Raw genomic sequence first — 72089 nt, 5'->3', positions numbered from 1 at the left:
AGTGCGTGAATATGTAGTGTGTGATCATCTAATTAACATATTTCACACCTTGACGTGCAGTCATTTCGTCTGTACATCCATATCGGTAACTAAATCATAAGAACTAATTTGCGTAGGTAACTTTGATCTTTTTATTTTATGACTCAGTTTGCGTGATCAAGGAAAGTACATGTATACCGTATTTGAAAAAAATACCACCACCTTCTTTTGCATTTCTTTTAGATCATATAGTTCTGGTAGGCCAACTTCATTGTATTATGTTTGTTTTGATTATGTAATATGTATTCATTTCGGTCTGTTTTACCAATAATGTGTATTACAGGAAAGTTTGGTTTTAGGTCTCCCAGTAATTTTTATCATTTTGATTTTATCGTCATTTTTAGGCGGTTAGCTAGCTAACCGCTTTATGGCATGGGCTCCAAAAAACCGGAAACTTCCATAAGGCGCTACCTATCGACATCGCTTTATCGCACGTAACCTTATCCTTCTGCAACCAAAACCGGAAACTTCCACAAGGCGCTACCTATCGACAACGGTAAAGAACTGAGAATTTCGTCCTTATTACATGTACATCGTGCGATCGCGATTTATAGCAACTGTTACTTTATTTTTGAAAGTTGAACGATACGGTTAATTATACAGCAGGTTGAAGGTTATTACAGACTGAAAAACATCAGCAAATCTCTCGATCGAGTTTGATTTTCCTTGCCAAAGTATTAAGAAACACCATTTATTAAGTCAAGTCATACCTGAAAAACGTTTTTATAAAAACACCGAATACATCTGCAAGTTTTGCACTTTTTGTTACGTTTTTATGGAAACAATAGGATTGCCTCCACAATGAAACGTTTGTTTTCTTCTCTGTCTAATAAACAGTTTTTAAAGCTCAGCTCCCAGGGGTAAATTCTCTGCTCCGTCTTTGATAATTTATCACATGTACAAACGATCATAAGGGATAACTTACTTTTAGTTTTGAAAAAAATAATGGGGCACTTAAAGTAGTAAAATTAATTTTGAAAAAAAAAATGGATAAATATATATTAATTTTAATCGGCATTGTGACCCTCTTCTAAAAATCAACCGATATTATTATTCACAGAAGAATGAGGTATGAAAAATCTTGGCAATTAGAAAAAATTTAAAATTTATACTTAATGTTTATTTATAAGTTTTGAAAATTTGATCAATTCCTAGGGAACGTATTATTAGCTGTGAAAATACTTTTTAAATTTAAATTTGTCCAATTTGTCGATCATTATTTTGAGCGTTTGAGAAGAATTAAATTAAGATACAGGTGTTTAGAGGCACATTGATAGAAAAGAAATCAGTGTATATTGTTTAACCGACATATTGAAGAAGGTGACACTGATAACTTCTTAAGTTACACTGACTTTAAGTGTAGATTCGAATTTTTAAATACTAGTATTTTTTTGATTAGACAACTTTCCTTTTCACATGTTTTATTGGAGAGCAATATTGCATGAAGAGTATATGGCAAATACACATTATATGTCCTTATCTAGACATATTGTGCAAGACTTCTTTTAAATGATTCTCATATACCATTTACTTTATTCGAACATTTACTTGTTTGAAAAGTCAATAAAGTACATTTCAGAAAGCTTGATAATCTTGTTTACTCGCCAGTCGTCCCGTACGAGTAGTAGTTCATAATATTACTAAACGGAAGTATTCAGTATCTGTATAAAAATACAGAATGATCAATGATCGATTTAAGAAGAAAAGCTGACTCCTGAAAGTTGAAGAGGTGGGATCCGTTGCCTAGAAGAAGTAAGCATCCCTCGTTGACAGGTTATACCCGCGATGAGCCTACACAACTGGAGCTCTTTGATATCAATTCATTTACAAAGTCTCTGCTCAGTCATCCTTTTTTCTCTGACTAGCCAGCTGTAGATCTACACTACTCCAAATCCATTATTCTAAAGAATTTAATTTGTCATTTTTTTAGTTGTTTGCTATATTAGGCTTTACAATTACCTAACTTCAGATTCAACAGAGCATGAAAGACAATTAAATTTTCAACATCAACATCATTGTTTTCATCCAGAGAACGATAGGATGCCACCAAGAGAGAACTTTTAAAAATGCACTTCCTGTCTTTCAAACTGAAGAAATCTCATGTTTAAATTTTGAAACATGCATTTCAATCTAATTAAAATTTATTTAAATGTTCCAAATCCGCTACTGCTTCTCAAACATCTAACACCCCATTCGGGGTCACATCAGAGCGACCTTTTGATTATTAATACATGTACTAGTAAACACAAAAACTTTGGCCATGTAGATTCAAGCCTCGGTAAACAATTCTCAAATTAATTCCACGGCTACATATCATCATTATTGATACTGTCTTACGTTGAATTAAAGTAATTTTGGAACCAATTTCATGTATAGTCTGTAGTCTGGCACCTGCACGTGAATAATGCAAACGAAAGAGCACAAACTATACAAGATACCCACACGTCATACATAACACAGCTTTTGCAATGCATATTTTGTTTACTACAAAACTCCTCGGGTGTTTTGGTTCGGTGGTGAAAACAAGAAACCCATCTGAACTATAAGCCAAGATTTCGGAGGAACCGTTTTCTTTGGCTAATCGAAGATTCACTCTTACATGACCCCAAATATGATGTTGTTAGATGTTTGAGAAGCAGTAGCGGATTCGGAACATTTAATATTAATTAGATTGCATCCATCCGTGACATCAGTTTGGAATGTTTTTGGTTTTACTATTAAGTAAAGTATTACAAAAACAGAATGCCTGTTATTTTTTCTCTGATAACATTGGACAAAGATATGCATACTTAAATATCATCATTTCATGCACTTTTTTTCGGTACATAGTAGATGAAAGCATGCTAACCGCTTTTCAGTACTTTCAGTACTTTGATTTTGGAATCACAAAGTTGGTCTGTTGTTGTTTTGACAAAAACCAGCTTTACTGAAGGCAATTCTGGGATTTCCCTGCCATATTTATTGTAACAATAAATATTTTTTTGAATTTGTACATTAAATGTCATCAATTGATACTACATGCGCAAAATCACATAATTTGAAAGAAATAGAGATTATTGACTAATATTAAAAAATCAAAGTACTGTGAGTACTGAAAGACGGTGGCATGAATGAATTTGTTTGTTTAACGTCCCTTTCAAGAATAAAATTTTGAGCAGCAAGGGATATTTTTTCTGGCTAGCATGTACACGGGATCTCAATCTGAATTGAGGGCTGATCTCCATGTCCCGCAGTGGGAGGCGAATCCGCGACGTAAGGATGGACTCCTTCAGGTCCCTGAGTCTAGAGCAAACCCGCTACGTCAAATGGTGACTATCATTAAATAAAATAAAATGTTGTAAGAATTTGTAAAATGATATTAAAATTATAAAGGTTTATTTCGTTTTTTAAAAATACATGTATGTGTATTTTTACTGTATAAATTCATAATTTTGTACTAAAAAGTAAAGTGTTAGAAATTCTCACTGTGATCTTAAATTTTCACTACTCTTAAGTACATATTTCATTAAAAAAACATGCAAACTTCAAATTTATATATGCATAAATTAACAAATTATAAGATTTTTTTATAATGTGTTGTGTCGCATTACTACACACGGATGATAATTCAAAGTGTCTAAAGCAGCGCCACCTTTCCCCTTTGCTGAAAAACAGGTTGGATAACTCACATCTAAATTAAAGAATTCCATTGATGCAAATAAGTGAGTTTCCCTTAATTCTTCAAATAACAGCCAGGAACCAATCTCGCGCACAAATGGGACCTTGTGAAGATTTATCATCGGCAACAGCAGCGGCCGATCTATTTGTGGATGTATTAGAAAGTGCACACGGGGAAATGAGACGTTATTTTTTTTTATTAGTTCAGCAAAATGATTCTTAAATGATAAGAAATAAAAGTCACGAGTAAAATATTTTTTAAACTTGCTTTAAACTGAGTATTCATTGTTGTTATTATGTTTCAAATTCATTATCATATCTTATCAGATAATTGATGATTTATGGTTATATAAAAATAGTTTACAATAAATACTCCCGAGCCTGGGAGAGTGTAAGATATGAAATTAAATCGCCATGATTTTCCGGATAAAAATGACGTGGTAAAAGTGCATGGTGAAAAAAAAATTGAAACGTTTTTCATCTAGTTAAATTGTTTTGTATATGCTCTACAGCTGCAAATGACGAAACGATTTTTTTCCCCTATATTTTGCTCTACGGCTTGCAGCATAGCATACTCTGCAGAAACCATGGCCATTATCGCTTGACAAAGATCCAGGGTATCAGCACGAGGTTTTATCTTCAGAGACCTACATCTTCATCATGATGACAATAAATTCTGATCATTTAGGCCTATCATTGATTTTTTCTTTGATGAATCTATTTATGAGCAAATGCGGTAAATGTCTATAGTATTTATTTATTTATTTTTAATTATTTATTTTGCTTTGAAGACAGTCTAAAACAAAAATGATTCAACTATTTCACCTTTGAATATTCTAACGTTCTTTCCTTGTATGGACGCTTTTAAAATTGTGAAAAAAATTTTTTTTTAGTTAATGCTAAATTTTGTTTGCGGCCGATTTGATGCTTTGCATCAATTTTACTTGTTAGTATTAAAGTTATGGACGATATTTTCACTATCAAGCACCTAAATAGGCTCTCTTATATATTGGCTGTCAACATTGACAGCGTCTTTCGCTATTCCTATACATGTAGCTGTTTGTTCCACACGTGGATTTGATTAAAAACGATTTCGCTAAGAAAACTCCAATTTCCATTTTACACTAAATATGAAAAAACTGAACTTTTTTCCAGTTTATGACGTTATAATAGGCCGACGTCATGATGTTGTCCTGCATTCAAAATCCATTGATTCAGTATTCGTCTCGTGTGTACAATTTTACTGATTTTGCTTATTGTTTTCATCCACTAGAGACATTGATTAGGGTTAGTCCTCGTACACCACTCGACTGATAAGGGTTTGTCCTTGAACACTATTGGATTGATAATGTGCTTCTTTGAACCCACCCGAGAGATTTTAGGGTTAGCCTAGACCTCGACTGATTTGGATTAGCCAAGCACCCACCAAGATATTTAGGCTATAGTTAATGAGTATTACGCATTTTTCGACTGATTAGGGTTAGTCTCGCACCTACATCCAAAAGATGCATTTTTGTGCAGTAGTACTATGACGTCATAAACGTGAATTGTTTTCTGCACCATCGGACTTTGGCATGTCAAACCATGGAGTTTGGCGCAGACCATCGGCCTTTGGCGTGACCATCGGGCTTTGGAGTCCCATCGCACTATGGAGCCACCGTCTAAAAAAGAAATGTATACATGTAAAAATCAGACAATTTACAATAAGTATATATGCTTATTTTTTGTAGTTTGACAGCAGAAATTTCTTATCAAGCACCGATGATACAAACAAAGTCTTGTCAATAATCTTGAAAATAACAAATAAAATAATAAAGTTAAATGAATAATTTTACCGCATACATTTTCATTTTTTATTCAAAGTTTCACAATAGTAGATTGTAAAGTGAAAGAAAGTTGTATGAATTATTAATTATTAGGGTAGCTTAGTCAGTATTTTAGAAATTTGTTATTTGCATCATTTTAAACAATCGATTGGAAATCCCATTGGTACCAATTTCGCTCCGTTATTAGCAGACCTATTTTTATATTCATATGAAACAGAATTTGTGCAAAACCTTATGGCTGAAAAGAAGAAAACGCTTGCTGTGGCCTTCAACTTGACATTTAGATATATCGACGACCTTTTGTCAATTAAATATGGTAATTTCCATTCCTACATGAATACGATATATCCTGGTGAGCTTGAGATAAAAGATATCACAGAGTCTGACACATCTGTTTCATGCTTGGATATTTTACTTGAAAATATAAAATACAAGGTTACTGCCTTGAAATATAAGCGATATTTGGGCGAGGGTAAGAAAACGTGATAGAGGGCGAGGCTTGCCGAGCCCTCTTACGTTTTCGACCCGAGCCCAAATATCGCTTATATTTCAAGACAGTTATCATGTATTTTGTTTATCCTGAAACATATTTTTTACATTTGAACGTCCAAAACTAACTATTTTTGACAGATTTAGGCACATCTCTGCAGTTGAAACTATGACGCCATGGCGTAAACATTGCTATATACGTGACGTCACAATGCTTTTAAAACGTTGGAATACATGCACGAGGCTTTATTAGGGCAGTGACCGGATAAAGTTTTGGTTTATTAGGTTACCTTTATTAGGTCAATGCAAGGGGAAGTTGCTGGATAAAAGACGTTAATGGTAATCTAACAACCAAGCTATATGATAAACGTGATAACTTTACCTTTTCTATCTTCAACTTCCCTTACTTATGCAGCAATATACCTTCATCAGCTGCATACGGAGTGTATATATCTCAATTGATTCGATACGCAAGAGCATGCTCTACGTTTGAACAATTTCTAAAACGAGGTAAATTATTGACAAGCAAATGGATGAAACAAGTTCTATGGTCGATACAATGACCTTGTCAGCAAATACAATTTATCATTGAGTCAAATGCTGACTGACGTTTTTCATACCAATTGTTAGTCCATTATTTAAACACTGAATTGACGACGGATTTTTCCGTTATTTTCCGATCTTTAAAAGGAGCACACGACGGGGGTGACCGGTCAGCAGCGGATGCTCACTCCTCCATGGCACCTGATCCCACTTCTGATGTTTCGGAGGTCCGTGTTTGCTCTGCTCCTATTTTGTATTGTTTTATGGACTTTGATATTGAATACTGTTCGTTATCTCCATATCCTTGCTTATTTCGTTTTATTTATGTAAGACTCTAACGTGTGATGGTGACCCCAAAGTCCGATGGTCTCGCCAAACCCCGATGGTCTGCGCCAAACTCCGATGGCCAGCTGTCTTTACGGACGCCAAAGTCCGATGGTCACGCCAAAGTCCTATGGCGCATTTCCTATGAGAAACGTTGCGCTACAATGCGATAGTATACACTTATCCACTGGGTGTGAGTGGGATAGCTCTTTTATCAAACCCGCGACAGAGAACTATTCCCCGAGGGCTTGCCCGAGGGGAATAGTTCCTGTCAAGGGTTTGATAAAAGAGCTATCCCACTCACACCCAGTGGATAAGCGTTTTATTATACTGATGTATAATATAATTTCTGAGGTTTGAATTTTTTTGGAGTGAGATAATTCTGCAAGAATAATCTGAAATTCTGATGACGTCACAATGCTACTGAAGTCATTATGACGTCACCAGTTTAAAGATTTATCGCTGGAAATCAAAATTGGCGGCAACAATTGCATGAAAATTTTCCGAGGGTGGATAGCAAAAACTATACCCCGGGGTATAGCTTTGCTATGCGTGGACTATCAAAGATAGCTATTTTACCTTCTTAACTTTATATAGGAAACATTTTAACAGAAGTATAATAATCTAAAATGCCAAAGTCCGATGGTCGGGGTAAACAATCAACGTTTATGTCGTCACAGTGATACGACGTCAGTTCTTGACACCGTTGTCCTGCATTCGCCCGTCGTGTAAGATATAGTTGCCACCCGGCACCGTCGAGAAATATTAGAATAAGTCCTCACACACCACTCGATTGATTAGGGTTAGTCCTTGCTTTGCGCCAATCCGGGAGATTTAGGATTTTTTTTTGCACACGGATGAAGTAATTAGGGTTAGTCTGGCACCCACCCAAGATATCTAGGTTATAGTTGATACACTCTTTTCGAGCGTTTAGTGTTAGTCTCGGACCTATCCGGGTTATAAGGGTTAGTTTTCGCAAAATGATATTTATTTATACTTATTGTTAAGTCTTGGCCAGGCGCGGCATTGAGGTTTGGAGCAGTAGTAGTCCTATGACGTCATAAACGTTTATTGTTTTCCGCACCATCGGACTTTGGCGTGTCATACCATCTGGGTTTAGCGCAGACCATCGGACTTTGGCGTGACTATCGCTTTTTGGAGTCCCATCGCACTTTGGAGTCCTACATATTTATGTACCGGTAGATGTTATTGCTCCGTGTGATCATGTAACGTATTGACCCATGACCTATGAATAACTTCATACAAATATGAAGATATTTGCATGTTTATATAAAAGAAAGATACAACAAATGTATATATAAACAAATAAAACCCCAAATTTGTATTGAAACCCTACCTTGTTCTTTAATTATTTTCCTCACATTTAATTTCTTTAAAAATATAAAATCGTATACAAATGTATTTAAAAATGACAAGAAATTTTAAACAAAATAAACACACTGAACCTCCTTTGAAATATTTGTTTCAAATCGAAAATTACGAGGGTTGATTCCAAAGTTCGTGGAATTCATATTTTAATTATTTATTAGTGAGAGTGGTTGAAAATTACAAATGAGAATTCGAATAAAGACACTGAATTTTACTGATACAGGCTGGAGAAAAATGCATTAAGCAACTGGTTTTCCAATGGAGTGAGAAATTTAAGAAAAATACAACTTTCGTGGAGGCTGATTAAAGGCGTGGTCACCATTTGGATGGTATGTTTTATCCTCGGAGACAAACTATGCGTTAATAGATGTTTACCGCTGACGTACTGTGCTTGACTTTGCTACTGAAAATGGAACACCATATAGACAGATCGGAAGTATTTTTGAAATATGAGTGTAATATGAAGATAAGTTGGTGTGGAGAATACCCAGACTTTTCTTGAGAAAAAAATGGAGAAAAGTCAGCATTCTGTAGTATTATTTAATGGAATTTGATGTTCGCAATATGTAATAACAATTCTGTGGATGTCTCATAAAATTTCATTCAGTGGTATATGGGAGTATTTGCGGATAAGAGATGGGTACCCCAAAGCGTAACAGACGGACGGACGGACATCTCGATTACTATATGCCCTAGCGCTTTTCAAGCAGGTGGTATAAAAAAGAAAATCAACATGAATAATTATATACATTAACATATGTACAGTTGGAAAGGCACACATACAAATACATGTAATGATATTTCATAAATTTCACAGGTATCAGCCTTAAAATTTTACATAGAAAGACAATTCAAACTTACTGTCACAAATGGCTTTTTCTTGGTTGGAGCAATTAGTGAAGTTAGAGCAATCATTGCAGGCAGATTTCCCCATTTTATCTTGATATGTTCCATCTGGACAAACAAGACACATCGACTTCCCAGTCTGATTCTGATAATGCCCGGCCGGGCATTCTTTGCAGTGGGTCTTACCTACGACAATATGTTTTGCTGAGTCAAATTTCTGTAATTTTATAATGAATTTCACGGTATTACATACCATAAGATTGCTCCCAAGAGAGAGTACTTTATCTATTACAGGCAACTGGAAAGCAATCATTCCTTCTAGATCAGCCTTCCATAGTTAATTTTTTTTTAAGATAACCTAACGATCAATTGTACTATTCTCAGCTGACAAATTAAAGCACAGGCGTTGTTTGCTGCCATTCACGGGCAATCACTGATCTCTTCGTGTAATGAAACATTTGGAGATTACGAACAGTATTCAAACTTAAAAGTGCATCAAACAATACACAATGGGAGCAGAGCAATAACGGACCTCCAAATTATTAGAGGTGGGATCAGGTGCTATGGACGAGTAAGCATTCCCTGCCAACCTGTGCTCCTTCTCAAGATCGAAAAATAAACGGAAAATCCATCGTCAAATAAGTGTGTAAATAATGGTTTAAAGATTAGTATGAGAAATGTCGGTCATCATTTGACTCAATGGAAAATTGTGCTTGCCGACAAGGTCATTGTATAGACCACAGAACTTACGAAATGATGACTTTAAACGAGACTGCTGAAATCCTGGTTTCATCAATGTTTCTGTCAATAATAATTTAGAAATTGTACATACAGTAGAATATGCCCTTTCGTATCGAATCAACTGAGAGATATACACCTAGGTGTTGAAGGTATATTGCAGTATAAGTGAAAAAGTCACAAAAGTAACATTTAAGAAATAAATAATAAATACATGTAAATACTGAAAAAGTTACAATTTTTCGTGGTGTCAAATTTTCGTGGTTTGAGTAAAAACTCTTGGTTCCTTGGGATTTGTTGGATGAAGAATTTTTGAGTAGTTATGTAACATTTTACATTTCGCGGTGGACATGAATTCGTGGGTTCCTTCATACCTTGAAAACAACGAAAATTAAACCCCCATGAAAATTTTTGATTTTACAGTAGTATGTTAACGTGAACTTTATTCAATTTAAATAAAAAATCTTAGTAAACAAAGATACATAAAGGGTTACAGTAAATACTCAAGCCTTTTTCTCTACCTCTCACTAAATTTTTGACAGCAGTGTAGCGAAAACTCCAGGAGTACTGTACATCAACTTATATTTTGAGAAGTGATGTTAAGGGTCCTCCACATACCCACAGCTTATGCTCTTATATTATTGAGCATTGCTTTTAACAAGCATATCAACTTTTAAAACTTATCCAGGAATTAAAATATAATTTATACTGATTTTCTAAAATAATAATTTCACAAGTTTCAAGGTATTTTTAATAATGCTTTGTCATACGTAGAACAAAAAAAAAGTCTTACCCTATTGTATATTTTTAAGCTCACAGAATAACCATAAAAACTTAATTTTATCAAACGAAATATTTTTTAGAGAAATTTATTTAATTTATAAAAAATAAATAAAACTCACTTTCTCTAAAATATATCTAGAGAAAAATCAAGGAAGACTTATTTTGTACAGCATCAATGAATTAGATTACGCCAAAAATTGAATTTAAATTAGATGCACTGATGCATAAAAAAATATTTTCAAAATCTTTGGTATCAAAGTTCCTTTTCGAGGTTATCTTTGCTGTTGCCCGGGACTCAAAAGCTTCGGCAAGTCTCCACATACGTAACCATACTATAGTTACTCATTATTGGCTACTGAACTGGACAGATATAAGAGAAGAAAACTAGAAACACACTAATGTATCAATATTTATAAACATACAATAAGATTGAATTGAAACGCACAAATTAGTGTGCAAAAATATCAACTTTCAACAAATACTCTGTTTCAAGACGATCATATGGCAATAAGTTGAATATCCTGAAAGTATAAATAACCTAAAAGTTCTCGTTATACTGACACCCTTTGTTTACGAATTATTATGTAGCACAAATCCAGACGCCTGTTGTTCTTTTATAGAAAAAAAACGGACATCTTTTTTTATTGGTCATTCCGTGACGATGCCATGTGTTCATTGTTTATGATTACGGCGTCGCTCTCGGTGTACTGCATACTTTTTCCTTAACAAAACCTACATCTCTAAAGCGTTTGAAAGACTCTCTTACAAGCGGTACCCCGGTAAATCGTTAGCGAACAAACTACATAAAACCGGAACTATAAGTATTTTTCTCTACTACGTCACAAGTCACATGGTATGGAGGACCCTTAACAAGATGTGTCTAGTTAAAAATTCAGTTTTTTTGTTGTTGAAAGTTTAAAAATTGCATTTTACAGAAATCAATAATATGAAACGTACGACTTTTCAAAAATTTATACAACCATTCTCAGTTATTTTTTCTTCACTTTTGGATATAATAGACAGCTCCTTTTTGGATAAAAATGGAACTTAAATGACTTTTTTCGTCATTTGATTTTGAGCTGATTTTTCGTATGTGAGTGTAGATAAGTTATTAGATCAAGTTTGATTTTTGTCTTGCTTCATAAATCCGTGACTGATTTACGGTCTTTACAAATTTGTAAGGATTTATTTCGCATGTTTTCCTCCTTTGTTGAATTACCATGGTGAGTTATAGATAAAGTTCACATTTTATTCTGCTTAATTTTTTTCAAAGTGAGTTATGGCATTTCACATTTTTAAGGGAAACCGGACATTACTTGCACCAGTATTGCTAATGCTTGATTTTGGATGTTTCCCCAGAAAAGATGTCATTGGCACCCTTGCAACAAAACGTTAATTAAGACAAAAGAATGAACAACAAACCTGATGATAAAAAAGAAATACTTTAACTTTCCAATTGTCTCAACTTCCCATATTTATGTAGCGATGACATACCATTATCACCTACACAAATTCCTCCAATTTACTTATTTATGGAATTATTTCCTGATGAAAATAGAGCCCAAAACTGTCGTCCATCACAATTTTCAGATATGTTCAGTAAAATCCTTTTCAAAAATCCACATGTTACAAAATCTTTGTGGACGATGCAAGTGTTCTGTTTTATCTAAAGAAAAATCCAATAAAAAATGGATAATTATCTTCTGCATCATTTCACAAAGATACGGGTAAATGTAAAAGTTTATAAAGACGCAATTTACATTTAGGAGGTCAACTGAGGAAAATGATTTGTATGTATTCATGGCATAGAACAGTGGTGAATTTTAATGATTTAGAAAGAATGAATTTTAATTTTATTATCGCATTTAATGAAACATACATGTATGGAGATAACGAACAGCAGTCAAGATCGAAAGTCTTTAAAACAATAAAAAAAAATAGGAGCAGATCAAACACGGACTTCCAAAACATCAGAAGTGGGATCTGGTGCCATGGAGAAGTGGGCATCCCCTGCCGACCAGTCACACCCACCGTGTGCACCTTGTCGTGATCGGGAAATAGCAAAAAAAACCCGTCGTCAATTCAGTGTATAAATCAAGGACTAACAATTAGTATGAAGAACGCCAGTCAGCATTTGACTCAATGATTTATTGTATTTGCTGACAAGGTTAATGTATCGACCATAGAACTTACGAAATGATGACTTTAAACGAGACTGCTTATGATCTTGTTTCATCAACTTGTTTATTTATATTTTACCTCAGTTTAGAATTAGTTCATATGTAGAACATGCTCTTGCGTATCAAATCAACTGAAATCATCACGTTTATCATAATGCGCTGTTTTTAGATTACCATTAACATTTTTTCAAGTAAAGTATCCATATATGAAACAGTTGTGTCAGACTCTTTGGATTCTTTTATCACAAGCTCACAAGGATATATCGAATTGATTGATATAGGAATGGACATTACCATTGTTAAATGACAATACGTCGTCGTTATACCTAAATGTCGAGTCGAGTCGAAGGCCAAAGAAAGTGTTTTTATCTCGGGGAATGGTTGTTTATAAGTTTTAAGTGGTTAATCTTGGTTAAATCTTGTGATTTCAAATTGTTAAAAAGTTCCTTGGAATTTTTAAGTATCCACATTTGATTTAGACCACTTCCTTGATATATTGATGCACAGTAAATATTAAAAGTACAAAGCCAGTATATCACAATACAAAATTTCATACAAATAAATTTTGAGCTTGATTACATTTTTCATATCATACATTTATGTAGAAATGTGGAGATTTTGAATAGCTACGTATTGCAGTTAAGGCAATTTTGGAAGAGCATAATGAATAAACTCATTATCAGTATAAACCTGATAAATTTTAAAACATCGAAATAAACGATTTGACTTGTTTAAACCTATAAGTTTCCATATTGTGATAAAGGTTGCACCTGTAGATGCCTGATAAGTTCCGATATATAGATAATTCTCTACCTTTATATGGCTGGTGAAATCCAACTCGACAAGGTTGACAGGAATCTAAAATGAAAATTCCATTTAGAAAATATGAAATTTTCATTAGTGTATATTTGTATTTTTCATAATTGATACCGACATGTAGATTACAAAAAAATATTCTGAACTAATATTTAAATACCGGGTACAATCTATCACAAAATAATTGATATAAACGCGATAATTTGCAATTTTTAAGCTCTTAAGACAAATGCAGTTTAGAAAGCGTAAAATATTAAATTAACATATCTATTTGTATAATGCATCTTTAAGAATTTGACCTTTAGAAGGCTTCTCTGGCTTATTTTGGAAGGTTCCGCTTGGGCAGGGTTTGCAGAAAGTTGATCCTCTCTGGGTTTGATAGGTTCCGTTCGGGCACTTAACTCACCAGGACGCGATATTTCTATCGTTATATTGACCAGCAGGGCAAGGCAAACATCGCCCGTCTTTTCCCTCTGCGCAATCTATTTATTAATCATCATAATTGGTAAACATTGAATTATTATGAAGAAAAATAGTTTTAGAAAAATAAAAAGTAAAAAAAAAAATCTGAAACAAGAGGTTCCATCACTCATCTATGGACTTGGCCGGGTTATAGAAAAAAAAACCAGAAACCAGTTCAGTATGGAGAAGTTTAATTTTATAACAAAAAAGTTTTTCAAAAAGCTTTTCTGACTAAAGATATAATCTCTAGCATTGAACCTTGGAATAATCGATCCTTATTCATTATTGCCATTAATGGTTTAAAAGACTCCCTCTCACCCGGAAGGGTTGGTTATAATTTGAACAAGCTTCTGTATAAAACCAAGGATGCCTCTACATATTTTTTTCTGAATGTCGAAGTTTTCGAAGATTTTCTCACTATTAGATCTAAGTATTCCATGATGGTCTATCACCAGAATATGAATCGAACACACTTAATTCCAAATTACTTGAGAAGGCTTTTGAATCGATATGACCAGTGAGGCTTTGTGTTCTAGAAAAGAAGATTAAATTTTAACTATATATTTTTTTGCACTTTAAATCTATTATTCTTTATAATGCTTCATCTTTGCTCCTTACTGGTCAAAATCTGAATTTCAATTCAATTCCTCAGTACCTGAGAATGCTTTCATACAAATATAATTAACTGTGACTTTGTTGTTCTTGAGAAAAATTAAAAAAAAAAAAAACAACCTATGTACCCATTTGTAAAATTTTCATCCAGTCTTTTCTCAGGGTCATTATTAAACGACCTGATAGTGATTCGACATAAATTTTATACTCTCTGACCAAGTGGTTCTTGAAAAGAAGCTGTTTAAAATGATTCCATAATTTTTTTTCTCATTATCCCAACAGGAAAGCAAGTTATTCCTAAGCTTAAACAAAGCTGAATGCCTTAACCCGAGAATGATTCATTGTTAGTTTAGTTGGAATTTGTCGGGTGGTTTTTGAGAAGTTGAATGTTCGACAAATTTGTAAACAGAGAGACAGATAGATTGATAATAGACAAATTATAATTGGAAAAGTTAACTGAGCTTGGGCTCAAATGAGCAATGATAAAAATCATTTTACGAAAACTTTAAAATAAAAACTTTTAGTAGTACCTGTTGAAATACATGCCGCATTGAAAGTTCTTTTGATACACTTGAAAGACAACGGGCAAGTAAAATCTTTGCATACACCCAGTGATTTCTAAGAAAGAAAAATATTTTTTGACATTATAGACAAAACATTTGTTTATTTTAAACATGATATTTTTGCGAAATTTTATGATTACTTTTTAGCATATCACGTAAAATTGTTATAGAAGTATGGCTTTAAAGAAATATACAAATTTAGATAAAAACACATTCCATATATAAGGCTGCACTTTGTCAATACATCAATTTAACCAAAATGTAAATTTTACCCAAAACCATTTTTCTCTCTATAAACATTATTAGCTTAAAGTTGATAAATAATTCTGAGTAATTTTTTTACCTGAGAGGAATTCGCTACATTGGCAAAAATGAATTCAGGATTTGAAATGCCTTTCAATTTAATGTCAGCCAATCTGTTATTTAAGCCACATAAAAAATAACGTGTATTATAATTCATAGATTGACAGTGTTTGCGCAAGAGACACTCTTTGACGCAGGCATGCGTCATGCATGGTTCCAAAAGTAAATCCATCAAAATAGAAGCCATGCCGGAAAACTTCAGGGCAGCAGAATATAGGTTTTCTAGGGCAGCAGTATATAGTAATGCCAGCTGACAAAAACAAGAAAAATTTTACAGTAGTCTTCGTCATTCTCTATATTACATGTTTACTTGTAGGTGATTTTTGAAAGTTTTCCTTTAAAATATCAAACATTGCGTTTTATTTGTATGGGCATGATCAATGTATGTATATTATCTGAAAATGGAACGTTTATTTTATCTCCAAGTACTAGATTCATAAACGTTTTGTATAAATGTAATTTCAAAATAGACTGTATTTTCCCTGTTTACTTTTTCAAGATGAGAAAATTTAGTAACAAAGGATCAGATATACTTATCATTCTCCGAAAGTTAAATATTTAATTGACCTTAGTTTAATGAATGTCGCAAACTGTTTAATACATATTGAATTCATATAAATGGATGGATTTGATGAAAATGTATTTGTTTGAATCTTCAGAAAAAATACCGGGCATTAACACGGAGTGTTTAATCGTTGTTGGGTTTATTTTTATCCTATGCGTATCGGATGTAAATGTTTAATCATATAATAAATAAGACATGGTTACATGTACATACCGGCTTCATTTCAATAAATTTCATCACATTAAATTTTTTTCATGCAATAATGTTACAATTTAGAATAAAATAACTCCTTTATAATCTTTGGTCAAGGACAAAGAACAAGAGAACTGCCTAATGTTTTATGAAATTATGGCACTTGAACTGATAATTAACTCTTAAAACGGGTTGAATAGGTGTAGGTCCTTCCAAAAAGATGCCGAGTTAAATCCCCTCTCTCTGCAATATCACTGCCGTAAGGCTCCAACCATTAATTTGTCTCTATGAAGTATACATTATAAATACGACTATGTCTTTACAATTACGTCTGATGTGACGTTTTTTGTATTTGTCAAGAATTGTTATAAGCATGCCCTACCACTACCCTCTTGGGATTGAAATTTCTTCATAGATAACATTTTTTAAATGTTAAGAATATCTACAAATATACATCTGGTACTCTTCCAGAATAAAAAAAATCCCATATTTTTAGCATATAGTCACAGTCAAGGTCACAAGGCCAATGATCTTGATGTCATTTGAAAGAACTTGACTAGTGAAGTATGCATACCAAATATGAAGTCTCTATCTCTCATGGTTCAAAAGTTATGGTGAAGGTTCAAAAAGCTATTTTTAGCATACAGGACAACGTCAAGGTCACAAGGTCATTGACCTTGTTGTCATGTGAAAGGGCTAAATTAATGGAGTATACATAATCATACATGCCAAATATCAAGTCTCTATCTCTTTTCCTTCAAAAGTTATAGCGAAGGTTAAAGTTTGCCGACAAAAAAGCTATATCTAGAGTATAGGTCACAGTCAAGGTCACAAGGTCATTGACCATGGTGTCATTTAAAAGAACTTAATCAGTGGTGTAAGCATACCAAAGATGAAGTCTCTATTTTTTATGGTTCAAAAGTTATGGCGAAGGTTAAAGTTGGCAGACAAACAGACAAACAGACAGACAGACAGACAGACAGACAAAAACAATATACGCCTCGGTTCTTTCGATCCCGGCGCATAAAAATTTGAGAAGTAGTAAACATTTCGTTTATTTTAAAATTACAGAACATATATATATATATATATAATACATTAATTGCAATATATATAATCGTGCATTAAATTGCTTTTAAAGAGCTGTGGTTTCAGATCTAACTGAATGGAGAATGGAATTGGAATTGGAAGATGTCGAAGACAATGTTCGAAAAATGCTTATCCACATTTTGCACACTCTTATGTTGCAAACATAACTTATGAAAATAAATAATCCCTGTAGACCATTTAAGATTGCAACAATGTAAGAGAGAAAAGAGACCGTGAGAAACATGTCAACTATCTGAAGAACCCACGTTAACCCCGTTATTGAGAACAGCTTTATATACACTGAGAAGTGAATCCTGTTTCCAGTAGAATTTTCAATATGTGGACTTGATAAAATTTTATAGACTGCCGATATGTAAAATATTATATTCGTGAGACACACATATGTAAGAGGGCATATGAGAGTAACAATGAATGCAGTTCTATGTGTCATCAAGGTGGATGTCTTGTCATAGCCCGTAGTTTCACCTGAAGAAATTATAACTGATATGACAATATTGAGTAGCACTATAGATGCAGACGTTCCAAATCCATATAATATGTATTTCAGTATTGTATTTTTATGACAATCCGTTCTTTTGTCAATGCCGAATCTAGAGGTGAAAACTCGAAACATATGAAAGGAACAAATTTGTAGCCAAAAGAATGTCGCTAGCCAGAAAAAGTGAGTTAATGACGAAAGAAAAACTGTCGATGTGTTGAAATCCTTGATACTTAAAAATGGTCTTACTATTAAAAGTAACTGAGCAAAAAATAAGGAAGATATAAGAAACATGTTATTAAGCCCTGGTATGGTTCTAAGACTTTTAAAAGAGGCATATGTTACGAATGTTAATAACAGACATACAAGAGAAATTCCAATACAAACAATGTTCAACATCATTAATGATGTATTTTTTTCATTTTTAAAACGAAATCTAAAAGTATCCACGTAGTAAGCAAGATCATCTACGCAGACCCGAATCCCAGAATTGTCAAAGCTCTGAAACTGGTGAAACGTCAGTGTTATTCCCTTCTGAGAATACTCGAAACGAATATTTTTCCATGGTACACCAAACGCATCATTATCCATAACTAATTGGTTACAAGTTAACAAAGGAGCAACTAACACATTTCGAAAAACAGATTTACCATATTGAAGTTTTTCTGGAAAAAGCCAGCAGTTTTCTTCGCGGTCTAGTTTCCAAAGCAATGAAGGTAAGAATATTGAAGTCTGATCTGGTATAACTTTTACTTTCCAAACGTCAGGAAAATAATTGTTCCATAATACTGAATTGTTTGTCAAAGAAATAAGCTGATTTTCTACCTTGTCGCGTTCAATACTAAACGGGAAAAAGATTTTTAGATACATATACATATCATCCAACCTGTTTGCTCTATAGTTGCAGTTTCCTTTCGACATGAGTAGAATATCTTCCACTAAAATTGTTCCCGTGAAGGAATAAGAAAGATCTCTTTTAATTAACTTGCGGATGTTCACCATGTAATTGTATAAGGAGATGTTGCTGGTAATCTCAATGAATTTGAATCTCACGGCCATCGTATATCGTAGGTTTTCTGTGTTCCTCAGGAGGGACAGACAGCTACCATTCATCAAAGTTTTACCAGGAAAACAGGTGATATTCATACATTCATTCTACAAAATAGTTCATATGACAGTCTACTCCACAGTCAATAAACATTAATTGTCATTAAAATCAGCTGAAAGGGGGCTTTGACACAGAATTGAGTTAATATTTTATCAAATTTTCAGAATGATATTATGATTTGTTTGTTGCTAAAGCATTTCACATTATGTAATATAATAAAACTTGTATCTAGAAATTATTAAAACTACGAGTTTCGTGACACGTTTGATTGATCAAAGGAAAGTAAACTTTATCCTTAATATTACTGTGTATGCATGAAAAATATTAAAATTATAATACAGAAAATTCGAGATAGAAATGCGAGAAAGCGAAACCATTTCATCGGTATTGTCAATCTGTGACCCATTCTGCGTGCAGACTGAGTAAACAACTTGAACACACTCGGCAAAACGTAAACATTAAACAATATGTTTGACGTGATGTAAAGAAGGATGTCGTTGGTATTGAGTTCTAGGAATATTCAAGTACTTAGTTTAATTCATTTTATTGAAGTGTTTTTAAATGACATAGAAAAACATTGAAAATGAAGAAAAAAAATGCCCAGACCTCTGTAATGCTTCTTGTTATTTAATGAAATATATGGAGATAACGGACAGTATTCAATCTCAAAATTCCCTAAAACAATACAAAACAGGAGCGGAGGAAACCCGGACCTCCAAAACATCAGAGGTGGGATCAGAAGCCAGGGAAAAGTGAGCATCCCCTGCGGATCGGTCACACCCACCGTGTGTACCTTGTCATGATCGGGAAATAACGAAAAAAAAACTGTCGACAGTGTGTGTATAATGACCTAGCTATAAGTATGAAAAACTTCAGTCATCATTCGACTCAATGAAAAATAGTATTTGCTGACAAGGTCATCGTATCGACCACAGAACTTACAAAATGATAACTTTTAACGAGACTGCATATATATTCTTGTTTCAGCAACTTGTCTGTCAAACTATATTTACTATACTATACTACAGACTAAGACATCAAATTTATATATAAAAAAGCATTGATTTACAAATGAAATCTGTACTGTGCCTAAGTTTAATACGTTTGTTTTGAAACCACACTCTATGGCAATACAAGTATATACGAGGGTTGTCCCAGAAAAACGAGAACTTTTTTAATAGCGAGCGCAGCGAGGCGGCGCGAAGCGCCGCTCGCGCAGCGAGCTCAATAGACTAACGTGTACGAACGGAGGAAATTCGGGTTGAAATCTGCACATTGTTCCAAGAAATTTTTATCTCACCGCGTGAAAAGATTCCAAACTCCCAATAATCCTTTGCGGTGCATAGCAACATGGTAGCTTAAACATAGCAACAACTTACTTGAAAAAATTACAAACAATGATTAAATGCAATCTCCATGCCAAAAAACAATCGTTTTGCGTCCAAACGCAACATAACTTTTAATTTGACGTCATTCTTTCGTCACTTACACCCCGATGTCTGGGAAGTGAATTCTCTTTCTAATTATTCTGTTTTCTCCTCTTATTTTAATGAACTGAGGATAGACAGTGCAAGTAAAATCTGTGTATAGGTTTTTAAGTGTAAATTACTGCGCTCGCCCCAACGGTCACACCGTAAAACATATTATTTCATAAACTACCGGACCAAAATTATTCATTTTTGGTACAATGCTGGGATATAATATTTTCATCATTGTGGCTAAATAATATGATTGTGACGTGAAATGCATTTAGAAACAGCATTTAAAGAGTTCAAATATCTGTGGTCGGCGCACGGAAATTTACTAATTTTCAAAATGTGAATTGATAGCGATGATTTCGTCATTATCCGACTATACGGATATCACCCCTACTAATGTGTTCGGAACCTTTTATTCTTCAGTATTCTGCACATTATAAAATCCGATGAGTTCAGAGTAACTCTGGCGGTGGCTCTGGCGAGAGTCAGCGAGACTTCAGCGAGATAGGGTAAATTATTCACGGAAATGTGGTTAGGAAGTGACTTGCACGTGGAGACATGTAAACAGAAGAGTTTCTGTTTTCACCACCCTATAATATCTGTAGAAATGTACTTCAATCAATCTCTCTTTAATTCATTCAAACTTAAATAAGTATTCTCTATGATACAATTTCTGCAGTCATGAATTAAAATTTCTTTTCGGACAAATATTCTAGCATGGGAACCGGGACTATATTTTTTGGCGTCAGGTTAGGAAATGAGGCACCAACATGACTTTAACTGACCAATCAGCTGAATGAGAATTGCATTATGGGTTACTGCGAATACTACAGGAATTTACGCTTGAAAGAAAGGGAAAATCTTATGGCGATCGGAAAGACTCAAAGACCATTTTTCCATCCATTTCGTAAATGAAAAGCATTTTTTTTTACATTGTATTATTTTCATGCTCACAATGACAAACAATTCATTTGTTGAATAAACGGTGGAAGTCTAGGTTTCTCAAAGTCATGTTGCAATTGAAAGCGATTTGCGTCTCTATTAATTCTTTTGTTGTACTATCCGTGAATACAATTGTCAGGTGGATTCCCTGGCCAAAACACGTGATCACGAGTATAGTTATGTAAAAACTGTTTCGTCCATTTAAATGCATGAGATGCTGCTCGTTTTCCTTACCCTTGTTGAAGCGCTGGTGTTCTGAACTTGACACAAAGTACATTTTATTAAACATATTTTTGTCTAATTAAAAAAGATTAAAAACGCCCGTGACATCTTTCATACTTTCTAATCTTTGTATTTTGTTCATAAGAATTTTTTTTAAATTTTGCACTCCATTGACATGATCATAGATTGACCTGAACCAAGTGTTCGAAGTAAAATGTAAACATGTATTTGGCGTAACGTTGCTATTCAACGATTGGTCAGTTGCTCGTGGTAAGAACCTCTGTGCGTATTAATAACAATAGCCATATAACGAAAACAAAGGTTTGTAAGTGTAGATGATATTACACATTTTTACCAGTGTATCGGTCGCAAATGTGCTCTAATTTTCGCCGTAAATTATGATTAGATATATTGTTATTTTATCCCCCCCCCCTTTAGCCACTATTTTCTGTTGAAAATCATGAAAGTCTTTCAGAAAGGTCTGGAAACACATTTTTCACAGGACATCTTTTCAAAAGAAACAGACGCTATTCAAACAGACTATACCAATTTCTTATTTACTGCCAATTTTATTTATAAAACCGGTTCCATCCTATAACCTTTGAATGGGTCAATCTAAACCACGTGTCTCGAATTTAAATCACAATAACATTAGTAGGGGTGGATATATTTAAGGAATCAATGTCTTGTTCGTATAGTATGCCAGAAGCATCAACAATAGTGGGAAACATGGGATTATTTGCATAACGGTCGAAGCCCGCTATGCATAAATTATCCCATGTTTCCCACTATCGTTGATGTCCCTGGCATACTATTCTAACTAGACAGCGATTCCTTATATTTCCATTTCATTGTGAAATAAAATTGTAGATTTGGACTTTAAAAATGTAGACAGAGATATAAATTAAACGAGGACTCCCATGCCAATTTTAATACTCCTCTCCCACTGAAGTCAAACACAAACGCAGCGGCACGAGATTTACATGCATATTTGGCCTCCTTGGCGTCAGACACAGAGAAAGATGCGGACGAGATTTGCATGCATATTAGGCCTCCTTAGCTCCTCCTGACCTATCGACCTGCCAAATTTCCATTCCAGTAGAATTATCAATTCCGCTAACTTTCAAAGAGTTATCACAGAGAAAAAAAAATTACAAATAGAAATATAATGTACTTAAAATTAAATCCTTAGAAACTGTATGATCCAAAGTTCTTGTGTGGAAAAAATAAATACTCTGACATTATAAATAAGAAAAATATGATGTTATATGCACAAACACTATTAGTTAGATATTGTCAAAAACGGCAACGTCGGGCGATAATGCAGCGCACCCAATTATCCCTCAATGTTGTGTGGAGCGGGGTATGACCCCTGTTCATACGGGAAAAAAGATGGGTACCAGGAAACTACACAAATAAATGTCTCGAAAACTGGTTTATACAGAGTAAAAGAGTTTCAAAGATTGATGGACTAGTTATACATTGGAAGAATCCTTTAGTAGACCTTCAAAAATGACAACTTAAAGGTCTAGAACTGGACGTCATAAGTGGAGATCGCCGCTTACTATGAGAGCAGCTAGATTTATGATTGGAGAATTGTCTATTAAAAGAAATAGTTCCTTGATTTATTTTTTTAACTGAAGCATTTGTGAAATAGGTGACCCGATAACTAAAAGAAATAAATCAAATGCAGTATATAATTTATGCTTCGAACAATTTTTTTTTAAGATGCACGTTTCCCACTCTAAAAAAAGTTTTACTTGTTGTTTTTAAAATAAGATATTAGATTAAGAAAAACTAGTAATTATTAGTAATCCATTTAGTCAGAATAGCAAGTAAATGACTATCATGGTTAGTAATTGTAAACATAATTAGTAATAAGGATGAATTCATTTACTTATAAAATGATTTACTAAGTATCAATAGAATTACTTAAATTATAGGAATTGTATTACTTAAAGTTAGTAAATGAACTACTCATTTTTGTTAAATTATTATTACTTAATTTAGAGATAATATGCTTTCTATTTACTAAATTTTATGAATTATTACTAAGTAAATGTAATTCTGAAATTAATTAAAATCTAGAATATTATTACTCAAAAGAATACTAAGTAAATGAAATACTTATCATATTTACTAAAATCGACATTATTTACTAGAAACAATGCTAGGTACCGACCCGCTGACATGTGAGTACTACTCACAGATTTCTTTATCAGAGTTCCCTAATTGGGCCCTCTGAATAGTTTAATAGAAGACATCTACTCATGATGGAAACAATTATACTTTCTATTTCTTTTGCCAATTTCTTTGTAATTGTTTTATTATATATAACAATAAAACATTTGATTCCAACTTCGAAAGCCTTAAAAATTGAATAAGTTGTATCTTTTTAAGGACCATTTTAAAAATGGTTAAACATTTCAAGTACTTAATATCGCATTTTTATTAGTGTGACTTTTTTTTTCACATGAAGGAATATTTAGAAGAAAGATAACTCCTCCTCACAGACAATTAGTGATTAGACTACCATATTTAAGTAATTACTGATCTGAATTCTCCTAGATTTAGTAAATAAATTTTTGTTTTAAGTAAATCAATTAAATACAATTCAAACAAGATGTGTTTGTGAAACACCTATGCCCCTGTATGGCAACATTTCAAAGGTTAAACTTTTCTTATATACAAATTTAAATTATATATTGGGATTTCTTGATATCTCCGAGGTCAAAAGGTCAAGGTTATTGGTATCTAATGAAAGGTCTTGCCAAAAAAAAAATACATATGTGAAATATGGAAACACTTGCCTTAACCCTTCAGAAGCTATGGTCAAGGTTACCAATTTTGAAATGTAGGTCAAACGCCAAGGTCAAAGACAAAGGGACAGATTTGGTGGTACCCAAAGAAAGGTCTTGTCACAAGGAATACACGTGTGAAATATGAAAGTCATAGCTCCGCTAAATCAAAAGTTATGGGCAAGGTTAAAGTTTCTGTGGATAAACAGACAAACAGAGAGACAGCTAGACAGCTAGACAGACAGCTAGACAGACAGACGGACACGACAAAAACTATATACGCCCGAAACTTCGTTTACGGGGGCATTAAAATATTAATTATATAGTAAATAGTGGTAAAATGTAAGTAAAGACCAAGTAATGTTATTACTTATATACACAAATTTAAGTAAATATAAATTACTAAGTAAAACTTTTTAGTGTGTAAGTAAAACAATTCTTTAAAATACAAAAATCAAGTAAAACATTTGAATCTAGTAATTGACATATATTTCAGTAATTGATTTAAAATTTTAAGTAAATGCTTAGTAATTATCTATTACTTATCTTTGTTATTTCAAGTAAAAAATGACTACTAAGTAAAACATTTTTAAGAGTGGAACAAATTCAAAAACTCCACGAGTGACGTTTTGACGTTGTCGGTGTTGCGCCGACTACTATTCTGAATGATTCGTTGATCAAAGATTAATATGTTATCATTAATTGATAAATATATTTTATTAAAATTTTTGTTAATTATGTAACAAATGTTTATGTATACCAATTTTTAACTTTATAATATTAGTGAAACAACAAATATTAAAAATGCTCGTGTTTTTCATTCATGACTTTGATCGGATGCGTCCAAAAACATAACTTAATTATACAAACGCCTACATAGACTGATATCTCTTTTAAATGTGTATGTCATCGGCACTGCTACTGTTTATATCTAGTTTACATGAATTAAAATAAATCGTAAAATCATTCGCGGCTTCAGTAACAAAAATCATCGTAAAATTATTTTAAACCACTAATTCATTGTATATTTACCACTTTCATCTTACCTGAAAATCATCGTAGATTTGATTGGAAGAACAGGACGTCGTTTTTGATTTCACGGCCACATTATCATAGTCCAAAAGAGAAAAGACCGATCTGAACCCTAGTGGCGTTGGTCCAACGGTTGGAATAATTGGCGGACCTGTCGCAGGCTCTTGCTTGTCATCATAAAGGAAAAAACACCACCTGTAAACTTCATTGCACATCTCGCAAAATACGTTTCGAAAATTGGTACAGACATGAATGCTTGGAAACTCATGACATGCTTTCTGTATTAGGCTTGAACTAGTTGTGCTGTTTGATGAACACGTATCAATAATATCTGTGGACGGAACTTTTCTTGAGTTGCAAATTAAACAGAACTTGTTTCTATACAAAATTCCCTCAGAAATGACTCTTGGAAATCTATAATCTTCTGACCTTTCACATGCAAATAGAATGTCATAGTCAAGTGAAGTCTGTGATCCGTCGACATTACACCTCCCAACACCCTTTCTATCCGAAGTATACATGTCCCTGCAGTTTAATCCATTTCTACGTTTTTTGAATTTTAAAAGACAATTATTTTCTTCAACAAAGTTAATGTAGGCTTGCATGGAGTTGAAGAATTTGTAATTTACGTAAGTTTTACATTCAATGATCAGTTCCCAGACATCCAGGTCATAAGCAAGGCTGTTTAAGATTTGGTCATCAATATTCTTTTTATTACATAAGAAGCAGAAAACATTGGCATATGTTTCTGTGTAATGAGAGTGTGCAGTGACAGGAAACATTTGATAAAAATCAGTGAATTTTGGATCAGTACACAACTGGTTTATTCCTTGATGATTTTCCAAACACCCACCCAGTGCTAAGTAGTCAGTCGGCGAGATGCTTTCTGTCTTAAAATATCTTTCACTGACACATTTCCAAGGTTGCTGTAAAGCAAAATCGTCACAACAATCATACAGACAGCCTACTGTACAGGAACAATTTTTCTGAAGAGACCTCGTGTAGTTAGGAAGCAAGGTAGGTGTACATACCCCCGAACCAGAGAGAGCAAAACTGTATCGTACAAGATTGGTAGCATTAATGTACTGCATAACAGCAGAATTTTGTCGTTGTTTGGAACTGTTGGAATATTGCATCAATTCATCAATGTGTTTTCGTAGGATATCTCCCTGAAAAGAGAATTTTATTGCTGTGGTGAAGGGATAATAATTTTTCTCCTGATATAGTTCCACTGCATAATTCAAGTATACATCTTCAAGGGGATTAAAAGTATGACCTTGGTTGCATAAATGGCAATAGTGATTCTTATACGGGAAACTTGCCTCAACCGTTGGTAATTTTGCACAATTATCATTATGTCTGTTGTTTCGATCTCTACATTGGTTTATGGTTCTGTTCAAATTTAAGTTCGGGGGGTTACACATTGCGCAAAAGACGTTCTTAAAAATATCATTATACTTCCTATTATAGCTACTCAAGCAGGCATCTTCTATAGATCTGTCGTATAGACGCCAAGTTCCTGAAACATTACAGGAGGCTATTGTTTCTGCTTTTTGATCATTGCATATTTCATAAAACGGGTTTGATGACGAAAAATGAAGTCCACATTGTTTGATATCCACCAACTCCAAGATTTCCTCGTAAGATGACAAGTAGTTAAAATCTGTTGGTTGACGGCAGTCAAACATTAACGTCCACGGAAACCAATGAGATACATTATTGCAGGCTGCACAATATTGGTTTTTGTATGTCCTTCTGGTAACAGCACTGCTGACTGGCGGATTTTTCAAAAGATGGAGTTTGTGGTGATCCCCTGTGCATTTTTTAGTTAAGTTCAAGTCCGTGTCTCTCGGACAAGTAGAGATGACAGAATAAAAATTATTATTATTATTATTAGAAGTAACACTTAGATCCGCGCATTCCATGTAGCCGTGCTTGAAATATACATCCGGGCAACAAGGCTCTGGATTTGTAAGACAAATCTCTTCACATGAACATGTCCCACATACACTAAAACTTGCTCCGTTGTCGTCAGGAATGCCAAGAGCAGAAAGCAGTGTTTTATCGCAGACAAAACTTGGACCACAGTATAGCGCAGTCTGTACAATAATATGACTGAAATTGAATGGTGTATTCAAAGGAATATTCTTTTCATCATCTTTTTTATCACTTCTATTTGTAGCAGTTAAATGATCGCATATTAAAAGAATGAAAAAGAATTCTCTCAGAATCGACATCACCTGTATAAAAAAAGAGAACAAAAACAATAGTTACATACTTTTATAAGACATTATTTTGCTTATATGAGTGCAAAAGGAACATAAACCTATGCACGAGTATGTGAATTGAAAGAAGTGATAAACTGAAAACAGTTTTTCCCTATATTTTAAGATGATATGAGAGTCTTGGCATAAAAAAACGTACATGTATTTATAATATATAATATTTTTCTCGTGTTTTTAAAAGACGTATCAAACTGTACATATTAATTTTATGAAGCGGAATTAAAACAGAAAAATAGAAATAATTTAAAGAAAAAATTAGGGAAAAGGAGGCGAAAAAAGTATAATATACAAATTCTTACTGCTGAGAGATCCATCCCACTTCTTCTCTGCTAAATCATTGACTGATAAACAGAGTCCAATCTGACGTGATTAATTTCAACATTTTAATGAAAACAAATTAATAATGAATTCCCGCTTCTCTTGGTCTCAAGGGGACAAACTCTCCAGGAATATTATATAATTACAATTTTCGTCACATGCTATCCCAATGAGGCGGAGCAACTTTTGTTACATAATTACTATTTATCATATATTAAAAGAGAGGTTTCAATTTGTACCGTTTCTTACATAAGAGGAATTGTTAAGTTCGTTTTCTTTCTTAATTTTGTAGGGTCTCATAATCATTAGACTTAATCTAAGCCTAATGTAAAATAAGTAAATTAGACCAGAGAATCCATTGTGTTATAACTTAAAATGAATTGCTGCAAGAGAATATTATAAGAATATTGTCTCCGAGTAAATGTAGAAACGAATAATTATACACTTTCACATTCGTCATCAAGATTTAGATTAAGGTAATGATTGATGTAATTTACTTGTTTATGTACTGTTAAAAAATATATAAACTTATACTTCAATATAGTAGTGGGGACGTTATTTGTCAAAGTAACAAGGCAGCAAAAAGACGTTATGGTGTAATGATAAAATTCCAAAGTCTTTAAAAGACATTGTTGACGCTTTGTTGAAACATTGTTTACATTCAATTGCAAAATATTCTAAGAATGCATTCTCGGTGGGATATTGATGATAACTATCTCTGATTTGTCCAGTATTTAAGTGCTATTGATTCTTGTTGAATTGTAGATTTTATTGGCCCTGGTTGCCACGGTCTACATTGCTTTAAGATTTATGTGAATTGAACCAAAAACAAAAATCGATTCAGAACGTCTCTGTTGATAGCTTGTTTTCTTGTATTCCAACCATGTGCTGAAATAAACATAAAGATTCACATTCTACATATAAATTGCAAAACCTTTTTAATTTTTATAATAATTGCCCTTGGCAGACACACAAAGAAAAAAAGAGACAAGAAATATTTGAAAAGTTTTTCCGGTGCAAAAAACTAAAATTCAAAGTTTTTTGTTATGTTTTCAACATTTTTCATTATTATTAGTCAATGATATTAAGAATTAACCATTTTGGAAAACCATAAATATGTACTTAGATCATTGGCATAATACCCAGAAGCAAAGGAAAATATTTTCAAAGAAAATATATATACATTTTCACTATCTGTAATCAATACTCTTTTCTAAACTTGTTACAAGTTCTATGAAAAGGAAAATTAGAAAAAAAAAATTTCAAAAAGTTCATTTTGAGGCCATGCCAATACTGTTTATTAAAAAAAAAATATATCACAAATAATATGACTGATGAAATTTCAGGGGTTTAATCAGATCCTACTGAATACTCAGGCCAAAAGAGTACGATGCATTATTTCAACAAGAAATTCGATTTTTATTTATAAATAAATGTAAATTCTATACTTTTATTTAGTCTAGTCCAGCCCTTGGGTTCTGAAAATTAGGCCCCAGGATCATGAAACAGACTTCGACTTGAGCCGAACTTTCAAATACCTTTAAATTATTTTTTGATTACTTAATAAATCTCTTTTTTCAGATAGCAGCTCTGTTGTAATTTTTTAAAGCAACTTTGAAAAATATTTTAGTTTTAACCTGCTTGCTTTCAACAACATTTTTAGTAAAACATGAATATTTTGACTTAAGCTGAAGATGTTTCATGATCCCGGGGCCAAAATATGCTTCCAAAAAATTCATTTAAGAAGGAACAGGGCCTTGAGTTGAAAAAAAGTCCAGTTAATGAATTTTTTTCGTATTTTTTATTAATAATTGATTATGTACTTAACATTTTTAAAACGGTCCTGTCATGAAATTTCTTCACTTATTTAAAAGATATCGCCTCACAAATATCGCCCTGTTTAGTGTCTGTCTGAAGTTCCGATGCTTCATGTGTACGGGTCCATTAAATTCATTAAAAAAAATTAAAAAAAATAGTTTCTGGTGCATCTTCCTCTATTTCAGTAGTAAAGCAAGATACAGTGAAAGCTGTCTAATTTGACATTTGTGCAATCCGTCACACAGTGAATTCCGGCATGAAATTTCCCATTTTACTATTTTTCATTTTTTACACTGTTTAATCCGACCCTCTGTCTATTCTGACATTTGTCACCCAATGTATGCCGGATTAGACAGGTTTCACTGTATCATGAAGACTGGCCATTATAATGATTTGTTTCGCAGAATGATGACGTGTCTTTGTTGTCCATTATTAATGGTCAAGCAATGTAATACTATATGAATACCCCTGAGAGAAAGTCAGCCATAAATATCTGTTATTTCAAATCTCCTCTTCCATCTACTAAATAATTTGTAAGGCCAGTTTTATTAACAACTTTCCATCACGATAAATCGCAGTTTTCTTGTACCATTAACGTATAATTGCGGATGCAGATATACCAGATAAATATAATTATAGTGAATGATTTAATGAATTTGAATTTATTTAGCTTTAAAGTTTCATTAAAGAATATGGTATCTTCATCATTTTAAAATTTCTTATTTTTTTATGTACAAAATAATGCATTTTAATGTTCGCCTATATCTACAGAGGGAGTAGCTAGTATATTAAAAATTTATTTTACCTCAAGACCATGTCAATAACATAATAGTACCGATTGTTAGGCCATTATTTATACACTGAGTTTTCCACGTTTTCCCCCGTTATTTCCCGACCCTGACAAGAGAACACAGCGGGCGTGACCAATTGGCAGGGAATGCTCACTCATCCATGGCACCTGATCCCACCGCTGAGGTCCTAGTTTGCTCTGCTCCTATTTAGAAATATATTAAATGGATTTTGAGCTAGAATACTATTCGTTATCTCCACGTATTTCATAAGATTAATGACGTATTTTGAAGAACATAGTAAAATTCAAATGATTCGTGTTTTCACGAACATAAGGGACTCCGACCCTCAGCCAGGAAGGACAACTCTTTAATTTATAATTTAATTAAAAAAGTCTTTAAATGAAGCTTGAAAATAAAATCTTTTCATGCAACAATTTTCATTATATGCCTCTCAATGTGCTTCAAGGTTCTTTAAACTTCTCAGAAAGGTCTAATTAAAAGTAGAAATTTTTATCCCGAAAAAGCATTTTTAGATACCAGTGTTTATTAACATGATATGAAAAGTAATTTATGGAGCTTTACAGAGAACCTTGAAGCACATTGAGAGGCATGTAATGAAAATTGTTGCATGAAATATTTAATTTTCAAGCTTCATTTAGAGACTTTTTTATTCCAAATCTTACTGACTGATTGCAAGTTGTTTCAGGTCCCAATCGAAAATACACTTAACAAAACTTCTAAGTGTTCACTCTAATAAATGAATTTATTTAAAACTACACAATAGAGTGGTATGATATTTTCAAATTATTATAACCAATGAGTCTTTTCAGCAATTGTCGAAAGAAAATAAATTATCACCGATGAAAACCAATGTCCCGTCATGAAACTTAAAAACAATAAATCTGAACTTTGCGGCGCGTGTTATTTTTTTTAATCAGCTCCTTTTTGTGACCATTATCAATTTTTGACAACTGGCCATGGTATATCTATAAAACACAAAATATTGGCAAAATAACCACTGAGGGAGGAGGGAGAGTCATTGGAATGTCGATATCTGAATCATCCTTACGACACGTTTTATTCACTTTTATTTTAGTGTTTACGTATTTGTCCTTGATATTACTTAAAAATAAACAAGTACATGTATAAAAATCCATTTATACACATTTTTCTATATGCTTTGCGTCAAATTACATGTATCAAAATTTGATAGCCTTGGACAAAATTTTACCAAACCGGAAGTGATCTATAACTTCGTCTGAGACCAATGTTTCGCGTCAAATCCAGTTTAAAAGATTGTTATACATAGTCTTAAAACACTTTAAAATTTTTCAATCAGCACCTTCAGTGGTATAAAAATTGCACCAAATCGGTGCTCAAAGCAGTCTAATATCATCTCAAACAGTCTGTATCATCCATAGAAAGGTACATTTCATCATAGAAAGGTACACAATTACGTGTGAGACGCCCAAGGAGGGTCTTAATGTTGACCAAAAACCATATGATTAATAAAATGGCCTGCCAAATTCCAGATCTGAATCCCACAGAGCATTTTGGACTTTTTAAAAGGACTGTAAACCCCCTTTCCACACATTTTCAACGGTATAGAAAGATCCATGCAGTATGTGTCGCAGCAGATAGGCCAGCCTCTAATTTAAAGGGTACATGGTATTCATGAGAAAAGGATGCTTTGTAATAGTAAGAGCGAGTGAAGATCTTATTCTAAAGCAATTGTTTTATGTGAATTTTCATTATGAAGGTACATCATGCCCTTGAAACTTTGCTTTAAAGTCTAGCGGGATACTTACATGAAATTTTCGCAACACCGAACTAAAAGATGCATCATTAACCATGAATTCAAGAAATAATTTATTGTAATCATTTGTTCCTTATAACTTAAAAAATGTTAGGTGAACACTTAGAAGTTTGGTTCAGTGTATAGAGAAGCTCTGAGACAGAAAAAAAGAATGTAATCGTGATTTATTAAAGAATCAATGGCGGCAAGGGCAAGATGATACCTTCATAAGTACATGCAATACACGCAGTCTGCGCACTTCATCTTAAATTCGTAAAGTATGTTTTTAAGTACGTTAAAGTTCTTTTAATCCAGCTCATATTTTATGCTTACATGTATATAATATTACAATTTCATAATGATGTTGTTTGATATTGTATGACAATTTAGAGGAACGTTTGATTTAAATATCACAAAAATGTATATTTTAACATGTTTAATGAATGGAGTCAACGATGCTCAAGAATATTTCCTGTTTTATCACCGTTATAGGGTTGCCTGTTTGAATTGCACAGTAACAAATTCATTTCCTGTTCTAACGGACGTTGCCGGACACCGGTGTCTAAATACTCTTCTTTTGTTATTGAATTATTCAGATTGTTCGTCCTTTGACAGACTTCAGAAATGTCGGCGTTGTCATTAACGTACGCCTTATCTACATTTAGAGAAAATTCTGACACGTCCGTGTCGGTAAACAGTCTCCTGTACACCTTGTACAACCTCGTCAGCATCTCCTTCCGCAGTAAAATATAGATCCAGGGATCAAGAATTTGGTTCCAGGAGGCGAATCGAATTGCTAGAAGGTCGGATGTATAATCGGGAACCTGTTTCTTTGACACATTTGCCAGGATTCTTATCTGAAATTCAAATAGGATTAATAATAATATTTTAAATATATTTTAAATAACAATAACTTTAATGTGAAATCGATAGACTGTTTAAATGTAAATGAACATGCTAGATGTACAACGTCTTTCTGGAAAACTTTTTATACAATTAAAGATGTATCTAGTAATCATCAACAACAGAATATATGTATTTCAAATTTTGTTTCGAACACATGTATATCAATGTAATTAATGGAACAACGTGTGCGTTAATAAAATTAAATAAAACATCTGAGCATTGAGCATAAAATTTGCATTTTTGTGTGCATAGTTTTCGAATTTAAATTTGAATATACACTGTACTTTGTTAGTTATGATAGTTATTACCATTAATGGCATCCAGCATACGACGAATGCCAGTAAAATAGCGATGATGAAAGTCATTATGAAAATCTCATTCCTCCTGGCTCTCTTTTGACCTTTCCTGCTCCTGATGCTTATACCTCTATTCACACCATTAGCCTCTTTAACTATTTTAATCAGAACTAAAATGTTGATCAAACTAGATGTCACAATGACTAAAAGTCCGAGAGATGCAAAAATAATCGAGAATGCAATATCTGTCGATGTTGTACCGAAATAATCAAAAAAGCACCAGGTACATGGAAAATGACGAATGTTGTGCCCAAGACCAACGAGGGGAAGGCTTGAAATGAGGAAAGCAAATATCCAAAGAAAGGCAAGAATAACATGAACACGTCTCTTCTTTTCCATAGTTTTATACATAAATGGAAACCACACTGCCAAAAATCTGTCTAGGGACATAGCTGTCGCGATGAGCATGGGAGATACACTGAAAAAGATTAAAACAAATGACATATAGTCACAAGCAGGTTGTCCACCAACCCACCGGAACTTGTTACTGTAAACCACAAAGGCAAGAGGTGAGCTCGACAAAACTCCGAAAAGATCGGTGACAATAAGTCCTGCCACGAGACGATAGAACACATTCCAACGGTGAGTGTTCGAATGTTTTATCAACAAGGATATCGCTAAAACGTTTCCACCGACACCAACGCTGAACATTATAGCGGAAGGTGCCACGGAATGCTTCTCGGAGAGGTGCTTTGTTAAATTGGTTAAGTCTGATGTGTAGCAATATCCGCTTGCCATTTGCTAGAACGGTGATTGAAAATAATAACGTTAAGTTGTCCTCAGTTAAAGTAATTCACAGGAAATAAAGAAAATGCACGACGGAAATAGAGTAATGCACAACTGTTATCCCTTACTAACGGAAGTACAAAACATAAACACAGAAAGGTGACATCAGGAACATATAGTGTTATAAAAAAGCCTTGAATATCACTTATCCAAAAATAAATTCTCGCCAATTTAACAGCGTATATATAAGTGTAATATCATTTACCACATACGTTCTCCACTTCAATTGGACATAAAGGTTGTTCATGCTATCTCCATCGCAATAACCAACATCACTGAACGTTTCCTCCCTACCGTACACAGTCTTAATATATTTTTATTGATGCTCCTAATTGGTCATAATAAGTGCTTTCCCTCTCTTTCTCTCTGATGTTAGCTCATTCCATTATTCTACTCACTCTCCGCGGCAATATGGCAGATGTATACGAATCAATAAGTATAAGTAAGTGGAAATTCTTCTAAGTTTGTCTTCACTGTACAATATTAATGTTTGCGGTTGAAATCAATGACACCTTGTCACATTTATTTCAAATACTCAGGGATTGATAATACTACTCCCAGAAATGTTCATTTTCGTTATTGACAATTATATGTATTGCTTTGCATTTGTTGCATGTTCATGTTTTCAAATCATCCAGCTACATGTAAAATGAAATTATATCTTTCTTAATCATGAGTTAATCAAAATTACGGTATAAAAATGAGTACTTTTAAGATAAAAAACTATGCTTATACCTGCAATACAGAGGTACTTAGAATTACATTTTTTTTCTTAGTAGAAAATTAGAACCCTTTACCTTGTAAATCACAAGGTGTAAACTACATGTACACGTGCAAGGCATTCACCAGCATTTTATTTTTAAGATTATTTACTCGGCATTATTTTTTATGTGGTACCTACAACAAGAAATGACGTTACGCACGATGTTGGTGTCGTCTTGATTCGTCAATCTCCATTATCCAATGTTTTAACTATGTTTAAGTGGCGAACAGATACATTTTCAGTTCAGGTTAGTTCGGTCCTCTACATCATGCAATTCAGTCGCCCGCGTGGCGAAATATTAATGGTAAGAGCGTTACTCTGCTCTAGAGTCGCGAAGTAAGGATCGAGTCAATTCTTACGTCGCGGGTTCGAATTCCACTGTGGGACGTGGAGACCGGTCCTTCGGATGAGACCGTATAAACTGAGGTCCCGTGTCGCAGTAGGTGCTGGCACGAAAAAGATCCCTCCCTGCTCAATGGCCCTGAATGCCGAGTATAGGAGAAAATTTGCAGCTCTCCACCGGCAAGTGGTGGTGTCTCCATTTGAGTGAAAAATCTGGAAAGGGACGTTAAAACAATATACAATAAATCCATCAATCAATCTTGCAATTCATATTTTGCAACGCAAGAAAATATAGGATTTCCTTCCTTCTCTTTTAAATTTTTTTTCCTTACATTTTTTTTAGGAAAGAGATCAGAATAGCATTCGTAGTTTACAAATAAAATGGAAATCAAAATGGTTTTTAAAAGTATTTTATTTATAAATGTAAATGATGTGGTTCAGTGGTGCTTAAATAAATGATATATGTGTACAAGCACGTGTAAAACTATGGTGTTGAAGTCCCATCCGCCTTTTCAAGGAATCAAAGAACTTTTATACTATATTATCCTAAAGGATTATAGCCTAAAGAATCCCAGAAGTCGCAAAATTCTTTGCGGTAAGAGCTTTTCACAGAATTCGATGGTGTGGCAAAATACATCTGAGGCCACAGTGAGCTGGGTTCATAAATCGGCCATTGTAGAGTCACCGGCGCTCCCCGGTTAGGGTTTCCTGTTTTGGCAAAGTTTGACCAGTACGCTATCAATGAATTTGACAGCTTTACTTCGTCTGGTGTTATTGTGAAATTCCCAAGTTTACTGGACTGAAAAACAAATGGAATTTCTGAGCCGTGGCAAACATGTCCTTCACAGAAAGTAAATTTACCCCATCCAGGGAAGGAGAACGCATGATCATACACGTACGTCCAGACGAGGCCGCCATTTTGTTTCAAGACGTTTCGTGTGAAGTTTCTGGTACAACAAGTGAAGATGAAATCGGTGGCCGGAATTTGTAGCCCATCCCTCTGATCTGGTTCGACAGTAGGAGGATACATCTGTAATACATCCAAAGCTTTCTTAGGGAACGTCAGAGAAAGTGCAAGGCTATATTCCAGGGCTGGCAAAGATTTATTGTACGCCTCATAAATAAATATCCGAGTTTCCTCACTTACTGTCCCCATCATTAATGGTTTATTTATGACAAGTCCCTTTCGAAATGCTTCCAAAGGCTGCGATGGTATTATTACACCGTCAACATACGGGACCCATGGCTCAAAAAATTCCAGAAGTTTTAATGAGGATGGATATTTACGTATTTGTAATTGAGCTTCCGCAATCTCATCAGCACTGTATTTGTTCAGGCAATCCAGGTCTTTCGGGGAGCACTTTAATTGATCAAATAACATATTACTGATGAAAATCATCTCCTCCTCTGTCTTGAATGGAATACTCAACGGAGCACTCTCAACAATGGCCCTTTGGAAGTATTGACTACTCTCCTTGGTCAATAAGTGGGCGACAGTGGACTGTGCTCCCGCACTCTGCCCGAACAAGGTCACCTATAGAATTAGATTACTTTTTATAATTGTCAGTTTTTTTATGTGATGATATGTTATCGGATATTTTTATGAAGCACTCTTGAATGAATTGCCTTACCATGTTAGGATTTCCACCAAATGCCCGTATGTTGTCCTTGACCCACTTCATGGCCTGTCTCTGATCCAGGATAGCGTAATTACTACTGGCTCGTCTGTCCTGTGTTAGAAGGAATCCCAAAGCCCCTGAAACATCAAATCCCACAAATCTGAAATAAAAACGCTCTCTCTTTCTCAATTTCTGTCTCTCTCTGTCTGTCTCTCTCTCTCTCTTAGAAACGTAACTTTCTGACATCAAGATGTATTAACTGATATGCTCTTAAACTCTAGTTTCCTTAAATATTCATCTGCAATCAACAATTTAAGGTAAAACCACACTATTGCATGATTTTTGTGTTATTCAATGAAAAATTTTATTTAGCATTTTAGAACATTTTTTGAAGTTCCTCAAACAGTCACTGCAAACATTTTATGAAGGTGTATGGCACGCCAGATTCACAAATTAGCTAAATATAGTTTCAAAGTGGTTGTAAACTATAATTTACGGACTGTAAACTATAGTTAACAACGTTAATCTATATTTTACATCTGTAAACCATAGTTAACGCGATGATCTACATGTATGTTTCAGAACCATAAACTATACTTAACACTGAAAACAATCATTTGTGATTGCATTATCTGATAAATACAGTTTCACGATCCGCGATTTGCAAACTATGGTTTACAACTCTTAACTATAATTAACGATCTGATGAATATAGTTTCATGATTTGTGAAACTATGATAAACAACTCTTGACTACAGTTCACGATTGTAAATTGTAGTTTACAGACGTGAATATATGTTTATCATTAAAATCTATTGTTAACGCTTTATTAGAGATAGATAAACTTAAGATTAGCATTAGTAAACTATTACAGTTAACAACCGTTAAATATAGTTTTACAGATGAAAATGATAGTTAACAAATTGTTAACTATAGTTCACGGTTTGTAAACTATAGTTTACAGCCCATAAACCTAGTTTATCAACTTTGAAACCATGTTTAGCTCATTTTTGTGAATTTGGCGTGCCATAAAGGTGAGTTAACGAAATCAAGGTTTTAAAATGTATTCACTTTGTTGTCGTTTTGAAGAAATAAGCTGATTGTCTACCCATTGATCTTTTTGTAGTTTTGGAACTTATTTCTCTGCGGTTTCCTGGTTAAAATCGACAATATTATACAGTTAAAGTATATCATTGGGGGAGTTATTAGCATTCCAGTTCCCCTCGATCAGGACTATTTCCCGAGACACAGCGCACCGAGGGAAATAGTCCTGGTCGAGGGGAACTGAAGTCTTGCTAACTCCTTCAATAATATACTTTTCTACTGTTTTAATATACCTCTACTGATTTTTTTCCTAAAAATAAGGCGTGAATAATTCCATAGAAATCTCAGTGAATGGACTAATTTCCGTGCATTAGTTAAATGAGCTAATCCACGGTTATCCGTAAACCTCTAGATTTTACTTTTGGATCGGTCTAATTATTATTATTATGTTAATGGACTAATTCTTTGTGCGTTAGTCTTGAAGCTAATTCCCCGCCATTCGTAATCCTGTATTTGTATCGGTATAATAAAACAGTTATAAAAGTATATCGTTGAGAGAGTTAGCAAGATTCCAGTTCCCCTCGACCAGGACGCATTGCGCCTCGGGAATCAGTCCTGGTCTTGGGGAACTGCGCCGAGGGAAAGTCCTGCTCGAGGGGAACTGGAATCTCGCTAACTCCCTCGATGAAATACTTTAACTGTATATTAATTACCTTGTTGGAACAGATGTATCTTTATCAGTGTATATTACAAGTATGTCTTCAAGATATATAGCTGTAATTCACAGCATCAAAATTATGTAAATGATTTCAAAAACATTATTTTAAAAATTCAAGCTAAAGATGGGGTTTTCATTGACCTTTATTTTATCAGATAAGGAAAAAGTAACTCAATAAAACTGGAAATATAAATTTTGCCCATGTTTTCTATTCATAATTTATTGAGATACCCTTTGACTGGAATATACGAACCTAGTCTGTAATCCATGGTTACCACAATAACTTGCCCTCTGTATGCAAGTTCCTCGGCATTAAATAGCAACGAATCTGCACTCATGTGAACAAAGTTTCCACCATGGATGTACACCATGACAGGAAATGACGTAGTTGCATTAGCACTTAATGGCGTCCATATGTAAAGATAGAGACAGTCCTCTGCTGTCTTGTAGAAAAAAGAGAAACAACATGTATTTTTGAATAGCGAAAACATTAAAAGTTCTTACATCGGTGAACTGTACATACATGTACATGTATTTTTATTTCAAACCAGGCTTGTAAACTAATTTTCAATTTACTATATTGAAAAATTAAAACGGACTTGTTTGTAGAACTCGGTTCAAGTATTAAGTGTCGATTGGTCATATAGAATCTGTAACGTATCTTTGCACGGTAATTCGTATGTAAATAAGCTTTTGTCACCTGTACAGGACAGACAAGGACCGGATTCATCGTCTCACAGCCTTTCTGGGGACATCCTGGTTTCACCTTCGTGGCATCGTAAACTTTGGGCGACCACTTCGAAACAGAAACTGGGTTCTTCCATCTGTAAAAGTTGCATGATTGCAAAGATTATATATATCTAATGCATTCAATTTGTACATGTGTATTACTATGATTACAAAACTGATACATAATCATGCAGATCAAGACTAAGTTATATCATTATGACGTCCAATTAACACAATCAATATTACGCTTCAGCAATTATATGTGAAAAGTCCCTTGAGGATGAGATCGAGTCATCTTGAATCTTGTTGATTCTATATGTTTACATAACCAAGAGTCAATACACATGTACATACATTTAGACAGTATATTTTGATTTACATGTTTACACAACCAAGAGTCAATACACATGTACATGCATTTAGACAATTTATTTTGATGTTTTGTAAGCCCCCGTAAACGAAGTTTGACGTTTGTCTGTCTAGCTGTTTGTCTGTTTGTCCGCAAAAACTTTAACCTTGCCCATAACTTTTGATTTAGAAAAGCTATGACTTTCATATTTCGCCTGTGTATTTGTTGTTACAATACATTTCTTTGGGTTCCACCAAATATGACATTTCGACCCTGACCTTGGAGTTTGGCCCACTTTTACACAAAAATTTTAAACTTTTACTTTGGCCATATTTTTGGAACAGTAGATACCAAGACTTTTATACTTCATACGTGTAATTTTTGTGGCAAGATCTTTCATTGGATACCAACAACTTTGACCTTTTGACCTTGACCTTGAAGATTTCCGTACTAATGAAAAAACTAAAACCTTGGTCATAACTTTTGAACGGTAAGGTCTAGTGCTTTCATACTTCACATATTAAATCCTTGTGACAAGACCTTTTATTTGATATCAAGAACTCTGACCCTTTGACCTTGACCTTGGAGTTTCACCTACTTTTAAAAATTTTTAACCTTGATCATGACTTTAAAAAGTTTAGGGCCAAGACTTCCATACCTCACATCTGTATTCTTTGTAGCAAGACCTTTCATTGGATACCAATTACCTTGACCTTTTGACCTTGACCTTGGATATTATTGTACCTATGAAAAAACTTTAACCTTAGCCTACTTTAATATTTCACAATTGTTTTTTCCAGTGAGAATACTATACTTTGTGTACCCATATATTAAAAATGCATTTAAGAAAGGTTTAATCTTCGCTATATTGCCATACGGGGGCATCAGTTTTTTACAAGTTTACACATCTTGGTTTTTTTTTTCAAATAATGACTAACGTAAAGAATTGAAGATTTGGGGGTACTAGTATATAGTTTTGCTCTGTCAAGCTGTTTGTTTGTCTGTCCGCAAAAGTTTTAACCATGCCCATAAATTCTGATTGGGACGAACTATCATCATGGCTTTCAGATTTCGCTTGTACGTGACTGTGTATTCTTTGTGCCAAGACCTTCCTTTTGGGTACAGATATTTTTAATTTGTCCTCTTTACCTTGGAATCTGACCCACTTTTGCAGAAAAATTACGAATCTTTAACTTTTAATTATTAATATTATACAAGACACCGGTGTAACTTTCGAACAGTTGATGCTAGGATTTTCATTCTTCACATACCAGTATATATTTTTGTGACAAGATCTGTCCATTGTAAAAAAGAAGAAAATGTTTTTGACTCTTTTATCCTCTACTAAAGGGTTTGGCTACTTTTTAAAAAACTTAAGCCGTGTTCACAACTCTTGAACAATTAGCACTATACTAGTATGTCTTTTCCTTTCGCGTGACTGTTTATTTCTTGTGCCAAGACCTTCCTGCGATTTCAAACGATTTTAACTTTTTGATATTGACTTTGGAGATTAACCTAATTTCGAAAAAAAAACTATAACTCTTTCCGTAACTTTTGAACATTTGGTGCTAGGGCTTTTTCATTTACATGTGTATTTCTTTCAATTAGGTTTCCCCTGGGTAACACTAATTTTGATCCTTTGGCCTTGCTTTTTACGTTTGAAAGGTGCTAGTGCTTTGGCTTTCATAGGTATTTCAAAAATATTTCATGAGACCAAGTCTCTTTTCTGTGGGTAACAAGAATTTTATATCTTAACCTTGGCATTGCATGGAGTTTGATTTTAATTTGAGAAACTTCAACCTTCACCATAAACTGCCATTACCGAGGCATCAGTATTTCGCAAACACGTCTTGTTTTTTTTTTTCAACGTAATACCAAACTGTTGGAAAATATACCGGGGGTATTTAATTAATTTTAATACTGCATTTACAGGTAGCATATTTACTTAATCCCAATGTCTCAAAATAGGATAAATAAAAAAGTAATTCGAAATTGTTAAAAATCTCGTGTTTCCTGTTTGCAATGTGAGAGACGTGCAGGTATACCAATAAAACATACCGTATAAAAAGAATTTTTAGCGAGGATTTAATTTTGGCATTATTAGCGAGGGTGCCGAGATCGCTAAAGTTGAATATCGCTAAAAATCAATTGCATTTTATTTGCTATAACGTCTTTAACATGCATTTTGAAATCGCTAAAATAACATCTCGCTAAAAATAAATTACCAGTTTTTCGGGACAAATCGCTAAATTTGCGTCTCGCTAAAATTTCCACTCATATGGTAATGCTTTAAGTTAGATATTGTTCACAGAATATTAGAATTGTTACTAAGTATACTTAAGAAAGTAATAAGCTAAATGTACCTTAGTTTGCCTACTGGTGGGGCCGCGTAGGGAACTCCCAGAAACGCTTTAATTTTGTTGCTGGCGACGCCCCGAATTTTTCCATACTTCGTGGTGACCACAACTTCACAAAGAGCAACCTGAAATGCTACAATAACAAGAAGTAGGACGGAAAATCCTGTCTGTAGTAACATAATAAAATATGTCCTTTAACAGGATGTATTAAATATATTCGTTTGAATTTTATTAATATGGTATTGGCCTAGTCACGAGTCGAGGGGCCTAACCGTGTTAAGTGCGAATGTTTACATGCTGATAACAAGAATAAACACATACGCATCACACTGACAGTATTTCTTTTGCTTTTATCAAGAGAAAAAAAAATCATTTATTTTGTCATTACATTTAGATAACTGGTGAAAAATATTACTGCAGTGTCAGGGGGTAGGTTGAATTCAAATTCTAACGAGGCAAATCCATAGCGGCAGTTAAGAGGTCTGGGTGCGACATTGTAACAAAAGGCCCCATTAGGACCAGGAAAGAGTCCTGGTGGAGTGCTGCCCCTGGACAAAAATATTTGGGGGATTTTGAATGCAAAAAAATAATATTAGCCCTGCAAAAAACTTTTTAGTTGCTGATTTGTAGCTAGCTGCAGATCTGTAGCGTTATGGTTTTTATATATTAGTCTTTGACCATAACGCTACAGATCCCTTAATGCAAAAAAGGTGCAATTTACGGCGCAATATTTTTTGCGCACTTTTTGGGAGAATTTCTCCACTTTCCAGCATCGGTCAATTAACTACCTTTCACTCCAACCAACCATGACGATGACGTTGGAGCGTTACACAACAACGTCACGTCAAGATAGAGTTTTTCTCCATGCCACTTCAGTAATCGTCACGGCATTTTCGATAAAAAGTTTAGAATATTGGCATACACGTTTTTTTTCTCTCTCTCTAGAAATATTTCTGTATTAAGCATACGCCTAACGTTTACCTAGCTATAGAGGGTTTGCGACAGGTAGGTTGAAAGGGGATGCTTACTCCTCCAAGTCACCTGATCTTACTCTCTGGTGCTTATAGAGTGCATGGTCTGTAATTTTTTTACGTTCGTATAAATTTGTTTACAGGATATAGGCGTCGGAACCGGGGGGGGCATTTTTTTGTAAATATATGCATAATATAGGCATTGAAAATTGGGGTTTACCTTTTTTGTTGGTTTAGCCCCCCTCCCTCCCTTTCAATTTGCTTCCGACATCTATGCAGGATATATGAGATTTATCACTGTTCGATTCAACCTTCATTACAAACACTAGTCTCTGGTAAAGGAAACAGCGCAGTACATTTAATGTTTCATTATGTACATTGTCTCTATTTTATGTAATAATATACTTGTATCTGTGTTATGCCCCCAGTGGGACCATGATTGGAAATAAATTCTATTCTATTCTATTCTGTAATATATACTACGAAAGACGAATAGGGCCACATAAAAAATATTTTTATCTCGTAATTACGAGATAATTATCTCGTTATTACGAGAAAAGATCTCGTAATTACGAGAAAAGATCTCGTTATTACGAGATAATTATCTCGTTATTACGAGAAAAGATCTCGTAATTACGAGTTAATTATCTCGTAATTACGAGTTAATTATCTCGTAATAACGAGAAAAGATCTCGTTATTACGAGTTAATTATCTCGTTATAACGAGAAAAGATCTCGTAATTACGAGAAAAGATCTCGTTATTACGAGTTAAAGACGAATAGGACCACATAAAAAAAAATATTTTTATCTCGTAATTACGAGTAATAACGAGAAAAGATCTCGTTATTACGAGTTAATTATCTCGTAAGTACGAGAAAAGATCTCGTAATAACGAGAAAAGATCTCGTTATTACGAGTTAATTATCTCGTAAGTACGAGAAAAGATCTCGTTATTACGAGTTAAAGACGAATAGGGCCACATAAAAAATATTTTTATCTCGTATTTACGAGAAAAGATCTCGTAATTACGAGATCTTTTCTCGTTATAACGAGATAATTAACTCGTAATTTCGAGATAATTAACTCGGAATAACGAGATCTTTTCTCGTAATAACGAGATGTTTTCTCGTAATTACGAGATCTTTTCTCGTAATAACGAGATAATTAACTCGTTATTACGAGATCTTTTCTCGTAATAATGAGATGATTAACTCGTAATAACGAGATCTTTTCTCGTAATTACGAGATAAAAATATTTTTTTATGTGGCCCTATTCGTCTTTCGTAATATACACTGTACTTAGGCCGAATAATAGTTCACAGATGGAATATGGAGCTCCTGGGGATAATTTCCAGGAGCAGAGATGATGCTATATCACAAAGTCACTTTTTCAACAGAGTCACAGTCTTCCAATTTTATTTCCGGGTCCCTGAACACAGGGCAATAAAATTATGTGGAACTTTGGAAGCACCATTGCTCATTAAGTTCAACTATGCACATTTTAAATGAATTTATGCATGTTCTCCGGGGCTTCTTTTTATCATTAGAGTTCTACTATTTTTCATAAACCTCTGACCCAGCTGGTGTCATAGATTTTCCAATTTTTGGTAAAGGGTTTTGAAATGCTTTATTATGTATTTACTTCTTTCTGCTTGATCAAGATATCCGCTCTGATCAGGAGCAAAGAACATTTTCTTTTAAGATTTCACTACTTTTATGTTTTGAGTCCCCGTCAAGGGGAGACAATGACTACGAAATTCACAACGTTTGTTCCCTTTTTACAAATTCAAGGTTGCTTGAGCTCAAAACTGGTATAAAAAAGACAATATACAAATAAATAAATAAATGAATATATGAAAAAAAAAATGAATAAATAAATAAATAAATAAATAAATAAATAAATAAATAAATAATTGAATGAATGAATGAATGAATGAATGAATGAATGAATGAATGAATGAATAAATAAATAAATAAATAAATAAGTTGTGTTTGTGAAACACCATGCGTCCGACGGCAACAAAGTTCGAAAAAAGCTATTTAGCATATAGGTCACAGTAAAGGTCACAAGGTCATTGACCTTGGTTTCATTTGAAAGAGCTTAATTTGTGGAGTATGCATACCAAATATGAAGTCTCTTTCATGGTTCAAAAGTTATGGCGAAGGTTAAAGTTTTCAGACAAGCAGACCAAGTCCAACAGCTAAACAGACAGACAGACAGGACAAAAACCTATAGATCTAGAGATCCGGGACCAAAATAAAAATTACATGACTTTAATTGATTTCAACGTTTTCTTTTTATTTCAATTAGAGTACTTCTATATATCCCTAGTAAAACACATAACACACTATGTGACGTTTCGTGGTTCCGACCTAAAGGAACGAAAAACGAATGTGTTTACGTATGAGTTACCTATTAAAGGCACGCGCGGCGAATGGAGAAAATTCAGATGGTCTCTTGAAAAAATAGTTGTGTTAAATATTGGTAAAATGAAGCTTACAGACAACGTTGTTCGTAATTACAGAGTAGCAAAAATATTCAGAGAAAACACAGACCGTATAAACAGAATAGATTTTTCGTCAGATGGCAACACTCTCATCTCAAGCAGTGACGACGATTCGATCGTAATCTATGATTGTCAAAATGGAACGTAAGGATATATGTACAAAATATATTCATTATTAATGAATTATTATGAAAAATTAAGGCTTTATTAAGCAAGGGAAATACGTGTTCGTGGTGTATATTGTATAAATTGCCTGATTAATCAGGTCCAGCACAATCTCTTGATTAAGTTATACTTTTGAAATAGCTTAATATTTAAGCAATGAATCATTAATTTTTGAAAGATATAATCTCAAAACTGCAACGATGTGTGCAAAAAAATTTGGGAATTTGCATTATGAAAATTTGTTTGCACACACCGTTGCAATTAGGAGACTATCTTTAAAAAAATAATGATTCATTGCTTATGTTTAGATCTTTTAACTCTCTAGCTACCTTGACTGGAAATGTGATTTATATTTAAAAAGCTATGTATTATCCTTTGTATAAGCAACAGTTATAGGATCAGCCAACGTAACAGCTTCTGGGCAATGTTAGTGTGATTTTTTTTTATTTTCGCTTATGACGTTGCACTGCCTCGGCAATCAACGATTGTGACATCAAACTGAAATGCATGCTTTAACCTCTTGGCACCCTGTCTGTGTTACAGTGTTTTGAATGCAATAAATTTCAATTCACTTTTTATGGAGAAAACATGTGCAATGTAAATACAGTTTTATTAAAATAGGGTCGGTAGCTCAAATTCACATGAAAATTACAAAACAGTTTTACCATTGTATAAAATATGGGTGGACTTTTTAAAAGCAGTTGTTCACAGAATTTAAACGTTTATTCAATTTGTAAAAAGTTCATTGTTGATCGAAGTTTTAAAAAGTTATATTATCTTTTCTTTTCTGCATGTAAAAGTACTGTATATATCACTTTTTATTAGTTGATTGGGGGACCGTAAATAATGGAAAAAGATAGCTGCATGTATTTACTATTAACAGCGGAATAAAATTACGCGTTTTTGAAGTAAATAAGTCAGGTAGTACTTCAAAATGGATAAGGTTAAAGTAATTTAAGAACAATTGGTGCATGTTACCTGGAAAATTTTCATTAGTTGGAAATCAAATAGCAAAACAATGAGTGAAAAAACCGTTTGTATTTCTCATGTATTATATGCATAATTTTTATTTTTACTACCCCAAAAACGGTAGCACTGGGCATCAGGCGATGCTAGTTGCACACCCCTACAACTGCCACGCAATGGTAAGCAAATTGCAACGAACTCGTTGGTGCAGAAATTGCAACTCGCTGGTTTTGTTTTTGTACTTTCAATTTTGATTTCAAAGATGAATGTAAAAGTTAAACTGACCGGCCAGTAACTTCCGGATTTTTACGACGATAAAAAAGTTTGGGTCGGCGATGAAAATTAGGGTCGGTCGGGTAACCGTAAACAAACATATTTTTTTGTTAAGCCTTATTAAGCTATTCAAAAAAGCTTGATAAACTTTTTAAAAGCAGTTGTTCACAGAATTGTTTATTCAATTTGTAAGAAATCGACAAAAAGTTGCAAGTAGTGTAAATCACTTTTTATTCACGAGAACTTTATTTTCGTGTAATTACGCGAGACAGTGAGCTCGCGAAAATTTAATTCTCGCGTATAAAAGTATTCCTGAAGATTATATAGAGCAATAACCACAATTCGCGAAAATTTCGTCTCGCTAATCAAGAGTCAGTTACTATCTGGCGAAAATAAGGTGTCGCGAAAATTTAGTGATCTACAGTATTTGACAATATATATGTACTAAGGGCTATCAAAAAGCAATCCAAATCTATTAAATAGATCTAGTACTAACATTACAGCTTTTGAATACGTTCAGTTGCAAACAACAGGTGAATTTCCATTGTTTGAATAACGGCACTCTTACAGATTACCAATCAAATTATCTTATTGACAGTAATTAAGTTAGCTGACCTTCTTCATTATTTCATTTATTAAAACGTAAATGTGTTGTCACTCATCAATAGACAAAAAACTTAACTTTGAGTATATAGTCTTTCAAGGAGACACATTTTGGTGAGTGATTTTTACATGCATTTTATTCGGATGAATTCAAAGTTGAATATTATCACTGCACCAAGGTACGACATGCAGAAAATAATAACAGGTTTGAGAAAAGAGTAATAAAGTAGCTATTCTGAGTAGCTTAATGAAGTCTTATAGCTTAATCAAGAGATTCTGTAGGACCTAATAGTTGCTGGATTTGACTTCGGTTTATTACCATTATCACAGGGCTACAATTTTTCAATTTTGGTATCAGTTGCTCCAAGTTGAGTTGGTTTTCGAGAAACTCTTCAGAGTCTCTGTGTCAAATAATATCTAAACAAACAAACTTTTATAAGATACACCTAGAATTTGGATGAAGTAAATTCATTTATATTTTTACTTTCAGGCCAAAGAAAACTCTAAACAGTAAGAAGTATGGAGTTGATTTAATTTGTTACACACATGCAGTTAACACAGCCTTGCATGGTTCTACAAAAGTAGATGGTAAGAAAAAGTACATTGTATATCTTTACTGGTATAATAATTGATATGTTAATATAAAAGACTGCAACTTACTCTGTACTGTTCAGTTTTAAATTTGTGCCACCAGTGTCCACAGCTTAGAATTTAATCCACTGGCCCACAGGACCAAGGACCATGTAAAGTAATCAGTCCTGTACCAGATTTGTCTGTCTTTCTAGCCCATTCATGAATTCATTCATTGAAATAAATGCAGTGTGTATCATTAATCCAAATTTACAGCAGCCTATTAATGTGAAATCCTGAAAAAGGTCACTTGTTTTTAAAGATTTGAGCAGAAACAATAAGACAATTTTGAATGTTAAGCTAAGTATTCCAGAAGAATACATTTGCTCAATTTAATTTTGATCATGGAATTTATTTCAGATACAATCAGATATCTCTCACTCCATGACAACAAGTACATTAGGTATTTCCCAGGACACACCAAAAAGTAAGTCCATATTTAGTATTAAAGGAAGAAATTCTAAAGCCAGTTTCAGTGCAATATCAGTAAATTACATGTACTTACATCATGTGGAGCAATGATGAGTTGTTAAATCCTATGGATATAAGTAGTGTGTTTTTTCATAGTAATTTAAAGTTTCATCGATTTTACCTCCCTGATGCCTTAGGAGGTGATTGGTTTTTAATTTAGAGTCATTTTCATGAACCTGTCTGTCTTGTAACTCATTTTAATAATCTACTTTTTGTAATGCATCATTAACACATGTACTTGTGGGTAGATCTAACACCAAAATTGCTTATTTCTAGAGTTGTGTCCCTGAACATGTCCCCTATCAACGATTCCTTTCTGTCTGGTTCGCTGGATAAGACCATCAGGTTATGGGATCTGAGATCACAGAATTGTCAGGTAACAGATACAGGGACATTCTTCTTTGTTTTACTTTACCAGGCTATCCTACTGTTCATTTAAAAGTTAAATCCAAATTATTGGGGTTTAAGAGAAATCTATTTCTGTCTTCTTCTTCTGTTCTGAAACAAAACATCTTCTAAATTTGTATATTCATATATTTGTGTCTTTCATAGTACATGCCTCTGCATAGTTCTTGAGTATTGCAGTTCCAATGTTTTCTTCACAATTCTTGTATGATTTCAGGGACTGATGCATCTACCTGGTAGACCTGTGGCAGCATTTGATCCAGAGGGTCTCATTTTTGCAGCAGGAATAAACTCAGAGTGTGTCAAACTGTACGACCTCAGATCATTTGACAGGGTAAGGAAATGTGATGAGTTTGTTTTAACTCACCTGGGATAAAAACCAAGATGAGCTTTACTGAGCAAGATCTGTTGGTTGTCTGTCATTAGTGTTGTTGTGGCAGTTGAAAACTTGCCACATTTTCATCTTCTTCTCCAGAACTTCTTGGTCAATTTCGACCAAACTAAATATCCTTGGGTTAATAGAATTCAAGTTTGATCAGATGAAGGACCATGGCTTATTTCAAGAGGGGATGATTAAGAATTAATATAAATTTAATGGTATCTTCAGTGTTTTCAATAAGATTTTCAATAGAAGGAAAAATAGATGGAATAGCAGGAAACCAGTCTCGGCGAGGGGTCTGGGGGCCGCGTTAGGCCCCCAGCGGGTCCAGGGCAGAGCCCTGGTAGGGGGCCCAGGGGGGCGAAGCCCCCCGGCCGGAAACGAAAATCAGCATTTTTGACTCATTTTTCTGACCTCTCAGGCCATTAAAAAAGTAATTTTTTTTCACATTCTTGTCAGTATCAATTATCAAATTTTACCTAAAAAAGCCAATTAAATTTTTTTTACCTTTTTACAGATTTGTTTGACAAGATTTTTGACAGACTGGTTTTTTTTCTTCCGAAAACTAAGTGTCTATAAAAACATACAGACAACTTAAGTATGAAATTCTAGTACAGACAATTGTCTGTGGTAGAATATCATATTTAAAATTCTACATATTTAGTCCCTTTCACATAAATTGGTCAGGACTTTTATTCAAAACTCAAAAAATTATTTGGTTGAAAATTTTAGATTTTTTAAACACTTGGTCATGTACAGTACCCCCCAAAAATTGAAATATTCTGCAATCTTAGACTTTTCATAAATTAATCTTTAAACTGATCTACGTTTTTGACATTTTGTGCAGATAGTCAGAACAAAATATATAGAAAATGGTATTTGATACAAAATACTAGTACATTAAAACCTTCCCAAATGTGAAAATGATACTGTTCCTGTATTTCAAGCGTTCTTAGACGGATAAAAGAGAATATTTTTTTTCAATTTCTGTTTGTGGAAATGCTGTAAGAATTTCTATGTCTGAGTCACGATTAAAATATCAAGACTTTTATTCGTAATTATTATATCAGGTTAACATTTGAGATTTTCAGTTTGCGGAAATTCTGTAAGAATTAGAATGGATACATGATCAATTTTCAATCGAAAATTATAAAACACAAACAAATCTTTTCGGAAGGGACTATTCTTTATGCCTCTTAATGTATGTGATCTCAAACGCATGTGTTAAAGCAGCAGCACATTTCTCCACGACTTCGCTCAAATATTCGTTGTCCGCGACGCCATTACCTGACACTATGATCTGAAAAAAGAGCGCACTCAAGGGAAGCTACTCTAGATCATGGAAATAGTTGCGATAAAATCTATGGATTTCGCGTATCAGCACCGGCAAAATCCTAATGACGGAAAATTCATAGCCGGCAAAATTACTTGTACAGGCGGTTAATTTTGCCGGTTGCCGGCTCTTATTGAAAACACTGATCTTACAATGTTCCTATTAGAACCACTGGAACCACTGGGCCAGGAAGAATGAAACTTTTGTGAAAACTTCATAACCTAGTGTTGCTTCAGTTGTTTAAATCATAACCTCCAGGGTAGGGCAGGTCTACAATAGGTGTTGTGTTAAAAATTATACACAGGAATATATAAAAAATATATATTAAAAAATCTGATGATGATGACCAGCGAAGCTAGGAAAAGTGAAATTAACAAAGGCGCATCATCAGGTATTTTAGAAACCTTGACCTACAAGGGTAGGCTGGTGTCACAACAAATCAAAGTTATACATTGGAAGATGTAACAGCAAAACCATTATTTATGCTTTTTAAAAAAAGGAAGCATCTTTAGTTAGTGTTAATCCAAATTTCATCAAATCATGACCCCAGTGGTGTGATAGGGCCACATTAGATTTTATATACAAATATGTGGGGAACAACTTTAAAATCAGATGTTTAATCATCAAAGCAGTGATTAGTAATATTAATATGGGAGCATCTTCTGTTGTTGAAGATTCAAGCTTGTTTAAATCATAAAACCGGTGGTAGGATGGGACCACAATGGTAAGATGAGTTTAAGTAAAACCCTGGGAAAATCTTTCAAAGTCTTCATTAATCATATAAATTTTGAAGCATCTTTATTAAGTCTGAATTCAAGTTTTTTCAAATCAAGCACTCTCCTCATTCCCCAGGAATTAAAGGGGAGGGGGGGGGGCATATACATTTCAACTTTTCAATTTATAAAAGCAAACCTATCAAAGTCTTAACATGTATTTTTAGAATGGCTGTCCTGAATACAAAAACCAGTGATATGCTTTATTGATCATATACACGTATAAAATGAAAATGAGATGCATGTACAGTATTAAGTTATGAACTTATGATACATATAAAACTAATTGGAAGTAATTGTAACTTTTAGGGTCCATTTACGACCTTTAAATTAACCCAGGACAAAGACTGTGATTGGACGGGAATGAAGTTTAGTCCTGACGGAAAATTAATTCTGATCTCCACTAACGGACAAATCTTACGACTGATCGATGCCTTCCAGGGGACACCACTCCAGACATTTATGGTAAAGTTAACAACTGTTTCATTTTGTTTTTCTTTAATTTTAAAGTAAAAGAAAATTAATGTTTGCATCTAGATTATTAAGTTGTAAGTGATCGGAAATATTACTAATATATGTGAACAAATTTTATTGATTACATCATGAATTTAAAAGAAAATTGGCAGAGGCTTGTTAAAGAGAATTTAATGTTTTATCATCTGATATAAAAATGGAAAAGTTTAATCATTTTACAAATTTTTTTTAGAGAGTATTTTATAGATTGTACATTTAAAAAAAAAATGATAAAGGAAACAAAGGAGTTGATTCTTGTCTACATGTTTTACTTAAAAATCAAAATATTTATACATGTATGGGGAAAAAATTCTGCAATTGTTGGATGCCCCAGACTCTGAGCCATGATTTTTTTTTTTAAACTTTGATTAATGTTATGTAATGTAGGAATAGGGTAATGGGTTAAAACAGGGTTTAAGCCAATGAAATTTTATCTTCTATTTCTCTAATTTATAGCAACCTACAGATTAAAATAATTCCTCAAGAACTACTGCCTGTTGTACTTTGTTGCTCATATGTTGAATTATATGTATATAATATATATATATGTATATATAAAATATATATAAAATGTATATATATATATATTGATATCAATGGTCTTCTCAGAGCTTATCAATATGTTTTTCCTCTACAGGGTTTTCAGAACAATAAAGGTATTCCTTTGGAGGCTTCCTTTAGTCCCGACTCCAGATTTGCATTCTGTGGTAAGTTTATTATATAGAGTAAGTCTGAGAAGTATAGCTTTCTGAGTGTTTTATTAAATACAGTAAATCTGAAAAGTAAAGCTTACGCTGCATATATAGTAACAACAGAGAATGTGTACATTTATTGGTTAAGAATTTCTGATGTTTGTTTTCAAAATACATGTATTACATAAAGGACAGTATACACTTTAGAAGTTATTTCTTCCCCCCCCCCTCCTAAGACAAGAGGAAAAAATGTGTATTTACATTCCAAATGTCAAAGCTCAAAGGCAGAAAAAAGGAGACTTAGAATTGTATTGTCAGACACAGTTCAAAGGATGCTGTGAACACTGACTTAGTCATAAATATTTTCCAGAGATGGTATATTGGTTGAAAAAATAACAAATATTTGTCATGGACATTGGCTATCACTGATATAATTTGTGTTATGAACAAGATATCAGTTTACATGTACCTTTCCCCAAAAAGGATGCTTCACTGTATATTTTCCTTTTTTCTAGAAATCAATTATGCAAAATGATTTTCTGTAATGAAAGTACAGATGAAGTGTATCTTTATTCAGGTTCAACTGATGGACGAATTCACTGCTGGAACACAGAGACCGGGGTCAAGGTCGCTGTGATGAATGCTGACCATCCTGGACCAATCCAATGCCTACAGTTCAACCCCAAATACATGATGCTGGCATCAGCCTGCACTAATATGGTATTCTTCCTTATTTCTTTCACTGATACAGTTAGCAGAAATCTTAAATGACTTACTGAGAATTGAGGGGCAAATTAAAACTTATTAAAAAATGTGGAAGTTTTTATTATTCACACTTTTTGCAGGCTTTTTGGTTGCCATACATAGATGACTGAAAGAGTTTAAAGTGGAATATTCTCCAGTTTTACCACCACTTCGAGAAAAGTGTGTACAGAAGTTTGGGACCTCTGAATCAGTTTGTGAAAGGACACAAACCATAAAGCTGGATAAGACTAGATTAGTGCTTATAGGAGATTTTTGAAAAGTTCATGAATATTTGATGTTGTTTTAGAGTATTTACAAACTTATACTTGCGGGGAAACTTTAAAGACCAATGGTCCGTCAGGCAGCAGTTATTGTGTTCCCATCGCCAACTATTTTACTTTCTTTTTCATTTCTCTTGCAATATACACATCCATTTGCTTTTTTTTTTTCTAAAAAAGATAAGGTATTAAAAAAAAACTCTGCTGTAAAACTTGTTGCAAATTTTATTACAGTCAATTTTACACATATTTGCATTTAATGCATGGAAAAGATTCTATAGTAACTGCATTCTGTTAAATACTTTAAAACCTGATTTTGCTATATTGTCTATAAATAATATAAGAGATCCTTTTTGGTTAATTACACTAATCTGTTTTTGAGATTTTGTAAGCTACATTAAGATCTGCTCTAATGTACATGTAAATGTTTAGATGTATCACTTGTAGAAACAAGTATGTGGAACATGCAGTCTTCGATGTAACACTTTGTATACCCATTTTTATTTGTTTTTCATTATGAATGTATCATGAATGAGAGTGAGAAGGAGAGAAAAATAAAAGCATTTCTAATGAATTGCAACATATTTCTTAATTGAGGAAGTTTAATAGTGATATTTGTCTGGATCTCCAGACACCTGAGCTGACACCCTCACAGCCTCAGGGGTCCTGTGAAAAACTGTGCTGTGGGACTCCTGACAAATTGGTTGTTTATGGGAGGGGGTGCTTTTCTTATTTCGAAGCACTTATCATATAAGACGGATAATGTTAACAGAAAGGAATCATTGCAAATGATGTATAACACATTTTTTAATATCGAAAGGCTTAATATTGTTGGTTAAGACGAGAGAGTTATGAAAAACTATCAAGATTTGTTATTTTATCATGAGACACTACATTGTGACTGTGATATATTGAATTAGATGTGCTAGGAGTCTAATGGCAACACGTTTAAACAGGCCTGGGGGCCATAAAACTTAGAAAAGCTCACTTTTGATCTCAGTCTCACTTTTCCACTATATATTGACCCCCGGGGCAAGGGTGGGGCCTTTGGAAATATAGGAAAAATCTTTAAAAATCTTCTTCTGAACCACTGGGCCAGGAAAGTGAAACTCATGTGGAATCATCCTCAGGTTTAGTGCCCCCAGGCCAGAACATCAGACATTGTGAGGATGTTGAGCTGAATGTCTCTAGGAGCACAGAATTGAAATGAATGATGAAAAACTCGTATCATTTTTATAGAATGGCGTTACCTGTACATATTTTGAATATGTCAGATAGAAAAGGGAAAAAAAACTGGCTGAACCAATCTTGAAAGTGTTTGAAGTCATAGAGACAAAACACATTAGGCCGTTGGTGATAGAACCATTTCCAGCTTAGTTTGGATTTTCAGTAAGGTGTGGCATTCTCGGCGCTACATGTTTACCGCCTGTCAAATGGCGAATAGATTCTCATTGGTTAAGAAATTAATAACATCAGGGACTTTAAATTGTGGACGACGATGAGACGACTTAAGCTCCACCTCTTTGCAGGATGAAACAATGTAATTGGTTATTCGATACACTAATTGGCATTTGCCCGAATTTCTATCCCATGTATGTTTCAACAGTGAAGGAAAGCTGTGTAAATTTCAGAAGCTAATTATTTAACGTTGAAAATGCCACGCCTTACTGAAAGTCCAAACTAAGCTAGAAATGGTCCTAAAAATGTGTAACACTAGTACTTACAGATGCCAAACCACCAGAATTTATTTCTATGAATTAATAATTTACTTGGCACATTGTCACAGTTGTTAAAGCATTTGATTCAATATGATATTTCAAAGTTAGGATCTGATAATTGCATTGTGGGTTGGAATCCAACTGCAAGACTTGGAGACCTTATAAACTGAGTTTTCATGTTGCAGTAGGTGCTGGTACGAAAGATCCCTTTGCTCAGTGGCCCTCTGCTGAGTATAGGTCTAAATTATTTTGATGTCGCAAAGCTTCTTCTATACCCCCGGCATTTCCGTTGGTGTCCCGGTTAAAGATTTAGGAGCAAGTCCATTAATTCCCGTGTAACTAATAAGCCCTACCTGGACCAAACTTGCATGGATGATGCATTTAGAGATGGACACTACCAGACTTGCTTTGGATGCTGGATCTGACCAACGTTTTCTAGATGAGTAACCAGGTTAAAGTTTTGGAGCAAGTCATTTCCCAAGTAACTTTAAGTCCTACCTAAAGCAAACTTGTGTATATGATGCATATAGGGATCGATGGACACTACTAGACTTGCTTCAGATGCTGGAATCTGACCTACAATTTCCAGATGAGTGAACAGGTTAAAGTTTTTGGAGCAGCTTAGGTCCATTCCCAAGTATATAAGCCTTATATCTACAATTTTTATTTGTTATTGTGTTTGTGAATTTATTTATTTTTTTAAATTTTTTTTTTGTATTAATCTGTATAGTAGTATAATAAGGGGTGTGGGGGGGGGGGGGGTAGTGGATGTTCTGCAGACATCATCACTATTTACAAAATGTGCAGAACAAATGTAAGAATTTTTAGTTTTTACCTAGCATGCTGCAAATTTTCTTCTCTGCATCTTTTTTTTGGAGACTGATGACATGTCCATCTACAGTTTTACCCCGACATGTTGGAAACCAAAACATATAGTTAATCAAAGATTACAAAGCACACTTTGCTGGATGTTACCTGTGTAACAAGTAAAAACATCGAGTTCACATATGTCGATGTCATTTTACAGGATGCATTTGTACATGCATATTCCCGAAAATATGTTTTAGATGTGAGATTTGATTTACTTGTGTTATTCATGTTTTACTTTTTCTATTGAAAATGTTCATTGAAAGCTGCCATCCCCCCCCCCCCCAACACACACACAGTTTATACTACAGTAAGGGAAATGTAGTAATGTATGCCAAGGAACTGGTACTGAAATTAGTAGCTTTTCGACTTTGGGCAAGGTTTTTCTTTGCTTGTCCCCCATATTTCTTTGGCCCCCCCCCCCCCCCACTTTTAAAGACGATGATACGTGCCTGGCTAATTCGTATAGCTTTCTAGAAAGGGGGGAGCAACAGACCCTTTATAAAATCGATTATTATCTAAAAAAAAAATTGCAAACCGTTTCCTTCTTTTAAAAAATGTAAAGTTGAAAAATTAAAAAAAAAAAGTCAAATTTAATGTAACTCACTTTTTAAAATGGGGAATATAAGCCTTATACCTAAAATTTTTATTTATTTATTTATTTTTTTTGGGGGGGGGGGGGGGGGGGGGGGGTGTCATGAAATTTCTTTTTGGAAACCAAAACATATAAATCAAAGATACAAAGCACACTTTGCTGGATGTTAAGTGTAACAAGTAAAAACAGAGTAAATTTTTACTGTAGAAAATATGATGTGAGATTTGATTTAGGCCCCAAAAAATTAATCAATAGTTTCTCAAAAAATTGATATTTTGAAAAGGGAAATAACTCTATTTTTCCAAGTTGAAAAAGAAAATCGAGTTATTGCCCTTGTCATAAATGCTGAGAAAGACGTTTTTATTAGAAAAACAATATCTTTCTTCTAAATTTAAAGTATTTTATAAATTAACTTTTAAATAAATGTTTGGAATAACATTATTTAAAGTTGAATATATATTCATTACTAATTTCAAAGAACAAAACTTAAGATGTAATATTATCAATTTATTGAACAAATGACTTTAAAAAAGGTGTAGACTAAATCCTGCTTCAAAAAAAAAAAAAAAAGAAAAAAAAGAAAAGCCTGCCTGCCGCATTGAATTCTGATTTTTTTGGCCTGAGAAAGTATTTTTTTTTTTGGCCTTACTTGTTGGCTATATTGTAAATTGAAAAATTAAAAAAAAAAATCAAATTTAATGTAGTCTTAAATGAAATTATTAAAGAGTATGGTTGAATTAAATTTTTATCTATATTAGATTTGAATATCCCGCCAATAATAAAAGGAACTCTTTTGTCTTTTGAGGTGACAATCATATGACAGGATCATGTGATACGTTTGTTTTGGCGGAAGTAATGTGTTCATAGTCATATTTCATATATTGATACAAACCGATAGGGAAAAAATAAGTCAATTAATCAATGTTAGGTGTCAAGACTTAAGGTAAACTACGTTTGTCGTTGAGAAGTCACAAGAGATCGGCTTTTTTCCTTTAAATTCTCCTAGGTAATAGCTTTTTACCTAAATATTTTGTATTTTACAGTGTACAGGTTATTCTGTCATCTGATCATTACATACTTTTATACCAAGGTTTGAGGCATTATTAGGCCTAGTTGCAATTTTTCAATTTGTTTTTATTGACTGATTTTAAAAGATGTGATTGATTTTATGTGAAACATTTCAGGATGATTTAGAAGTAGGGATTTCTCATCATTCTGCATACAATGGATAAACTAAGCTGACCTTCAGAAGAAACCTAAAGCAGTGAATGAGGTTTAAAATAATGACAGAAATTTTGTTCAAGGTCATTATTATCGGTGACCCCACGGTTGGTAAAACGTCATTCGTCCAGAGATATGTAAATGATGCATACAGACGGGACTATAAAATGACCATTGGAGGTAAGTGGATGCAAATGACTATACAGTGTCATCTGCTAGTGAGAATAATCTAAATATATCTCGGGACAATCCTTTGCCCACCTTAAACTGGGTTCAGAAGGACAATAATCATTCTAATGAAATCTTATATACTATCTAATACTTTGCATGCATGCTGCTAGCATTTGTGCAATCTGTAGGATTTGTTCCCTCAAAGCAATATGATCTTGATGAATATAAGTCTTTAATTGCAATAATTTATTACTTTACAAAATGTATGTTTCTTATAATGTTTCAGGAATAGTTTTTCATGGCATTCAAAAAATTTGTATACATCATAGATGGTGAACATAGTGAAAATCAAGTCTTGACTAGGACTTGAACCCAGGGCCTCTGGCATACCTTGCCAGTACTCTTACAATGTACCACTTAGCTATTGAGATCTGATATATTATCCAACTTTCACACACTTGTGAACACAGCGACAATTACATACAAGTTCATTTTACCTACCATATGAAATGAAGCTTCGTGTTTATATTTTTTGTTATGACTTATTTACAGCACATTGTATATTCTGATTAATTTTATTATTTTTTCAGTTGATTTTGCTCTAAAGGTTGTGAAGTGGTCAGATACTCAGACCATAAAGCTTCAGCTCTGGGATATTGCAGGTCAGTTTATACACTCAATATAAGTTAGGATTTACTGAAAGAATTGTAAACATTTTGAAAACCTACATATACTTACTTGCTTGTGAAATGCAAATGTACGTAGTGACAGTTTGTTGCCAAATGGTGGCAAATTATCCTTTTAGATATGCATTAAATTTCTTGAGCATGGAAATCAGTTTGGATTACAGTAATTTAAAGATAATGAAATGATAAGAAAGGTCTATGGGACAGACAAATTAGCCCCCCTCCCCCTATTCTTGCCGACAATTATCACTATGGTTAACCCGAGTATTTTTTTCCTAGTAGAACTATCTGTCATAGTGTACATTAAACAAATATATGTAAATAATTGTATAGATATGAACATGATTACAAAAGACATGATTTTGATTGTTTACACAGGTAAAAATAAATTCAATAAAATTGGTTTGATAAGCATGATAAGCAACCTTATGTATTTAATCATTCCTTTATCAACAATAAAGAAAACTAGTTTTAATTGTAACGGGGACCGTTACAGATGTTCCCCAAACGCTCCCCAAATCCCTTTTTTGTGCCATTTTCCTGTTAGACATTTTTAAAATATGCTCAGTATTAAAGGATTTCATATAAGAATTATTAAAGCTACAATTAGACCGACTATATGTCATTTAACTCATTGCACGCGCACGCACGTGCATGCACATGCAAGATGATCATGGCATGTTGTCTAAACCATCAACATTTCTTTATGTCATGAGAATCAATAAGAAAATCATAAAAATATAAATGTTACCGTTTTTCAAATATTTTGGTCATTTTGCTTATTGTGCGCATGCACGTGCATGCATGCGTGTCCTTGCATTCAATTCTAATTGTAACATAATGTAGTAATCCATCATACCTATCCATATTCTAAATTTCATCCCGTTCTGTTGAGAACCAAGAAAGTTATAGGCATTTAAAGTTTCAGCCAATCAGATTGCAGCACATTTGCATGCGCATGCTTTTATGATAATTGTTATATATCAGGCTGTAGATCTTCCTAATATATGACTATGTTCAAAATTTCAAAGGATTTTGTCAAAAAACAAGAAAGATATTGAGACTTTAGTTTTAGCCAATCAGAGCAAAGCGCACGTGCATGCGCGTGAGATCTTGCTATTTTGACCATGTCATCATATCTATACTAATAATATATCCTCACATTATGAGTTTCAAAGTATTTTATCAGAAAATAGAAAAGTTGCGGCTATATCCATTATATTGGTCATTTCACGTGTTGCACGTGCGCGCTCTTGCAAGCACGTGCGCGCAAAATGGCCTTGATTCCGCAAATCTACATAACATGTCTACTGACTCTAAAAAGGTTTTACCTACATCGGACGAACAGGTTACAAGATCATTCCCGGACAAAAAAGTACCCAGGAAGAAGAAGAAAAATAATAATAATAATAATAAGAAACAGAGTAAAAACAATATGTTCCCCAACTTCGTTTGGGGAACATAACTAAGTGTTGTATGTTTTATATTAATTTTATAGGTCAGGAACGTTTTACGTCCATGACCCGGGTCTACTATAAAGACGCCCATGCCTGTATTATTATGTTTGATCTGACCCAGCAGTCCACCTTCCAGAATGCTGTAAAATGGAAGAAAGACCTTGACACGAAGTGTTCCCTAGCTGACGGGTCACCTATACCCTGTTTACTCCTGGCCAATAAGGTGTGTGTGTAAGCTACAATTTAAGTTTTCAACTTAAAAGTCTAAGCCTTCTCTTCAGAGGGTAATAATATGGATTTTCCAGACGAGTGCTCCGGTTATCAGGTTAAAGTTTTTGGAGCATGTACATTCTCAAGTAACTATAGGCCCTACACTGACCACACTAGCATAGCTGATGCACACTACTCAATCTGCTTCGAATGCTAAATATGACCTATATTTTCCAGTTCTGAAGATTTAATCTTCGCTGTACAATAAACATAATTTAATTTATATAGTTTAAAATCATTAATTTTCTTCATTTCTCTCTCTAAGAATCAAGAATATATATTAATTTATTAAAATAATTGCCTAGTTTTTTTTTCACGGAAGGATCAGTGTCTCACATATTTAACATTGACAAAAGATATCTTTGTTGTTTATGTACAGTGTGACTTGAGCCATCGAGAAGTCCAACAGAATGAGATTGAGGACATGTGTAAGGAGCACGACTTTGTTGGCTGGACAGAAACCTCCGTTAAAGAAGGACTCATGATTGATGAGTCAATGAGGTAAAACTCTTGGGTTCATAACTCTTCTACTGCTATCATCTTAAAGAGTGCATACTCTGAAAAGTCTTGATTTGAGCCCACAACCAGACAGGGGCATATTAGGGGAACTTAATACAGTGAAACATATAAAGCTAACTTCACTTTAGCAAACCTCCAATAATGCTCCTATAATATCCTGGCTTTTTCACTGTCCACTTCTGTCATATTAATCTCCCAGAGTTTCTGGTGATTGGGGAAGGGTGTCTCTTCCAAAATTTTGAATTTCCTTACCCATGGGTCAGGGGTTCTGGTGTAAGAGTGGTTTTTGTGGGATGGGGGGTCACTTTTGATTATAGCTGATTACTACTGATTAGTTGCCCCATGATTAAGGGACCTCTTCTTTGAAGGTTGCTGTATGCTTTGTAAAAGAAATCTAGAAATTGTACCAAATATTAAATGTTTCATGAAGAAAACATATCAGTCATTGATGGGATTTAACTTTATATACAACTGTTGTGTTTTTTTTTAAGATTCTTGATTGAGGAGATGATGACAAAACATGCCGAGTTGGATGGGTTTTCTAATTCCATGGCGAGATCTGTGGTCCCTGGTAGTACTATACATCTCCGCTCTCAACGGTCCGAGGTCAAAGAGTCGTCCACTTGTTCCTGTTAACGTCGCGTTAAGGGCCCATAATTTTTCGTTTTCCAACTACCTGTTCCAATGATCCAGACTAAAGTTGACAAACTGAAGTGCTTGAAGCCCAACAGGCTTGGACTAGGATACTTAGTGTTGTGTTTTAATACAGCTTATAAAAAATCTTTTTAAATTTTTATCTTAAATATTTCAGTATGCATATATGCTCATTTTTTATATTCATATATTTAAAAGACTTACGAATGAATTCCAAATAATTTTTATTTTCAGCTGTTAAAGATAAAGTTTTAGTACGGTATTAAGTAAAGATGGCTCTCTTTTAAATTTATTGTCACAAGTTTGAAATGGTTGTTTTGTTTTTTTTGTATATTTTTACTTTCACAGTTTTGCTAGAAACTGCAGTATGATTCCATGCATTCTTATAGACAAAATAGATTTATCTGTGATAAGTATATTTACATTATGCGAATTATTAAAATATCACCTTTTAGTTTAAAGATTAAGAAAAGTGCCTCTGTGAAAGTTTTGAAACAAATATTGATGTTTAATACAAAAAATGCATTGTAATTGCAATCAGTGTAATTTTCTTTTAATTTGTTGATGAGTTGAATTCTATTTTCTTTTTCAACAGGGTCAGCAGCATAATTTTTACTGTGAAATCATTGTTTGTGGGGGACCAATGTTCAGTGATTTCGTTGGACATTGTAGATGTACTTAAAACAACAGAGTTTCTTTACTTTTACTCTTTTGAGGTAGACAACAGTGTACTTTTTGCACAATACCCTTTTAGAATCATTTTTGAATACAATACACAGCATGAATATATGTAGCACTAATTTATCACTATGCCAACCACACAGTAGAAAATGATTATGCTAATATGTCAATTTATTTACGTACTGTGAAATCACTTATTTTCGTGGGGGTTTAATTTTCGTTGTTTTCAAGGTTTGGAGAGACCCACGAAGTTATGTAGTAAAATTTGATTGTGCTAATATATCAATTTATTTACATGTATAATTCCCTTATCAACAGATTAACATCCACATAATCTTTGTCAAGTTTTGTCAAATTATTCACTAATGTATGTACTCATGGTTCAACCATGAAATCCTCACCTTGAAAGTTTGGTTACACATGAACATTGACCCCCACCATTAAAAATGATTCTATTGTATATTTGTATTCTGAGTCATGTCAAACATGATACAAAATGATTTATTGTGACAGTCTATCCTGAATTTCCAGGTAGATTCAGTACAAACATATAGAAGTGAATGAAAATGGTTGTGTTGAATAAAAGAGAAGCTAAATTAATGACATTTTTTATGTTTTAATTTTTGCTGCTCAATTTCCTTGGAGAAATGCATGCAAATCCAGATACTTTTTTACATGTGCATATCCATAAAGATAGAAGTTCTTGAGAAGAAGATATTTCCTATATATTTCAATGTAAAACTTGGATTCCCTATTGTAACCCTGCCCTATTTCCAGGGGTCATGATTTTTTACCCCAGGATATTTACACATACGTTTCAGCTTTTCTGGCCCAGTGGTTCTTGAGAAAATTTTAAAGATTTTCCTATATATGTAGATGTAAACTTGGATTCAATATTGTGGCCCCGCCCTATCCCTGGGGGCCATGATTTGAACAATTTAGAATCTACAATTCCCCACGATGCTTCCACATAAATTTCAGCTCTTCTGGCTCAGTGATTCTTTAGAAGATTTTTTAATGACCCCACCTATTTTTGTCTTTTCTTGATTATCTCCCCTTCTGAATGTAAGGGGACTTGGCCCTTACCAAGTTTGGCCCAGTGGTTCTTGTGAAGATGTTGAAAATGTGAAAAGTTTACTTGAGCTTTCAGCTCAGGTGAGCGAAAATATTACTTAAAACATTCAAAATATCAGGAAAAAACTATGAAAAAATGGACTTCATTTAGAAATAAGTGGCGGCCATCTTGAAAATGGCCGAAACTTGAATTACCAACATATATCTTATTCGAATAATAGTCAAAGGTGCTTGTTTCTGCAGTTAGTGAAATATTTTCCCTAATATCCGCCCAGCTAGTTTGCTAAGCAGTGATTTTTAAAATTAATGGGACTTTTTTGTCATTTTAAATATTTGATGAATCCTATTAGGTTTTTAAACTGAGATATTCTTATTTGATAAAACCTCAATTATTGGGATGGTGGTTCGATCTATAGGGTGTTATATCTCATTTTACATGCATAAAATGACTCCCGGGAAGACACCTAAACGAGCTTCCACATAGATCAGGTCAAAATGTAATGCAAGCAAAGTGTTAAACAGTTATAATTTTCAATAAGCACCGATCAATCTATGTTACAATTTTGTAGATACGTCAAATTTGCAAGAAAAGATAATTTTGATGACTTCTTGTCTAGTTTTACTTTTCAAGGTATATGTTTTATAGCTTTCGAAATACTAGTACAAATATAAAGTTGACCATTTGTGTTTTATTATTTTTTTAAATAAATAATTCATATGTATATCTTGTATATTTGGTTATAATTTCAAGTCATTCTTTCTTCATGCACATGAAGCAATTATTTATTCGTCCTATTCTGTACGCTTTAGAAAATTAAATTTAACACCTATTCAATGACAAACAAATGAATGTCCGTCTTGTGTTGTCTCACACAATTAGGACACTCTCCAAATGAGTTGAAATACTATAACAGCAAACTGCCCTGTTGAATACAAGTAGAAATAAATATTTTTAAAAAAGTAACCTCTGACCTTTTCAAAAGAAAATATGCATCCCTGGTGGAGCAAGAATTATCACATCGAGACATTGATTTCATAATATAAAATAGGCCTAACATATGTCGAATTATCACAACTATCTCAATTATCATGAACGTTGTCCCTCAGAACTGATCCCAGGTGTTGGCCCCACCTGCCGTTAAAGAATCACTCAGCAATTTTTTTCTACAATTAATTATAATTAATTTTGAAATTCGAAATATCCATCTCTCTGAAAAGATTCCTCCATCCATCAAAAATTTCTTTTTCGTTTGAATAACCTTGACAAGCTATTACCTTAGAGTACTTGGTACAGTTACTAAAATCTAGGAGCTCCGAATGTTTAAGAGTAATATTAAGTTTTTGAGCTACAATTCCAACATAAGCGTCATCGACAGCCAGATGCTTGACATAAGGAAACGTTCGGGTCAACTGTTCGGCAATGTTCGAACTGATAACATATGCTCCTCCTGGAAAATAAGGGGGGTAGGTTGCATGTGGATAATCCTCAAAAGACACATAATGCTTATGTGCTTTCTCTCTCGTCGGTGGGGCATTTTCGACGTAATGTCCAATGTACACAGATTGTGGACTTTTATGACGTATTAGAAATTTGAATAAGATGTCTATATTAAAATGGAAATCATCGTCTTGGTAAAGTATATGAGTTGCTCTTGAGCAATATGATTTAGCCCAGTTGTAGCCCATGATAGTCTTGAAAGTAACATTTCTGTATGTATCTTCAAAGTCTTCTTGGACTATATCTCCAAAAATGGCACTTTCCTTTGAAATCGCCGCATTGCTCTCCGAAAATGAATATCCTAAAAGAAAAACAATCCGAACACGGTCTTTCCATTTTTGAAAATTTTCATGTTTTTTGTTCAAACGTATGGAATGCCGTAAATGGATGTTTTCTCGGGCACTCTTTATTAAAATAAGAACGAAAACTTCGCTTTCATTTGGATGAGAGTTACTTTTGCAGATTTTTGTAGGATTGGCTATGTAAGAGAAATTATGCGGATTAATCTTTCTGATGGGTATTCCTCGGTCTCGTACTTGTTCATCCTCAAATAACTGAACGAAGTCGACATTTAATGGATATGAATAGTTGGCTACCTTTGGTTTCACTGTCGTACTAGGGACAGAAATGGACTGAGATGAATGCTCATATTTACTGTGAGTGACTTTCTGAGTGAATGTTTGTTTACTTCCATTCATATGCACTATAGGTAACGTGTGTGCAAAAAACACAATGAACACCACCAAACATCCTGAACATAAAAGGTATCGAACAAAGAGCTGGGTTGATCTGTAACAAAAACAAAATAGACATTTGTAAAGAAAACACCAAAGATAAGCAGGAAAATAAACTCATCAAAAAGGAAACGCATAGTAGAAACAATGCCCTGAAAAATGCATGTATAATAGTTATGCCATACCTCTTTTTTAGATGGATATGATGCATTCGAGTGAAATTTGTGATTTTTTTTAATGCAATTGTTAACTTTACAGCTATTCTGCAAGTCTCACAGACAAAAAGACCTGATTTTGCAACCCCACCCCCCACGCCAAAAAAAAATGATCTCAATTATCATTATGGTTTCTGATGCAATTCCTTCAGGTACAAAGGGGCTATCAAAAGCGGGGGTTCTCGACATTTTGAATCTGATTTTATCTGAAAAGTGAAGCTTTCTAAAAATGCTTTATCTGGATGTTGCATAACACAAAAAGGAAAATGGGCGACTGGAAGCAGCGGTACGGCAGTCTACAATTGCCAAAGGTTTTAATGTTACGCACAGCGCCATATTTAACGTATAAAACATAAACCATTAAAATCCCGCGTAAAAAATACCATTTATGACCTTGTTGTTCTTGAGAAGATTCTAAAAGATATTTCCTATATATTTCTATGTTAAAATTTGAACCCCATTCTGGTCCCATCCTACCCCTGGTAATCATGATTTGAACAAACTTGAGTCTGAGGATGATTCCACATGAAATTCATCTTTCCTGGCCCAGTGGTTCTTAATAAGAATTTTCAAAGATGCCATTTGTTTTATACTAATTTGTAATTATCTCCTCTTGGAAGAGGGCATGGCCCTTTATTTGAAGAACCTTGAATCTCCTTTTCCCATAAAGCAGTTTAAAGCAGTAATGCAGTTTAAGAGGCCGCTTTTTCAGTTAAAATATTTCTGAGCATCGTGTTACAAACATAAAATATACGTATTTCGAAAATTAATCAGAAGTCAAATGTATATACTCAATATGTTACACTTTAAGATAAAATTTTATAATTCACATTAAAAAACATTAGTAGAAGACAGAAACATTTTCTAAACGCTCAAGGATATTTTTCAGAATAAGATAAATACATTTCACAGTTTATATACATGTAATTGTTTCTTAAAATAAAATGAAATATTATACTTTCATGTAAATTAGTTGAATCTGAATGGTCGAGAAACATTTGTTTAAAAACACTATTACCCGCTGAATAATGAAGCCACGCCCTCCAGCGTAGCAACAGTCAACATTGCTTGACGACCGATGGTATTCCAAAAAATAGCGACTGCGCAGAATTTATGCGCGCACGGTTCACTGTTATATATTTACATTTCCAATGTCTTTGTCCGAGATAAAATTACCAATTGTAAATGCAATTTATTTCCTCATGAATGTTTTGGCGCGGTTCCAAAAAAAAAAAAAACACGTGTAGGGCGGGACAACACCTAGAGAGAAGCAGGCTTGGAGCCCGTGGATTGGCGGAATCAAAGCATGTAAATATAAGGAATAACTGTCAGATTTTTCGAATTCATGAAGATGATCAATAGATTGGCTTGTGTGATAATTTTATGCATAAACGCCTTCGGCGTTTATGCAAATTATCACACAAGCCAATCCATTGATCACTTCATGAATTCGAAAAATAAGACAGTTATTCCTTAAATGTATTTGTATAAAACATTCAGTATAATATAATAAATATTGCATGTAGTTGAGTGTAACATTGAAAATTTTCACCCCTCGAAAAACATTGTCAATCTCGGCTGCGCCTCGGTTTTCTTGGGGTGAAAATTTTCAATGTTACACTCAACTACATGCAATATTTATATAATATCATTCAGACAACTCCAATAAACACAAAAATATATACCGCTATTTATGGTGTTTGCCAAAAAGAATTTACTTTAAGTAGTATTACAGATAATAAATAATCAAACCTTTTATTGCATGGTTATAAAGTAATAATAGGTTAAGCAGAATATGGGATTTTCGTTTATCATGTTTATATTTCATATCCTTTTTAATAGTGTAAGATAGTTTTTACAAATAAATGTGTAGCCCAGAGACAAACTTATTTGAAAAATGCGGAGAGCGTTAAAGTGGTTGTGCCACTATCCAACTTTTGATGTCTTACATGTAATCACTTCATGTAGCCATATCCTTTGTTTTACAGTAAACAAAATAATGGTATGCGATACTTAAACTGTACAATACCTAGTAAATGCTCTCCATGGAATCTTACTGTATACAGCCAGGCATGCCTCCATGTATGATAATTTACTCTCTGTAGACTGGAGCTGGGTTAAATTTATCTACCATATCCTGTCCTTACTTTCTGTTGATCAGACCTGAATTAACTTTTTCTACCGTGTCCTTGCCATTGTTTTTGGATGACCAGAGCGGAGTTAGGTTTTTCTACAGTTCCATAACAAAACTTTCCGTAGAGTAGATATAGGGGTAGGTTTTTTCTACAGTGTCCCTGTCATTGTCATCTCAATAAATATGAGAGGATTGTTACAACAGGATCAATGTACATATAACCTCATCCTGTTTCATTCATGACCACTGTACATGTATTTCAATGAAATATTACGATAACGAACAGTATTATATAAATCGGAATCAGGCAAACACGGATCCCATATTATAAGTGGTGATACAAATGCAAAAATACATAATACATAAACATAATTATATGTTATAACCTTAAAAGATCATTGTATCGACAATAAAAATAAAAGTATACTTTAAAGGTGTGATTATAGCTTCGCAGAAAACTGTTAATCAAATAACTCGAGCGTATATGTGTGTTTCTTAAATTCAAAAGTATAATTGTCGCAATTTTGTGAATCCAGTACCATAAATATACTGAAATTTACAAATGAAAACTACAACACCGTTAACACGTATTCATCACATAAACCATGTTTTGCAATAGCAAATGTTTGTTTCCATTCTTAATGTTATAAATATCATTCCTGATCCTTATTATATGCTATAAAATATACATGCTATGTATGTTAATACGATACAAAGTAGGTAAAGGTATTTGTTGGTTAAGAGATTAAATATAAATTCTGCATATATCTTTAAAACACTTAAAAAAAGATTTTTGCTAGAAGAGGTGTGAATCAGATGGGCATTCTTGAAAGCTATATTTAATATTTAAATATTTAATAATATAATATTTAAAATCAATATTTTTCAAAAGTCAATTCACCAAAACGTACTACTTTAACAATTTATACATTTTCACAATTAATAAAGGTTGGCGTTTTTTAATCATAAAAACAACTGCGACTGTCCTTTCTAAACATCATTGCATGTTACGGAACTATTTGCATTACTTTAAAGAAATGTGTCCATGAGTTTTAAATCTGCCACTTAATTGTAAATTTAATATTACTTTATACAATGTATGAAATTTCATACATTTCTCCAATGTTCATTTTTGACAAAAAAAAAGACATTTCCATCAATCTGCAATTGAAAAGAAAATATTTGACTTCAATGATATCGAGTTTATTTTAGGCAAAAAAATTTATAAGATGAAGCGCTTATTAAACAATTTGGACATGGAGTAATTCGAAACTGACACCACTATCGATCTTTTTTCTTGCTTCCGTGTAAAAGGTTAAGATTAGGAATATTAACTAATCTAAAAAATCCATGAAACAAAACGAATCATGAATAAGCTAAAAACGGGAACTCCTGGAAACACCTAGGTTGAATCAGGAGCCTGTGAGAAGTAAATATGCCGTTGACCTGAGTTACCTGCCTTATTCCATTATTCTATGAGGGCCATGACTCCAAGTCGAACAAATAACAAAAATATTCTATATGTTTGTTATTAATATATTCTATATGTTTTTTATTTGTTCGACTTGGAGTTATCTGATAGTACCATTATAATCCAATATTTCTGTTTGAACTGTTTATTAAAGGAACGCTTTTTTCTTCATCAAGAAGGCTTTTTGACACCACAGACAACAGGTTCCTCGATAAAAATGAAGCTCGTTTGGTCCTGTACAAATCGAATTTACTAAATATTATTTTTACGTTTAAAAATTAAGTTGTAGTTGAAATAAGAAGATAGTCTATGGTGCTCGTTTGGTCACCAGTAAATTTAGTTGCTAAAAACCATTCTTATCCGTCTTGCTCTTTCTATCGAAAGTCCCGTTTTAAGGAATCATTTCTTTAAGTAAATAATTGTTCGAAATAATGGCCCTTTCAATGAATGTAATCCATAAATAAGTCAAATGTTGACTGAAAGTTTTTAAACTAATTGTTAGATTATTATTTACCTACTGAATTGTCTACGAATGCTTCCGCTGTTTCCTGATCATGGCAGGAAGCACTTGATGAGTGTGACTATTCGGCAAGGGATGTTCTCCCCTCACTAGTACCTTATCCTACCTTAGAAGGATGGCACTTAATGTTTTTTTATAGGTCTGTGCTTGCTTTTCAAAATTCTTCTTTAAAAATACAAGTGTAGAAAACTGTTCACTAAAGAAGCTATTTTAAATATAACGCAATAATTTTTAAAACAGATTTTCAATTTTAGCGATCTCAGCACCCTCAGTAATAATGCTAAAATTAAATCCTCAATAAAAAAATCTGCTTATACGGTATTTCGTTTAAACTTGAAAACCATGTAGCATCAGTTTCCTCTAAACGTATAACCTGTCTCTTTAAAAATTGCAGCATGTTTCTTTACACTTTAAACTGACTGTATTCAAAATATAATTTGCTCTTGAGAATTATTAAACACAATTAGTAAATGAGTAATATAATTCTGGGAACGAAAATACCAATTATACGAGGGGTGATCAAAAAGTTCGCAAACTAACTGAATAACTTCCATAAAAATAAGCAATGTTTGTTTCAGTGTTGATTATATTCTAAATTAGTCCTCTCCAATTTTAATGCACATATGCCACTGTTCTGCTCATGCCCGAATCACGTGATACAGGCGGTCACGTGATCCCCTCCGCAGCGTTCTGTCACAAAAACTGAAAGATTTTTCTTATCTTTATATTTCTTTCCATGTAAATTGATTTTTATGACAAGAATAGTTCATTTGACAGAAATGGTCAAATTTCGGCAACAGAATGGGTGGATAAGAACATCCTTTCCAAAAATAAGCATGGCTACCATCAAAACCTAAATCTTCTGTCTCGGGAGAGACGTTAAGTCAATGTGGATAGAGAATGGGTGCCTCCTTTTATCATATCTAAATGTTTAAAATCTAAAGTATCGATATCTTAGGTATTTAATAATTATATTATTATTGAAATATTCAACTATTCTTCAAAGTGTAAGTTGGACGTCTTTGATAGCAAATTGCTTAATTAAAAACACATATATTTTCAAACTTGCTTTAACTGGGCAACATAACAAGTATTATTTTTAACCATCTGCCTTCCTTCACTAAAACGATCAATCCAATCTTTGATTAAGTTTATAAGAAGTCATTTGTCTTAATAAACTATTGCAAAGGGATTTCTAAGATACACCATAAATTTTCAGTCGTTCGTTGAACGAATACGTTTGAGACAACCATTTTTCGTCACAAGTGACCTACATAGTGACGTCATATTCACATTGTGACGTCACAAACAAGGAGCAAAACTTTATTCAGCATAATCTATTTATAGAACTTGTATATGGCTATGTGTG

The 72089-nt window shown here is 33.6% G+C and overlaps 4 protein-coding genes across 4 annotated transcripts; 1 reads left to right on the top strand and 3 right to left on the bottom strand.

The window, feature by feature from the left end:
- Positions 1–17522: 17522 nt before the first annotated feature.
- Positions 17523–27243, bottom strand: LOC134262193 (uncharacterized). The gene is made up of 4 exons (XM_062744582.1): positions 27178–27243; positions 26587–26724; positions 25570–26481; positions 17523–19130 (listed from the first exon to the last, which is right to left on the bottom strand). Exons 1-4 carry the CDS (start codon positions 27241–27243, stop codon positions 17523–17525), a joined length of 2724 nt encoding a protein of 907 aa, XP_062600566.1.
- A 5768-nt stretch (positions 27244–33011) lies between these two features.
- LOC134262177 (thromboxane A2 receptor-like) lies at positions 33012–34587 on the bottom strand. The gene is made up of 2 exons (XM_062744570.1): positions 33777–34587; positions 33012–33419 (listed from the first exon to the last, which is right to left on the bottom strand). Exons 1-2 carry the CDS (start codon positions 34560–34562, stop codon positions 33012–33014), a joined length of 1194 nt encoding a protein of 397 aa, XP_062600554.1. The 5' UTR covers positions 34563–34587.
- A 1601-nt stretch (positions 34588–36188) lies between these two features.
- Positions 36189–42737, bottom strand: LOC134262166 (cAMP-regulated D2 protein-like). The gene is made up of 5 exons (XM_062744561.1): positions 42538–42737; positions 39797–39920; positions 39350–39539; positions 37347–37471; positions 36189–37249 (listed from the first exon to the last, which is right to left on the bottom strand). Exons 1-5 carry the CDS (start codon positions 42708–42710, stop codon positions 36257–36259), a joined length of 1605 nt encoding a protein of 534 aa, XP_062600545.1. The 5' UTR covers positions 42711–42737; the 3' UTR covers positions 36189–36256.
- Positions 42738–45907: 3170 nt separating this feature from the next.
- Positions 45908–63195, top strand: LOC134262229 (WD repeat-containing protein 82-like). Its single transcript, XM_062744612.1, is given in 13 exon segments — positions 45908–46154; positions 48508–48605; positions 49008–49074; positions 49395–49494; positions 49741–49857; positions 52318–52473; positions 53159–53228; positions 53791–53933; positions 58681–58816; positions 59398–59469; positions 60992–61173; positions 61600–61721; positions 62231–63195. Coding segments are annotated over 13 exon segments (1569 nt in total). The 5' UTR covers positions 45908–45993; the 3' UTR covers positions 62376–63195.
- Positions 63196–72089: the final 8894 nt, after the last annotated feature.

The sequence above is a fragment of the Saccostrea cucullata genome, unplaced genomic scaffold, assembly GCF_032062105.1.
Source record: "Saccostrea cucullata isolate Sc308-1 unplaced genomic scaffold, CSIRO_AGI_Scuc_v1 ctg849, whole genome shotgun sequence".
Lineage (NCBI taxonomy): Eukaryota > Metazoa > Mollusca > Bivalvia > Ostreida > Ostreidae > Saccostrea > Saccostrea cuccullata.
Note: the sequence above shows the minus strand (reverse complement) of the source record. Positions and strands in the feature narration are given on the sequence as shown.

Excerpts from the sequence above, each read along its gene's own strand:
- LOC134262193 (XM_062744582.1), bottom strand. The coding sequence starts at position 27,243 with ATGTTTGACTGCCGTCAACCAACAGATTTTAACTACTTGTCATCTTAC. Across the intron at positions 26,482-26,586 it reads TTGCTCTCTCTGGTTCGGGG|CAACCTTGGAAATGTGTCAG; the intron begins GTATGTACACCT and ends TTTGCTTTACAG. Across the intron at positions 19,131-25,569 it reads AAATCTACGATGATTTTCAG|AATGAATGTATGAATATCAC; the intron begins GTAAGATGAAAG and ends ACTATTTTGTAG.
- LOC134262177 (XM_062744570.1), bottom strand. The coding sequence starts at position 34,562 with ATGGCAAGCGGATATTGCTACACATCAGACTTAACCAATTTAACAAAG. Across the intron at positions 33,420-33,776 it reads TATGCTGGATGCCATTAATG|ATAAGAATCCTGGCAAATGT; the intron begins GTAATAACTATC and ends TTTGAATTTCAG.
- LOC134262166 (XM_062744561.1), bottom strand. The coding sequence starts at position 42,710 with ATGTTACTACAGACAGGATTTTCCGTCCTACTTCTTGTTATTGTAGCA. Across the intron at positions 39,540-39,796 it reads TCCTTGTCTGTCCTGTACAG|ACAGCAGAGGACTGTCTCTA; the intron begins GTGACAAAAGCT and ends TTTTTCTACAAG. Across the intron at positions 37,250-37,346 it reads TTGGTGGAAATCCTAACATG|GTGACCTTGTTCGGGCAGAG; the intron begins GTAAGGCAATTC and ends CTAATTCTATAG.